General features: G+C 42.7%; 1 protein-coding gene across 4 annotated transcripts; it reads left to right on the top strand.

Annotated features, from left to right (window-relative positions):
- Positions 1 to 18,847: 18,847 nt before the first annotated feature.
- pitpnbl (phosphatidylinositol transfer protein, beta, like) lies at positions 18,848 to 58,922 on the top strand. Of its 4 annotated transcripts, XM_038980131.1 has the most exons (11): positions 18,859 to 18,906; positions 19,575 to 19,605; positions 22,323 to 22,468; positions 24,418 to 24,509; positions 29,631 to 29,638; positions 29,732 to 29,806; positions 30,085 to 30,168; positions 47,751 to 47,828; positions 48,006 to 48,113; positions 51,070 to 51,192; positions 58,135 to 58,922. In XM_038980131.1, exons 1-11 carry the CDS (start codon positions 18,887 to 18,889, stop codon positions 58,180 to 58,182), a joined length of 813 nt encoding a protein of 270 aa, XP_038836059.1. In that variant the 5' UTR covers positions 18,859 to 18,886; the 3' UTR covers positions 58,183 to 58,922. The 4 variants fall into 4 exon arrangements, with proteins under 4 accessions (XP_038836075.1, XP_038836059.1, XP_038836066.1 ...); XM_038980138.1 differs by lacking the exons at positions 18,859 to 18,906; positions 19,575 to 19,605 and adding an exon at positions 19,636 to 20,380; XM_038980147.1 differs by lacking the exons at positions 19,575 to 19,605; positions 24,418 to 24,509 and having other exon boundaries at positions 18,848 to 18,906.
- The last annotated feature ends 13,167 nt before the right edge of the window (positions 58,923 to 72,089 follow it).

The following is a 72,089-nucleotide window of genomic DNA, read 5'->3' on the forward strand; positions in this document are numbered from 1 at the left end:
ACCGGCCTCATCATGGATCTGGGCTACTATCATGGGTCTGGGCTACTATTCCCCCCCTTTGTGTCTCGGGACCCCCCCCACCAGCGGGTGGTGTTTGGTGTCCGAGGCGCAAGTGAAAAGATCGGACCCGATGTACGAGTTGTCAGCGGCCGCGTTGTTATGAGAATGGCTGTAACCTTTCAACCAAATCTCCTGGTGTTTGTGCTTCAAAACGCTCAGTGGCTGTCGAGGCATGTCAGTCACCACCGCGTCCGCGTGTGGAAACCTCTTCAGTACCTGCGAACTGAGACGAGGATATCGGTCTGTGATATCGCAAAGTGTTTCACCAGTGGGAATCATCAGGTCAGTTGCTGGACTGACGCCATTAGTGTCATTGTAAGGGTTGACAGTCCCCAACAAAGCGGAAGGTGTATCATCGGAAGCAGAGTATACTCTGCGCATCGATGTTTTTCTTGCTGAGACGGCCGCAGTGCTTGCGGAAATGTCTGAAGGGCAAGAGGAGTTCATCTCAACTACCGTATTGCACGACTGCACGGAGGAGGGAAGTTGCTTATTAACAGAGACAGCTGGCTCGAAATCATGAAAAGAATGGTCAATCAGGTTGGCTGATGGAATGTGTCGAGGTATCGTAATATCTCCTTGGATCGGATTCTGCCCCAAGAGGTTTTTAACTTCTTATGGCTGCAGCCCGACACCGGTACACTTATGACAACAGCCAGCTCAAAGTGCAGGGTGCGAAATTCAAAAGATATTTTTTTTAAAATATTTAACTTTCACACATTAACAAGTCCAATACAGCATATGAAAGGTACACATCTTGTGAATCCAGCCAACATGTCCGATTTTTAAAATGTTTTACAGGGAAGACACAATATGTAAATCTATTAGCTAACCACGTTAGCAAAAGACACCACTTTTTTTACTCCACCAGTTTTTTACTCCATCAGTAGCTATCACAAATTCGTCCAAATAAAGATATAAATAGCCACTAACCAAGAAACAACTTCATCAGATGACAGTCTGATAACATATTTATTGTATAGCATATGTTTTGTTAGAAAAATGTGCATATTTCAGGTATAAATCATAGTTTACATTGCAGCTACAATCAGAAATTGCACCGAAAGCAGACCAACGCCAAATAACTAAATACTCATCATAAAACATTTCTGAAAAATACATAGTGTACAGCAATTGAAAGACAGGCATCTTGTGATTCCAGACAATATTTCCGATTTATCAAGTGTTTTACAGTGAAAACACAATAGAGCGTTATATTAGCCTCTTGAGCCTATGGGGGGTGCTATTTCGATCTTGGAAAAATTGGTCTCCAAATTAAACTGCCTAGTACTCAATTCTTGCTCGTACAATATGCATATTATTATTATTATTGGATAGAAAACACTCTCTAGTTTCTAAAACCGTTGGAATTATGTCTCTGAGTGAAACAGAACTCATTCTACAGCACTTTTCCTGCCAGGGAGTGAGATTTCAGAAATCTTGGCCTCTGGTCCCAGGTCAGTTTATAAGTCCCTGTGAATGCTGTGGGGCTACAAACACTGCCTACGCCTTCCTCTAGATGTCAGTAAGTGGTGACAATTTGAATGGGGTCGATTGCGCAATCTGGGACTTTATAAAAGACCAAAATGCGGAAGTACCTTTCTTTTCTGCCCTGCGCTTGACGCACGATGGACGTCGGACTGGCCTCCTTCCAAGCTTTGGTTTAGCCAGTAATATATCTCCGGTCATGTTTTTACTCGTTATAGGTGTTAAAGACATCATAAGGTAGTTAATTTAAACCGACTTATAGCAGTTTATAGCAGTTTATTGCGATTTTCTGGCATTTCTATGTGACGCACTTTCAAGAGTTGGGCACTTTTCCGGTACATGCCGAACGTTAGTGGCCATTTCGACAGGACAAGAGGACATCTTTCGACCAAAAGACGATTAGACCGGAGAAAGGATACATTGCCCAAGATTCTGATGGAAGCTCAGCTAATAGTAAGAACTATTTATGATGATAAATCGTTGTTCTGTTGAAAAATGTTAAACGCATATGTCGCCATTTTTTTTGGGGTAGCTTCGCTTTGGCGCATCCTGTATTGCACAGTAAGGATAATTTTAAAAATGTAATTCAGCGATTGCATTAAGAACTAATTTGTCTTTCAATTGCTGTCCAACTTGTATTTTTTTAGTCAAGTTTATGAATAGTTTTCGATAAAAATAGGTGTCTTTCCAAGATGGCGCCGGGCAGATTGCTTGAGTAGTTGGACAGTATTTCCATTGTGTAAGCACGATTTGTGCCGCTAAATATGCACATTTTCGATCAAACTCTATATGGATTGTGTAATATGATGTTACAGGAGTGTCATCGGAAGAATTCTGAGAAGGTTAGTGAAAAAATTAATATATTTTGGTGATGATAACGCTATCGCTCTTTTTGCCTTGAATCAATGCTGGGGTAATGTTTGCACATGTGGTATGCTAATATAACGATTTATTGTGTTTTCGCTGTAAAACACTTAGAAAATCTGAAATATTGTCTGGATTCACAGGATCTGTGTCTTTCAATTACTGTACGCTGTGTATTTTTAAGAAATGTTTTATGATTAGTAATTAGGTAATACACGTTGCTCTCTGTATTTATTCTAGTCGAGTTGTGATGGTGGGTGCAATTGTAAACTATGATTTATACCTGAAATATGCACATTTTTCTAACAAAACCTATGCTATACAATAAATATGTTATCAGACTGTCATCTGATGAGGTTTTTTCTTGGTTAGTGGCTATCAATATCTTTATTTGGTCGAATTGGTGATAGCTACTGGTGGAGAGAAAAAATGGTGGACTAAGAAAAATGGTGTCTTTTGCTAACGTGGTTAGCTAATAGATTTACATATTGTGTCTTCCCTGTAAAACATTTTAAAAATCAGAAATGATTGCTGGATTCACAAGAAGTGTATCTTTCATCTGGTGTCTTGGACTTGTGATTTAATGATATTTAGATGCTAGTATTTACTTGTGACGCTATGCTAGGCTATGCTAGTCAGCTTTTTTACTGGTGGGGGGTGCTCCCGGATCCGGGTTTGGGAGGAACTAGAAGTTAACTTACCACAATAGCCAAAAACACAAGCAATTTCCCAGTAGCAAAAGTTAGCGATCGTAACAAACAAGCAAAAGATATATAATTTTTGACTAACCTTGATTTTCTTCATCAGATGACAGTCCTATAACATCAGGTTATACATACACTTATGTTTTGTTCGAAAATGTGCATATTTAGAGCTGAAATCAGTGGTTACACATTGTGCTAACTTAGCTACTATTTCCACAACGTCTAAACAGCAACGATATTTTTCTGACACGTTTTCTGACACACATATTCTGACCAAATAGCTATTCATAAACATAAGTAAAAAATACATGTTGTATAGGAAATGATAGATCCATTAGTTCTTAATGAAATCGCAGTGTTAGAATTCTAAAAAATAACTTCATTACGACATCCAGCTTCGGTATAGCTGAGTACCCCAAAGTTTGGCGCCCACGACTAATTCACATGCACGACAGATATATGAATTAGCATCATAAAATGTTTCTTACTTTTGGTGATCTTCCATCAGAATGTTGTAGAAGGTGTCCTTTGTCAAGAACAGTCGTTGTTTGGATTTAGAACCTTCATTTTCCCTCTCGATTTAGCACGCGCACTTGCCAAGTGGCACAAAGCTCTCCAAGTCAACAAACGGAAGAGAACGGAACACGGCAAAACTCCCGAAAAAATTTCAATAATCTGATTAAACTATATTGAAAAAACATACTTTACGATGATATGGTCACATGTATCAAATAAAATCATAGCCGGAGATATTAGTCGTCCATAACGACAGCTAAACAGAAGGCAAATCCATGTCCCCTTTCGCGCGCTCCAGAAAACAGAAAATGGACGGTCACGTCATACAAAGAGCTTTTATTCCACCTCAGACCAAGATAAACACGAAATTTCTTCTCTCACCGCCTCTTGACATCCAGGGGAAGGTGTATGAAGTGCACGTAGACTCTTACGTATCATGCCCATGTATAGGCAGGAAGTAGAACAGAGCATCGATTTCAGACTTTTCACTTCCTGGTCAGGAAGTTTGTGCCAAATGAGTTCTGTTTGACTCACAGATATAATTCAAACGGTTTTAGAAACTAGAGAGTGTTTTCTATCCAATAGTAATAATAATATGCATATTGTACGAGCAAGAATTGAGTACGAGGCCGTTTGAAATGGGCACCTTTTATCTGGCTACTCAATACTCCCCCTGCAGCCCAAACAGGTTAAACGTCTTTTTCCCAAGGGGTGCTTTTGACAGATATCCCTCGTGACTGACTGCGTTGCAGCTAGCGTTAGGGGAAGCCAGTGTGGTCAGTGGAGAAGGCAGGGTGGCCTGTGACCATACCTGGTTGGTTTTCCAATCCATCAATGGGAGTAACCGATCCATCAAGTCTGCTCCAAGTAGCAGGGGTACAGTTTCGAGGCTGGTAACGTACACAGGGTGAATGAGCGATACGTCCTTGAAGTGTAGTTTCAGCATGACTCTCAATGTGAGAGCCGAGGTAGTCTGAGTGACCCCTCGAAGTGTAGTGTCGCATCGTTCCACTTTTAACCAACGTTTAGTTGGCTTCAAAGCCCTTTTTAGATCATCAAACAATGTTTGAGAGATGAGTGATATTGTCGCACCCGAATCAATTAGGGCATGACAAGTTAAGCAGTCCTCCAGGACTGTTTCCAGGTACGGGCGTTTAGATTCGTGGTTAGTGGACATATTCCCCACAAAGTGGAGTGATTGTTCGCAACAACGTGAAGTGTCAATTCTGTTCAAGGTGGAAGCAGATCGACTTTTCAGATTTTGAGTGGGCTTGGCTTTAACGAAGCGTTTTACCTTTTTCTTCGCAACCTTTGTATCAGAGTCTATAGACAAAGCCCGGGGTCTAATTTCTTGATCAAGCGGGCCCTGGATAGGGTCTTGAATGAGAGCGGGAGAAATTTGAACTTTAACGTCCTTGCTAAGGGTGTTAATTTCTGCGGACCTGGTGTCCGGTAATTCCCCGTCTAGTCCTTGTGACTTATCTTTTACCCTTATCTCAAATTGTTCCGCTTTAGTTCTTCCCGTAGTGGAACTTCTGGGGAACATTGGTCTACGTTTTGATTGTCCTTCAACCCTTTGTTACCCTTGTGCTCTGACACTTTGTGTGGGTTGGGTGCAGGAACGTAGCGAACAGGTCGATTGTAGCGGTAGTCATGTTGATTGCGACGTACTTTACAGTTATTTCGACCGCGGAGGTTATTGGAATCATGGTTTCGTGGTAGAAACTGTTGTTGTGCGTCATCTCTCAACGCTCCAATACCTGATAATGCACCCTCTAGCTGGAGTGAGTGCTCCTGGTCAAACTTCAAAGGCTGAGGAATTTAAACAACACACAGAACGTGAAGAAAAAAAATCCCTCTATTTTAGCTTGCATCTCGTGGATTTCCCACCTCGTGCTAGCTTACATTGTTCAGAAATATCACGTTCTAAGCAAAAATAGGGTCCCTCTCGCCATGGAGAGGGTAGGTTTACTAGTGACGTCTCACCTTAAACCCTTCGGCCTATTTTGCTAGCGTTATGTTGACCGGAGCGACACGGTACATAAATATAGCTATGCCTGTAGTCAGTCCACACTGGTTTAGTGTGGTAGGCAGACAAATACTTCGGCTCGGTCACCGAACGAATATCTTCTAATTTCTAACCTTATTGGCTCTAGAAGTTAATATTGACCGACAGACATAGTACCGTTTGGCCTAACGGACTAAGTCTGGAATTTACCACTCACTGCTCTGACGCTAAAAGACCGCTACCGGAGGCGCAATGTAGCCTCTTCAAATAGGAATACACACACGCAACCAATTTTTATAGAAAGCAGTCTGTTTGTACAATTTCTGTTTGCACAATTGATATTTGGAATTACACAGCAGAGTCTAATTCTATCTTAGATTCCTCACACGGGGCACCATATATGTCGTGTCTTTGCTATCGTTAAATTGAAGACTTATAGTTTTTATCAAAGATTCCTGTAATTAGGGATTACGCCATCACTTGAGTAATAACGTAACTAATTAACTATGAATTCGAGGGCACCAGGGAAAGTTATTAGATTACAAAGTTATAATTTCCCAATATAACCTTTCAGATATTTTCATATCTGATCAATAGTCCTCTAATTAATGATTTATTTACTGTACCTCACGTTAGTCTCATTCCAAACGTCGTAAATTGTTGATTATCTGCACGAACCCAGTCTTCACTATGAGTCATCCATACATCAATTGTCTTAAATCATTTATTTATTACTAACTAATTAATTCACAGAAATACATAAACAAACAAACAAACTTAAAATAGTTACATGAAATGATGGGAGAAATATGCCCTAGTAGGCTGAACCGGCATTGCTTGTTAGACAAAGGGGAAATGGCGTTCGACTAAGAATTCACTACAGAGTCCATAATTATAACAATTGACATGCTAATCCTTACACATGAACGCTCACTCATTCGGGAACAATTGCAATCAATATATATATAGTTACGCTCGGTGTGTGTGTCGTCTTGATCGTTGGAGAGAAGTTCGTTTTGGTTGGAGTTCCTTCTGTCGTAGTTATTGTGGATTGTTCAGAGTCACATTCGTTATAGGATGGATGTTTCGGCGGTTGTCTTTCTTCGCGTTCAATGATACCGAATTCCTAGCTGCAGACTAGTAGTCAATATCAAAACTTGTTCTTATTAGTATAAGAGTTTTAACCACGTGGTATGGTTAAAGATTCAGCAATTATACTCAACCTCCGTTCTCCTCCTTGGAGGATAAACATGGTCTAAATGGTAATTTCTTAGAGTTGGCTTTTATTCAGATAGCAGAGAGGGGCTGTCCCATGGTCTCTGACCCATACTGGGCTCAGGGCGGTCCTTGGATTTAGTTCAAATCAAAAAGGTATTTGTATTTTTCTTAATTAAACAGTCCAAAATCATATTACACAATTATACAAACAGTATCATACTCACTCATTCATTTTATACAACAAACAGATGTAAACCTCATATCTGAGGTTATTATATAAACAGCGGTATGGTAATGTGGTCCCACAGTCTCACATGAGTTTCCCACGTGGTGACAAATGGACCGGTTCATAGCTGGACTCTCCACCGAGCTTTCATACTTTTGCAGGAATATGAAATATGTTCGTACCTCAAGTTCTGTGAGGTGGAAGAGAATTCCTTTGTCCTGAAAGTTTACCCTCTCTCTTAATACTGTTGGCCATGAGGAGATTCTCAGGAATTTACGACATCTCTCTGTGATCACCGCATGGGTTGTGGTAGGAAAGGGAGAGGCAGGGAGAGGGGGATGGGGTTTGCACTACCCAAGCAGGCGACGTCATGACACTGCTGAGGTCAGCGATCAATCTTCCTATGGGTGAGGGTTCACTAATTAGTGTGGGAATGGGGGCCACCCCCTCTGATAGCTTGCTCATTATTCTTATAAAATAAATTGGGGTTTTAAGATGTTGGAAGCTGCAACAACGATTATAATCTATTTATGACGCTTCCGTCAGGCTGACACGCTCTCCGACCTCATTCTGTCACGATCGTTATGATTGACGGACCAAGGCGCAGCGTGTGTTGGGTTCCACATATTTATTACCGTGGAACTTGAACAAAAACAATAAACATATAGAATATAGAACATATAGAACATATAGAATATATATATAGAAGAACAGCGCGCACATCAGCACTCAACAAAACAATATCCCACAAATCAGGTGGGAGAAAGGGCTTCCTAAATATGATCCCCAATTAGAGGCAATGATAACCAGCTGCCTCTAATTGGGAACCATACAAACCAGCAACATAGAAAATAAATGACTACAACCCCCCCCCCCCCCCCCCCCCCCCCCCCCCCCCCCTAGTCACGCTCTGACCTAAACACCATAGAGAACTGAGGGCTCTCTATGGTCAGGGCGTGACACATTCAGGGTTTGGCTCCTAAAATCACATTCATATCTTTAAAAAATATTTCATATACTACTGGAGACTTCGTACATGTAGTGTATATACTTTTCAAGTTACAGTATTTCCTTTAACACTTAATGACATCACAAAATAGAAACTTTTCTAAATCTCACCACTGACCATTGTTCCAGTATTCACTTTTGAATGTGTTAGAGTTTCGGCGGGAAAAGTCTGTTAACAAAGTACATTCCTTTGGTTAATACTGGAGGGGAAACCTTAGATCTCCTCTCCTTTAATTTTCAACAGGGTGTGAGCTGTCAACCAGGCATCAGCTCCCTCCTCCCCTCTTCCATGGGTTACTGTCATCCATTGCCAAGCTGATCTGACCCATTCGGATCCTCACAGGACAGTCATGACAGCTGATGACATCTCGTCATTATACAGTGTATTCTGAAAATATTCAGACCTGTTGACTTTGCACATTTTGTTACGTTACAGCTTTATTCTAAAGTTGATTAAAAACATAAATCACTCAATCTACACACAATACCCCAAAATGACAAAGCAAAAACAGGATTAGACACTTGCAAATGTATAAAAAACTGAAATATCACATTTACATAAGTGGGGCGAAGAATGGTAGGGTATGACACCCTTTCGGGGCTGTAATCGCTGCCAAAGGTGCTTCAACAAAGTACTGAGTAGTCTTCTCTGGTATGATGCGACAAGCTTGGCACACCTGTATTTGGGGAGTTTCTCCCATTCTTCTCTGCAGATCCTCTCAAGCTCTGTAGGTTGGATGGAGAGCGTCGCTGCCACAGCTATTTTCAAGTCTCTCCAGAGATGTTTGATCGGATTCAAGTCCGGGCTCTGGCTGGGCCACTCAAGGACATTCAGAGACTTGTCACGAAGCCACTCCTGCAATATTCAGTCTCATAGCAAAGAGTCTGAATACTTCTGTCATGGTACTTCAACTTGCTCACTTTCCACATCATTCATTACGAGATGTAGTTGAGGTTTAGAGTTTAGTGAATTATTTGTCCCAAATACAATGCTTTTAGTTTTGGAAATATTGAGGGCTAACTTATTCCTTAAATAACTGCAGCTCTTTGTTAAGTGTTGCAGTCATTTCAGTCACTGTAGTAGCTGATGTGTATAGTGTTGATTCATCCGTATACATAGACACACTGGCCTTACTCAAAGCCCGTGGCATGTCGTTAGTAAAGATTGAAAAAAGCAAGGGACCTAAACAGCTGCCCTGGGGAATTCCTGATTCTACCTGGATTATGTTGGAGAGGCTTCAATTAAAGAACACCCTCTGTGTTCTGTTTGACAAGTAACTCTTTATCCACATTATAGCAAGGGGTGTAAAGCATAACACAAAGTTTTTTCAGCAGCAGACTGATCGATAATGTCAAGAGCTGCACTGAAGTCTAACAAGACAGCCCCCACAATCATTTTATCACTTTCTTTCAGCCAATCATCAGTCATTTGTGTAAGTGCTGTGCTTGTTGAGTGTCCTTCCCTATATGTGTGCTGGAAGTCTTTTGTTTACTGTGAAATAGCATTGCATCTGATCAAACACATTTTTTTCCAGAAGTTTACTAAGGGTTGGTAACAGGCTGATTGGTTGGCTATTTGAGCCAGTGAGGGGGGCTTTACTATTCTTGGGTAGCGGAATGACTTTAGTTTCCCTCCATGCCTGAGGGCACACACTTTGTAGTAGGCTTAAATTGAAGATGTGGCAAATAGGAGTGGCAATATCGTCCGCTATTATCCTCAGTCATTTTCCATCCAGATTGTCAGACGCCGGTGGCTTGTCATTGTTGATAGACAACAATAATTTTTTCACCTCTTCCACACTGACTTTACGGAATTCAAAAGTACAATTCTTATCTTTGATAATTTGGTCCGATACACTTGGATGCGTAGTGTCAGCGTTTGTTGCTGGCATGTCATCCCTAAGTTTGCTTATCTTGCCAATGAAAAAGTCATTAAAGTAGTTGTGTCACGCCATGACCATAGAGAGCCCTTGGTTCTCTATGGTGTTGTAGGTCAGGGTGTGACTAGGGGGGTGTTCTAGTATGTCTATTTCTATGTTGGTGTTAATATGGTTCCCAATTAGAGGCAGCTGGTAATCGTTGCCTCTGATTGGGGATCATATTTAGGTATCCCTTTTCCCCACCTGTGTTTGTGGGATATTGTTTTGTGTTAGTGTTTTCTAGCACTACGTTACTTCACGGTCGTTGTTTGTTTATTGTTTTGTTTATTAGTTTCACTCAATAAAATATGTGGAACTCTAATCACGCTGCGCCTTGGTCTGTCCATTATAACAACCGTGACAAGTTGGCAATATCAGTGGCTTTTGTGATAAATGAGCCATCTGATTCAATGAACGATGGAGCAGAGTTGGCTTTTTTCCTCAATTTCATTTAAGGTGCTCCAAAGCGTTTTACTATCATTCTTTATATCATTTATCTTTGTTTCATAGTATTTTTTTTTTTTCTAGGTTAGTCACATGGTTTCTTTAATTTGCCATACCTTTTGCTTCATCCATCTCCATACAATTTTTCAATTCCTCATCAATCCAAGGGGATTTAACAGTTTTTACAGTCATTTTCTTAATGGTTGCGTGTTTATTAGTAATAAGCCATTTCATAAATGTGTCAAGTGCAGCGTCTGGTTGCTCCTCATTACACAACACAGACCAGAAAATAGCTGTGTCTTGTTAAAAGTTCATTTGTGGAATTTATTTTCTTCTTAATGCATTTGAGCAAATCAGTTGTGTTGTGACAAGGTAGCAGGTTATACTAAAGATAGCCCTATTTGGTAAAAGACCAAGTCCATATCATGGCTAGAACAGCTTCTTGGAACTATAGGGGGTGCTGTTCCGCATTAGCATATTTGGGTCTCCAAATTAAACTGCCTCGTGCTAAATTCTTGATCGTACAATATGCATATTATTGTTATTATTGGATAGAAAACACTTTATAGTTTCTATAGCCGTTGGAATTTTGTCTCTGAGTGGTACAGAACAATATCTACAGCACTTTTCATGACAGGGGTCAGATTTCAGAAATGTTTACCCCTGATCTGGAGTCTGTTTTTAAGGCGACAGTGAATGCTATGAAGAAACCGACACTGCCTACGTCTTCCTCTGGGTGTCTGTACGTCATCACGTTTTGAATGGAATCGATTGCACAATCCCAGCCCATATAAAACCACAAAACGTGGGAGTACACTCTCTTTTGTTCGCGCGTCACAAGCGGGATGGACATCGGACTTGCCTCATTCCAAATCGTTGTTTAACCAGTAATATTTCTCTGGTCATGTTTTTACTCGTTATAGTTGTTAAAAACATCATAATGTAGTTAATTTGAACCGTTTTATAGCAATTTATATCCGTTTAGTGCGATTCTGAGGAATTTCTTTGTCGTGCACTTTTTAGCTTTGGGAACGTTTCGGGGGTCTCGGTCGTTGGTAGTGGACATTTCGAAGGACAGAGGACATCTATCGACCAAAAGAAATTTATAACATAGAAAGGATACATTGCCCAAGAATCTGATGGAAGAACAGCTCAAAGTAAGCAATATTTAATATGATAAATCGTTGTTCTGTCGAAATATTTTAAACGCATATTTCGCCATTTTGTTTGGTATAGCTTCACTTGGCGAACCCTGTATTGAAAAGTAAGGATAATTTTAAAAATGTAAGTCAGCGGTTGCATTAAGAACTAATTTGTCTTTCGATTCCTGTCAACTCTGTATTTTTTAGTCAAGTATATGATTAGCTTTCGATTAAACTAGATCACTCTGAAAGCTGACGTCCCTCATTTTGATGCTTGAGTTGTGACTATTTCCATTGTATAACCACGGTTTTGTATGGCTAAATATGCACATTTTCGAACAAACTGTATATGTATGTTGTAAAATGATGTTACAGGAGTGTCATCGGAAGAATTCTGAGAAGGTTAGTGAAAAAATTAATATATTTTGGCGATGATAACGTTATAGCTCCCTTTGCCTTGAATTCATGCTCTACTAACGTTTGCACATGTGGTATGCTAACTTATCGATTTATTGTGTTTTCGCTGAAAAACGCTTAGAAAATCTGAAATATGGTCTGAAATCACAAGAACTGTGTCTTTCCATTGCTATGCTTTGTCTATTTTTATGAAATGTTTTATGATGAGTAAATTGGTCATACACGTTGCTCTATCTAGTAATTCTAGTCGATTTGTGATGGTCGGTGCAATTGTAAACTGTGATTTCTACCTGAAATATGCACTTTTTTCTAACAACACCTATCCTATACCATAAATATGTTATCAGACTGTCATCTGATGAGTTTTTTTCTTGGTTTGTGGCTATCAATATCTTAGTTTAGCCGAATTGGTGATAGCTACTGGTGGAGAGAGAAAATGGTGGACAAAGAAAGATGGTGTATTTTGCTAACGTGGTTAGCTAATAGATTTACATATTGTGTCTTCCCTGTAAAACATTTTAAAAAACAGAAATGATGGGTTTATTCACAAGATCTGTATCTTTCATCTGGTGTCTTGGACTTGTGATTTAATGATATTTAGATGCTACTATTTACTTGTGAAGCTATGCTAGCGATGCTAATCAGTGTGGGGGGGGTGGGGGGTGATCCCGGATACGGGGTTGAGAGGCGGTAAAAGTTAAATAAGCAAAGAGAAACGACAGTCCATCATTACTTTAAGACATGAAGGTCTGTGGCTTGGGATGAGTCAGACCGCTGAATGAAGGAAAAGCATCCAACAAGTGCTTATTATATGTGGGAACTCCTTCTAGACATGTTGAAAAAGCATTCCAGGTGAAGCTGGTTGAGAGAATGCCAAGAGTGTGCAAAGCTGTCATCAAGGCAAAGGGTGGCTATTTGAAGAATTTATTTGTTTAACACTTTTTGGTCACTACATGATTCCATGTGTATTATTTCATAGTTTTGATGTCTTCACTATTATTCTACAATGTAGAAAATAGTAAAAATAAAATAAAAACCCTTGAATGAGTAGATGTTCTAAAACTTTTGACCGGTAGTGTATGTACATGTGATATTAAAGTTTTTTATTTGTAAAAAATTTGCTAAAATGTATAAAAACCCGTTTTTGCTCTGTCATTAATTATGGGGTATTGTGTGTAGATTGATGAGGGGGAAAAACATATGTATTTTTTGTAATTATTCATTGAATATTCGAAACATACAATATACTTGCAGTGAGGCAGTCATCCACCAACAGATTCCTATTCAAAGTGACACACAAAAGCATCCAGGGTCAATGCCCTGCTCAAGGGCATGTTGACCGATCTACCACCAGGACAGTTCCCCAATAGCTGTCCCTCAACCATTCGAGACCCCTACCACAGCCCCCCCCCAGGAAGATTTTTAAAAATAAAAAATACAATTAATTCCATTCCCCACCCCCAAGAACCCCCCCAACGCACCAACAACCAAGAGAATGAACTAAAGAGAAAAAAGGAAGACAGAAGAAAACAGAAAATAACAATGCAAAAAAAAAATTTGATTTAAAACAAAGGACATCAAGGACAACTAAAATCATAACAGCAATGCCAACTGTATAAGTTTGTGTGCATGTCTGGCACTATTACATGTATGTGTGTGTTCTTGTATAGTTGAAGTCGGAAGTTTACATACACTTAGGTTGGAGTCATCAAAACTCGTTTTTCAACCACTCAACAAATTTCTTGTTAACAAACTATAGTTTTGGCAAGTCGTTTAGGACATCTACTTTGTGCATGACACAAGTCATTTTTCCAACAATTGTTTACAGACAGATTATTTCACTTATAATTCACTGTATCACAATTCCAGTGGGTCAGAAGTTTACATACACTAAGTTGACTGTGCCTTTAAACAGCTTGGAAAATTCCAGAAAACGATGTCATGGCTTTAGAAGCTTCTGATAGGCTAATTGGTATTTCAAGGCCTACCTTCAAACTCAATGCCTCTTTTCTTGACATCATGGGAAAATCAAAAGAAATCAGCCAAGACCTCAGAAAAAGAACTGTAGACCTCCGCAAGTCTGGTTCATCCTTGGGAACAATTTTCAAACGCCTGAAGGTACCATGTTCATCTGTACAAACAATAGTATGCAAGTACAAACACCATGGGACCACGCAGCTGTCATACTGCTCAGGAAGGAGATGCGTTCTGTTTCCTAGAGATGAATGTACTTTGGTGCGAAAAGTGCAAATCAATCCCAGAACAACAGCAAAGGACCTTGTGAAGATGCTGGAGGAAACAGGTACAAAATGATCTATATCTGTCACACCCTGGCCTTAGTTATCTTTGTTTTCATTATTTTAGTTAGGTCAGGGTGTGACATGGGGAATGTATGTGTTTTGGTTTGTCTAGGGGTTTGTACGTTTAATGGGTCAGTGTCTTGTCTAGGTGTTTGTATGTCTATGGCTGCCTAGATTGGTTCTCAATTAGAGGCAGCTGTGGTTTATTGTCTCTGATTGAGAGCCATATTTAAGGCAGCCATAGGCATTTGGGTTTTGTGGGTAATTGTCTATGTTGTACGTTTGTAGCTTGTGTGTGCACTTACGTTTATAGCTTCACGATCGTTTGTTGTTTTGTTTCGTTTTGTTATAGTGTTCGTTGTGTGTTTTTCCCTTCTCGAAATAAAAGAGAATGTATTTTGCACACGCTGCGCCTTGGTCCTCTCTCTCACCCATAGACGGTCGTGACAGAATTACCCACCAGAATCGGACCAAGCGGCGTGTAAAGCAGCAACAGGAGCAATACACCGAGGATTTATGGCAAAGGGAGCAGGATATGGGCTACACTACGTGGGAGGAGATCGACAGGTGGGCGATCGACCCAGGGCGAGTGCCGGAGCCCACCTGGGATTCTCTGGCGCAGTGCGAGGAGGGATACCGGCGAATGGAGGCAGCACGAAGACGCGGTAGGAAGCCTGTGAGTCAGCCCAAAACATTTCTTGGGGGGGGGGGGGCTAAAAGGGAGTGTGGCGAAGTCAGGTAGGAGACCTGCGCCTACTCCCTGTACTTACCGTGGAGAGCGAGAGTACGGGCAGACACCGTGCTACGCAGTAGAGCGCATGGTGTCTCCTGTACGTGTGCATAGCCCGGTGCGGTACATACCAGCTCCTCATATCGGCCGGGCTAGATTGAGTATTGAGCCAGGTGCCATGAAGCTCAACGCGTCTGGTCTCCAGTGCGTCTCCTCGGGCCGGCTTACATGGCACCAGCCTTACGCATGGTGTCCCCGGTTCGCCTACATAGCCCGGTGCGGGTTATTCCACCTCCCCGCACTGGTCGGGCTACGGGGAGCATACAACTAGGTAAGGTTGGACAGGCTCAGTGCTCAAGGGAGCCAGTACGCCTGCACGGTCCGGTATTTCCGGCGCCACCTCTCCGCCCCAGCCCAGTACCACCAGTGCCTACACCACGCACCAGGCTTCCTGTGCGTCTCCAGAGCCCTGTTCCTTCTCCACGCACTAGCCCTATGGTGCGTGTCTCCAGCCCATTACCACCAGTGCCTACACCACGCACTAAGCCTCCTGTGTGTCCCCAGAGTCCTGTGCGTCCTGTTGCTGCTCCCCGCACTAGCCCTGAGATGCGTGTCCCCAGCCCGGTACCACCAGTGCCGGCACCACGCACCAGGCCTACAGTGCGCCTCAGCCGGCCAGAGTCTGCCGTCTGCCCAGCGGCGCCTGAACTGCCCGTCTGCCCAGCCCCATCTGAGCCATCTGTCTGCCCAGCCCCATCTGAGCCATCCGTCTGCCCAGCGCCATCTGAGCCATCCGTCTGCCCAGCGCCATCTGAGCCATCCGTCTGCCCAGCGCCATCTGAGCCATCCGTCTGCCCAGCGCCATCTGAGCCATCCGTCTGCCCAGCGCCATCTGAGCCATCCGTCTGCCCAGCGCCATCTGAGCCATCCGTCTGCCCAGCGCCATCTGAGCCATCCGTCTGCCCAGCGCCATCTGAGCCATCCGTCTGCCCAGCGCCATTTGAGCCATCCGTCTGCCCAGCGCCATCTGAGCCATCCGTCTGTCCCGAGCCGTTAGAGCCGCCCGTCTGTCCCGAGCCGTCAGAGCCGTTCGTCAGTCAGGAGCCGCTAGAGCCGCCAGTCAGCCAGGATCCGCCAGAGCCGCCAACCAGCCAGGATCCGCCAGAGCCGCCAACCAGCCAGGATCCGCCAGAGCCGCCAACCAGCCAGGATCCGCCAGAGCCGCCAACCAGCCAGGATCTGCCAGAGCCGCCAGTCAGCCAGGATCTGCCAGAGCCGCCAGTCAGCCAGGATCTGCCAGAGCCGCCAGTCAGCCAGGATCTGCCAGAGCCGCCAGTCAGCCAGGATCTGCCAGAGCCGCCAGTCAGCCAGGATCTGCCAGAGCCGCCAGTCAGCCAGGATCTGCCAGAGACGCCAGCCAGCCATGAGCAGCCAGATCCGCCAGCCAGCCATGAGCAGCCAGATCCGTCAGCCAGCCATGAGCAGCCAGATCCGTCAGCCAGCCATGAGCAGCCAGATCCGTCAGCCAGCCATGAGCAGCCAGATCCGTCAGTCAGCCATGAGCTGCCAGATCCGTCAGCCAGCCATGAGCTGCAGTCCCTCAGTCCGGAGCTGCAGTCCCTCAGTCCGGAGCTGCAGTCCCTCAGTCCGGAGCTGCCGTCCCTCAGTCCGGAGCTGCCGTCCCTCAGTCCGGAGCTGCCGTCCCTCAGTCCGGAGCTGCCGTCCCTCAGTCCGGAGCTGCCGTCCCTCAGTCCGGAGCTACCCATCCGTCCGGTGGCGCCCTCTGGGATGGTCTTCAGTCCGGGACTTGCTACAAGGGTCGCCGCTCCAGAGGCGCCACCAAAGCGGGTATTGACAATGGTGGAGTGGGGGCCACGTCCCGCACCCGAGCCGCCGCCATATTAAGGCCCACCCCGGACCCTCCCCTTCAATGTCAGGTTGTGCGGTCAGAGTCCGCACCTTTGGGGGGGGGGGGGGGGGGGGGGGGGTACTGTCACACCCTGGCCTTAGTTATCTTTGTTTTCATTATTTTAGTTAAGTCAGGGTGTGACATGGGGAATGTATGTGTTTTGGTTTGTCTAGGGGTTTGTACGTTTAATGGGTCAGTGTCTTGTCTAGGTGTTTGTATGTCTATGGCTGCCTAGATTGGTTCTCAATTAGAGGCAGCTGTGGTTTATTGTCTCTGATTGAGAGCCATATTTAAGGCAGCCATAGGCATTTGGGTTTTGTGGGTAATTGTCTATGTTGTACGTTTGTAGCTTGTGTGTGCACTTACGTTTATAGCTTCACGATCGTTTGTTGTTTTGTTTCGTTTTGTTATAGTGTTCGTTGCGTGTTTTTCCCTTCTCGAAATAAAAGAGAATGTATTTTGCACACGCTGCGCCTTGGTCCTCTCTCTCACCCATAGACGATCTTGACAATATCCACAGTAAAACGAGTCCTATATCGACATAACCTGAAAGGCCGCTCAGCAAGGAAGAAGCCACTGCTCCAAAATCGCCATAAAAAAGCCAGACTACTGTTTGCAACTGCACATGGGGACAAAGATCGTACTTTTTGGAGAAATGTCCTTTGGTCTGATGAAACAAAAAGTAGAACTGTTTGGCCATAATGACCATCGTTATTTTTGGAGGAAAAAGGGGGAGGCTTGCAAGCCAAAGAACACCATCCCAACCGTGAAGCACGGGGGTGGCAGCATCATGTCGTGGTGGTGCTTTGCTGCAGTTCACAAAATAGATGGCATCATGAGGCAGGAAAATTATGTGGATGTATTGAAGCAACATCTCAAGACATCAGTCAGGAAGTTAAAGCTTGGTCGCAAATAGTTTCCAAATGGACAATGACCCCAAGCATACGTCCAAAGTTGTGGCAAAATGGCTTAAGGACAACAAAGTCAAGGTATTGGATTGGCCATCACAAAGCCCTGACCTCAATCTTATAGAAAATTTGTGGGCAGAACTGAAAAAGCGTGTGCGAGCAAGGAGGCCTACAAACCTGACACAGTTACACCAGCGCTGTCAGGAGGAATGGGCCAAAATTCACCCAACTTATTGTGGGAAGCTTGTGGAAGGCTACATGAAACATTTGACCCAAGTTAAACAATTTAAAGGCAATGCTACCAAATACTAATTGTGAGAGTATGTAAACTTCTGAAACACTGGGAATGTGATTAAAGAAATAAAAGCTGAAATAAATAATTCTTTACTATTATTCTGACATTTCACATTATTAAAATAAAGTGGTGATCCTAACTGACCTAAAACAGGGAATTTTTACTAGGATTAAATGTCAGGAATTGTGAGAAACTGAGTTTAAATGTATTTGGCTAAGGTGTATGTAAACTTCCGACATCAACTGTAGGTAGATTGTGATATTTCATTCACTTAGCTAGCTATCTATACAGTATGTGAAGTTGGCTAGATAGCTGAGTTAGCCTGCACTGTAGCTAGTTAGCTAATAATACATAATTTGTTTTAACATTTTTGAAAAGTATTTACTTACTTGACTGTGGACGATTGGAAACAGGGCAGCAAAGTGTGTTTGTCACCAGTGCGGTTTAGAGCATATTTATAATTTATCTGTGAATAAATTCATGACATGGAAAATGGATTACACTATTTACCCATTTAATAACCAGACCTTCATACAAACTTGCTCTGCTGAATTCTTTTTGCACAATCGAAAAGCTGCTATATGCTGCCAGCACGCCCACATGCGAGAGACACTGTGCGGCCCGCGGCGATGTACACAAGCCATCCAGTACAGTAGGGGGCGGTATATGCGCCTTAGTTGTGATCCTTCAATACAAATATAAAGAAGAAGCAGTTCAGTCCACGTTCGGGATGGTACTCATAAAGGAATAGTGAGTACATTATGCACGCGAATTCTATTTATATCATAGCGTCCATCATGACTCTTAATCGTTACCACAATATATACAAATGTGTTATTTAATGCATAACATAGCTAATGCAAGGAGGAATTTGAAGCTGTGATTTGGTTAGCGGCTGGCTAGCTACTACGGTAGCCACCCAGCTTCAGCTAGTTAACGTTAGTCAAGCTATGTCAATGTTTGTTAATACTGGCTGTCTATTAGACTAGCTAATGTAACTTGCAATTGTGGGACATGCATAGGTAGATATCACTACAATATGGCACTCCTTGAGCCGATGACAGGTTTTCAGAAATGTTGAATGGTCGGTGATAGCTAGCTAGCTGACGTTACTTAGTGTAGAAATATAGCTAACGTTAGCTAGCCATTGTCTCTAGATAGCGAACGCGATAGCGGCTCAACGGATAGCCAATTTCGAACCTGTCCTTGGTTGTTCGTAGCAAGCTAGCGACGATGCTAACGTGTGGAATGTAATCTACTATAGCACGAGCTGATGATACCATACTATGGTCCGGATAGCCGACTTTACTCAACATATCGTGGAGTTGAGTAAACTCTGTTAATGTTAACACAATAACTACTTAGCCAATTGTATTGACTTGTATGTCCCTTTTTCTTTATCCTCCATCTCTTGATAGCCAAGTGCTGTTGCCCTGTTCAGTTGAAGAGGTAAGAGCATGGATTCAATATTTCGTTTAGCCAAACACATACACTGAACAAAAATATAAACGTAAAATGTGACGTTGTGGGTCCATGTTTCATGAGCTGAAATAAGATCCCAAAATGTTTCCATAGGTACAAAAAGTTCTCGCAAATTTTGTGCACACATTTGTTTAGATCCCTGTTATAGTGAGCATTTCAATTTTGCCAAGATAATCCATCCACCTGACAGGTGTGGCATATCAAGAATCGTATTAAACAGCATGATAATTATACAGGTGCACCTTGTGCTGGGGACAATAAAAAGCCTCTAAAATATGCAGTTTTGTCATGCAACACAAGGCCACAGATGTTTTGAGGAAGCGAGCATTTGCCATGCTGACTGCACGAATGTCCAACAGAGCTGTTGCCAGAGAATTTAATGTTAATTTCTCTACCATAAGTCGCCTCCAATGTTTTAGAGAATTTGGCAGTACGTCCAACTGGCCTCAGAACTGCAGACCACGTGTAACCATGCCAGCCCAGGACCTCCACATCCATCTTCTTCACCTGTGTGGTCGTCTGATATCAGCAACATGGATGGCTGATGAAACTGGGTTTGCACAACCAAAGAATTTTATGCACAAACTGTCAGAAAACGTCTCGGAATCTCATCTGCATGCTCTTCATAATCGACTTCAGTGGGCAAATGCTCACTTTCGATGGCCACTGACATGCTGGAGAAGTGTGCTCTTCATGGATGAATCCCGGGTTTCAACTGTACTGGGCAGATGACATCGTGTGGGTGAGTGATTTACTAATGTCAACGTTGTGAACAGAGTGCCCCATGGTGGCGGTGGGGTTATGGTATGGACAGGCATAAGCTACGGACAATGAACACAATTGCATTTTATCGATGGCAATTTGAATGCACAGACACCGTGACGAGATCCTGAGGGCCATTGTCATGCTATTTATCCACCACAATCACCTAATGTTTCAACATGATAATACACAGCCCCATGTCTCAAGGAACTGTACACAATTCCTAGAAGCTTAAAATGTCACAGTTCTTCAATGGCCTGCATACTCACCAGACATGTCACCCTTTGAGCATGTTTGGGAAGCTCTGGATTGACGTGTACGACAGTGTTCCAGTTCCTGCCAATATCCAGCATCTTCGCGTAGCCATTGAAGAGTGGAAGAACATTCCACAGGCCACAAACAACAGCCTGATGAACTCTATGGCCTCTATTTTAACAAACCTAATGCAGTGGTAAATCTAAGCGGTAGCGCTGTAGGTTTGAGGGGGTCAAATAGTTTAGCTATTTTCACCACCACAGTTATTGGCGCAGTTGCTGGCAGTGGCGCGAATTACCAAGATGGCGCCGACAGAGGGTCACCTCGCTTCTAGTCCTTAGGAAACTATGCTTAGATTACTTATTAGATATTGCTGCACTGTCGGAACTAGAAGCACAAGCATTAAGCTACACTCACAATAACATCTGCTAATCATGTGTATGTGACCAATACAATTTGATTTGAAAGGGATGGGTTTTGATGAATAAACCAGTTTTGGGTGTGTCGAGGCTTGCCCCTCACTCGCCAATCAGAACGTGCTCCTTGGCTAAATATGTGACCCAATTCAGGAAACTAGGCATATGTCGCAAGTCACGACTTCACAGGAGAGCCATTTGAACGTAATAAAATGTGTTTTATCAAAATGTGTTTTTTGTTGTCAGAAATGCCTTCTCGAACATGTGAACTTTCACGTGTCTAAATAACAAACTTGCATGCAATCTGTAAATACGAATAAAATAGTTAAATTACGAGCCTTGTTGGTTAAGCCACAGAAAAAGATGGGAACCTTCCCACTAGTCTCTCCCCTCTCTGGAGGATCAAGTTTTGAAATCAGTGGAATTAGGAAGTTTGTTTGTTGGTTTGGCAATGCCACTGTCAGCCAGAGAAATATACTGAGAAGGATTATCACCACAGCAAGCAAGGTACTTGGAGTCAGACAGGCCTGGATGAGATCTTTAAGGTCAGGGCCCTCTGCAAGGCTCAAAATCATTTTAGACCCAAGCCACCCCCTGTACCCGGACTTTGAACTACTCCCCTCTGGGCGCAGGTATAGGGCACCCCTCAGCAGGAAAAACAGAACTAGACAATCAATTGTGCCAGGTGTGATATCCCTCCTAAATTGCTCGGACTAATGTTCCTATCGACTCAGTAAGGCCAGCAGGCTAGTCTTTTTTACGTATTTTTTTCGTGTTTTTTTGGTATGTAACTGTTAGGAATGTTGTATTGTCAGTTTTGTTTTGTATTTAAACGCCACTTTAAACGTGTACATGACACTGCAATAAAAAAATAGGGTAAGTAAGGAGATGTTGCGCTGCATGAAGCAAATGCTGGTCATACCAGATACTGACTCATTTTCTGATCCACACCCCTACCTTTTTGTTAAGGTATCTGTGACCAACTGATGCATATCTGTATTCCCAGTCATGTGAAATCCATAGATTAGGGCCTAATGAATGTATTTCAATTAACTGATCTCCTTATCTGAACTCTTAACTCAGTAAAATCTTTGAAATTGTTGCATTTTTGTTCAGTGTAATTCAGCATCTACCACATCGTATACCAACTTCCGTGTCTTATTTCTCATGCTGTGAACTGATTAAGCTGGTGGGAGGCTGGCTACATTAGCTACACATACATACTTATGTAACGTCTTCACTCATTTACAGTACCAGGTCGGCCAGCTGTTCTCTGTTGCTGAGGCTAGCAAGAATAACACTGGAGGAGGAGAGGGTATTGAAGTGCTTCGAAATGAACCATATGAAAAGGATGGAGAGAAAGGCCAATACACGCACAAGATCTACCACATACACAGGTGAGTACATCTGGAAAAATACATCTGGTGGATCTGGCCTACACATTTGCTCTCCTTTTTTTGTATTACATGCAATGAGCCTACTTCACTATTAGCCTACTTCAAAGTATAAAAAACGCTGCAAGATGCATTCTGCTAGGGATGTAAATACTTCTCAACAGGTAGGGATTTAATGTATTTCATTTTTTTGGAAGCGTAGCAATCTGTATTAACATTTTCCTATTAGGTGAGCAAGAAAACATTAGGCTAACCTATGCATTTTTACAATCAGAACAAGAAAAATGGAGTGAAACAGTTCAGTTTTGGCATTGTACAACGATCATTTTGGATAATCTAAGCTAGCAGCGTTATTTACAAAATACATTTGTTTCGAAGTAGTTGAAGTTATAGACTAGTGAAATAGGGTGTTGGAATTGAACATTTTAGAATTTTTAAGATGAATTAGGTTTCAATACGCTACATGTGAACGTTTTCTAATGAGTGGTTAAACGTGCCCACTCTATCTCTCTAGCCAACATTTCACAGATTGGAAGTGGAAAGTGTACATGATGAGAGTATGGTTAAGGGGATATATAATAAAGTGGTAACCACCATATCATGTTTCAAACAAACTCATAGACCGAGCCCCACCCATACTACTTATTGGAAATGACCGAGCTCTGTAATTTATTCAGCTTTTTTTCACTGGTAGGCCAACACAACAAAGCACCACATGACTCTAAATTTACTTAGCTAATTCCATTAAAATATATAGATCACAATTTCCACTGCATCATGCACATTATATACAGGTAACTGACAAAATAAAGGAAACGCCAACAAAAAGTGTCTTGAAGGGCATTTGGCCACCACGAGCCGCCAGAACAGCTTCATTGCCCCTTGGCATAGATTCTACAAGTGTCTGGAACTCTATAGGAGGGATGCAACACCATTATTCCTGGAGAAATTCCATCATTTGGTGTTTTGGTGGTGGTGGAAAACTCTTATCGGAGGCTAAAAGTTAAATTGGGTTAGGGTCTGGTGACTGAGACACACACACCCTTTAAACCCCCTATGCTCCTTTGAGACCCCTCTTTTAAAGTCACAGAGATCTACTCTTCTAGCCATGGTTGCCTAAACTAATGGGCAACTGGGCTTTTTAATACTTGACTCTAATCATAATGAGATGTTAATTGACTCAGGAACCACACCTGTGTTGAAGCACCTGCTTTCGTTATACTTTTGTATCCCTCATTTACTCAACTGCCAAAATAAAGGAAATACTTATCTGTATATCACTTGGCTTAACATCATCCATGTGATTATTAGGCCTACTCTAATTCTATCCAACCATGTCAAGTGCCGGGCATATTTTTTCTCATTTTATAAAAATAAATAAACGATCTCTACTAAGTGCCGGGTTAAAGTGTAATTACACATTCACACATTTTGCCTGTCTGTCAAAATGCATATCTGTAGCCAGAGAGAACTGATCACTTTCCCCCTTTTGTAACAGTTGCAGTGTATTGAACACAACCTATTATGAGTAGCTTTTTTTTGTCAACTTGTAGACCTAGAAAACCACATCATAAAAGTGTGAGCTGGGCTTTCCACACCTCAAACGGTGATAAACGCTGGTCCCCAATACATGCTTTGCAATTTAAGGAAGTTTTGGGGTACAAGATGACTTTGCATAAAAATGGTTTGATGGAAATCCCAATACAGAACAAACCAGTGTCACTGGAAAATGGCTTCAGTCAGAGGGTAGCTAGCTAGTTGAGTATGTAGAACTTTCAATTACTTTTACCATTAGTGACAATTTTTTACATTTTATTTACTGATTGTGTTGATTCCTTCCACCTGTGTTGAAAGTATAAGAACCCTACTTGGAGGACATTTTGTGTTAAAACAGTAACTCATAACTGTTTTTGTTGCATGAATGAATCCATTCTATCCTCTCACCCTTACAGCAAGGTACCCAGTTTCATCCAGATGTTTGCTCCAGAGGGAGCCCTTGTCTTCCACGAGAAAGCTTGGAATGCCTACCCCTATTGTCGCACCAGTGAGTGTTCAGGACTGTGTGTGTGTGTGAGGGGTTTGATTGAGTTTCCAGCTCAAGTTCTCTCGTGAATAATATTCATAGCATCTGGTTTTCTCTGATTCTGTGGTCACAATTTCTTCTCGAAAAAAGCAGTCATCTATAGGTTTGGGCAATGTCAACCTTTGTCCTATTGTGATTATGTACCCATAAAACATTGTGATATAGGATGGTATCGTAACCCCAAAAATGTGTGAAAAACAAACTGCATTAACAAAAGTTTTGCTATAGCTCAAAATCGAATGCACCAACTGGATGAATCATGACTAAGCATAATGTTTTTGAAAGCCTGGGCAGAGGCTAAGTGCAGGCAGGTATGTTCTAATATTCCTTATGGTGGAGCTTCAGCGTGGAACAGGTGTGTATGTTGGAGTCCTGCACTGGTCAGTGTTTTGGAGTTGCCCTGTTCCACGCCGGCCACATCAATTCCGAGCCCGATACCAGACATCGGGACAGATTTTTATTTGCAACCTGACACATATAATTATTCCCGAGAGCTGATCCGTTACCCGTCATATAACATCAATTTGTTTAATTGTTTATATGACTCCCAGAGTAGTAGGCTTTATTTTAATAATAATTATTACTACTATTCTTCTTTCTTGCTTGAGTAAACTTGTCTGCCTGTCTATTCAACATTTGCATAAAAGGAAACCATGCCATGAATTAAGAACGAAATCTTTTCATAATGTGATGCATCACTCAAATCACTTTGAGAAAAATAGCCTTCTAATTAGCCTTTACCTAATGAAAGCCTATAATCGACATAACAAAACAATAGGCCTACCCTTACATTCAATATTGTTTAGATAATCAAATAGTTTAGGCTTAATTCAAACTTGAATAAATTATTCCCTGAATCTAATATAGTCTGCAGATATAGGCAATATTTATTTAGTAGACTACTCAAACTTTTACCAGATGAACCGGTTTACACTATATGGTCTAATGAATGAAAGCCTGAATGAATGTAATAATTAACTTAATTATCAAAACAAATAGGCCTACCTGCTTGCACTTTGTGCAGGCTGTCTCCATCTACCACGTTGTTGTCCTTCCAAACTGGGGATTTCACTCGCAGCACCTGTTTCCACAATGATGTTGTAGCCTATATAACCTTTTTATTTCTCTGGTTTGGCCTATGTTAGCAATTTTCCTGTGAGCTAGGTTATTCAGGGAAAGTGAACTTGGCAATGTGTCATATTCTCACGTGGGGAGAGGGACAATAAGCTCTCTGCGTGGACAAAATGGAAAGTTTTAGCATCACATAAATAAGGGACAGTTCCCGCTCCACACAAACTCAATGCGTGTGTGGCTGATAGCCTTATGTCTGCCTTGCTGCTCACAGAAAGGAAGTACATCAAGCTCCTGGGTTTTTAAGGTTCATTATCTTGATTTAAAATATTTTCGGCCCGCAATGTAATTGTTCTGAATCGCGAACTGACCCACGGGTTGAGATAATGTTTTCATTCCACCAACCAGTGGATTCTTTTTTTTTTGCTGATCACCCGCGGGGAACCGATGCAGGACTAAAGTGTCTGTGTGGCACACACATGATGGAGCAGTGACAGTCTGATGGGGAACGGTCTGTAATGAGTTAGCTTATACAGTGCCTTCAGAAAGTGTTCACACACCGGGATTTTTTCCGCATTTTGTTGTTATAGCCTGTATTTAAAATTGATTGTCACTGGCCTACACACAATACCTCATAATGTATAAGTGTAATTTTTTTAAACAAATGTATTAAATGAAAAGCTGAAATGTCATGTGTCAATAAGTATCCACCACCTTTGTATCCACCACCTTTCCACCACCAATCCTAAATAAGTTCAGGAGTAAAAATGTGCTTAACAAGTCATATAATAAGTGGCATGGACTCACTCTGTGTGCAATAATAGTGTTTAACATGATTTTTGAATTACTACCTACATACTATTATCTAAACTCGAGAAACATCCTCTCACTGTCAACTGCGTTTATTTTCAGCAAACTTAACATGTGTAAATATTTGTATGAACATAACAAGATTCAACAACTGAGACATAAACTGAACAAGTTCCACAGACATGTGACTAACAGAAATGGAATAATATGTCCCTGAACATAGGGGGGAGGGGTCAAAATCAAAAGTACAGTCAGTATCTGGTGTGGCCACCAGCTGCATTAAGTACTGCAGTGCATCTCCTCATGGACTGCACCAGATTTGCCAGTTCTTGCTGTGAAATGTTACCTCACTCTTCCACCAAGGCACCTGCAAGTTCCCGGACATTTCTGGGGGGAATGGCCCTAGCCCTCACCCTCCAATCCAACAGGTCCCAGACGTGCTCAATGGGATTGAGATCCGGGCTCTTCGCTGGCCATGACAGAACACTGACATTCCTGTCTTGCAGGAAATCACGCACAGAACGAGCAGTATGGCTGGTGGCATTGTCATGCTGGAGGGTCATGTCAGGATGAGCCTGCAGGAAGGGTACCACATGAGGGAGGAGGATGTCTTCCCTGTAACGCACAGCGGTGAGATTGCTTGCAATGACAACAAGCGCAGTCCGATGATGCTGTGACACACTGCCCCAGACCATGACGGACCCTCCACCTCCAAATCGATCCCGCTCCAGAGTACAGGCCTTGGTGTAACGCTCATTCCTTCGGCGATAAACGCGACTCCGACCATCACCCCTGGTGAGACAAAACCGCGACTCGTCAGTGAAGAGCACTTTTTGCCAGTCCTGTCTGGTCCAGCGACGATGGGTTTGTGCCCATAGGCGACGTTGTTGCCGGTGATGTCTGGTGAGGACCTGCCTTACAACAGGCCTAAAAGCCCTCAGTCCAGCCTCTCTCAGCCTGTTGCGGAAAGTCTGAGCACTGATGGAGGGATTGTGCATTCCTGGTGTAACTCTGGCAGTTGTTGCCATCCTGTACCTGTCCCGCAGGTGTGATATTCGGATGTACTGATCCTGTGCAGGTGTTGTTACACATGGTCTGCCGCTGCGAGGACGATCAGCTGTCCGTCCTGTCTCCCTGTAGCGCTGTCTTAGGCGTCTCACAGTACGGACATTGCAATTTATTGCCCTCACCACATCTGCAGTCCTCATGCCTGTTTTCAGCATGCCTAAGACATGTTCACGCAGATGAGCAGGGACCCTGGGCATCTTTCTTTTGGTGTTTTTCAGAGTCAGTAGAAAGGCCTCTTGTGTCCTAAGTTTTCATAACTGTGATCTTAATTGCCTACTGTCTGTAAGCTGTTAGTGTCTTAACGACCGTTCGACAGGTGCATGTTCATTAATTGTTTATGGTTCATTGAACAAGCATGGGAAACAGTGTTTAAACCCTTTACAATGAAGATCTGTGAAGTTATTTGGATTTTTACGAATTCTTTGAAAGACAGGGTCCTAAAAATAGGATGTTTCTTTTTTGCTGAGTTTAGATTCCGCTATAAACCCCAATCCCAAATAAATGGGAGAGACCGGCACGATCCAATCTAACTTGATTTTTAGAAGCACAGCAATATACACTGCTCAAAAAAATAAAGGGAACACTTAAACAACACAATGTAACTCCAAGTCAATCACACTTCTGTGAAATCAAACTGTCCACTTAGGAAGCAACACTGATTGACAATAAATTTCACATGCTGTTGTGCAAATGGAATAGACAAAAGGTGGAAATTATAGGCAATTAGCAAGACACCCCCAAAAAAGGAGTGATTCTGCAGGTGGTGACCACAGACCACTTCTCAGTTCCTATGCTTCCTGGCTGATGTTTTGGTCACTTTTGAATGCTGGCGGTGCTCTCACTCTAGTGGTAGCATGAGACGGAGTCTACAACCCACACAAGTGGCTCAGGTAGTGCAGTTCATCCAGGATGGCACATCAATGCGAGCTGTGGCAAAAAGGTTTGCTGTGTCTGTCAGCGTAGTGTCCAGAGCATGGAGGCACTACCAGGAGACAGGCCAGTACATCAGGAGACGTGGAGGAGGCCGTAGGAGGGCAACAACCCAGCAGCAGGACCGCTACCTCCGCCTTTGTGCAAGGAGGTGCACTGCCAGCGCCCTGCAAAATGACCTCCAGCAGGTCACAAATGTGCATGTGTCAGCATATGGTCTCACAAGGGGTCTGAGGATCTCATCTCGGTACCTAATGGCAGTCAGGCTACCTCTGGCGAGCACATGGAGGGCTGTGCGGCCCCACAAAGAAATGCCACCCCACACCATGACTGACCCATCGCCAAACCGGTCATGCTGGAGGATGTTGCAGGCAGCAGAACGTTCTCCACAGCGTCTCCAGACTCTGTCACGTCTGTCACATGTGCTCATGTGCTCAGTGTGAACCTGCTTTCATCTGTGAAGAGCACAGGGCGCCAGTGGCGAATTTGCCAATCTTGGTGTTCTCTGGCAAATGCCAAACGTCCTGCACGGTGTTGGGCTGTAAGCACAACCCCCACCTGTGGACGTCGGGCCCTCATACCACCCTCATGGAGTCTGTTTCTGACCGTTTGAGCAGACACATGCACATTTGTGGCCTGCTGGAGGTCATTTTGCAGGGCGCTGGCAGTGCACCTGGCAGACTCCGTCTCATGCTACCACTAGAGTGAGAGCACCGCCAGCATTCAAAAGTGACCAAAACATCAGCCAGGAAGCATAGGAACTGAGAAGTGGTCTGTGGTCACCACCTGCAGAATCACTCCTTTTTTGGGGGTGTCTTGCTAATTGCCTATAATTTCCACCTTTTGTCTATTCCATTTGCACAACAGCATGTGAAATTTATTGTCAATCAGTGTTGCTTCCTAAGTGGACAGTTTGATTTCACAGAAGTGTGATTGACTTGGAGTTACATTGTGTTGTTTAAGTGTTCCCTTTATTTTTTTGAGCAGTGTAGTAAGAATATGTGCACCAACTTTGGTGTATCTAGCTCCAAAAATAACTTGTAATTGATTTATAGCTTGGATTTGTATGTGTGGCTAATTATACTGCTGTGGTAAAGTTTTAGTAGAAACATCCTTAATGTTCTTTTATCACGTATCTTCCTATTTCTTTTCTTTTTCCCCTATCTACCTTGTTCGTCTTGCTGTAAATCTGGGATCATGCAGTTGTTACCGTAAGTGTTTTTCATTTATAATACCTTTTTTTTTTGTTTACCGTATGTGTGTATACATTATGCAGACATTTTTACTAATTTTTCTTTTTGCAGAATGAATACATGAAGGATGACTTTTTCATTAAGATTGAGACCTGGCACAAACTAGACATGGGGACCACAGAAAATGTGAGAATTTCTCAATTTTCCCCCCAAGTAATTACACTAATGCGGACTTAACACAGTATTGGAATTGGGCAATAATAAAACTAAATATCATTCTGAAATTCAGAATCTTCTCGAATTGCAATGTCTTTACCAATATATTCTGCATGAATTTATGCCGAGATAATAAACTCTGTTGCATTTATCAAGATATATGTAATGTCACTTTTTTTTCCCTAATCTGTTATTACACCAGTGGAAACGTGTTAACAGTATCAGTCCTCCTCACTTTCTCTTTGAAGCCCCATGGTCTTTCCCCAGAGGAATGGGAGGAGGCTGAGGTTGTTCCAATTGACATCGCTGACCGATCACAAGTTGATGATGTGGTAAGTTCCTTTTAGAGACCCCCTCTAGAGGAAATGAATTATTTCTGTTAAATTGATTTTTAAAACCATAAAATGTCCTATTGCTGATTTGTAACTTCAAGAAATTAAATGCATTCCTTAATTGTTGAAAATTACATAATGAGGCTAGGACCAATGTCTTACCTCATCTTACCCCAAAAACGTCAAACCTCTTGTTCTGTTTGTTTTTGATGTCATTATTTTGTAAATGAATAATGTATAGCTGCAGGGATCTTCAACCTGGGAGCTGCTGTCAAATTTATAAAATATTTATATTTAATGTTGAACTTTTTTATGAAAACCTGACAACCCATCCACATTCAAAGCCCTTATTATACCTGTAAGTCAGTAAAGATGAGACAAATGTAAAAGTTTAAGTATCATTAAATGTGTAATTTCATTTAGGCTAAAGTGAGATGAAGATAATCACCCAACATTGAAGAGGTGGTTCCGAACTTAACAGTAAACAGTTGTTTTACATCCCTAGTTGATGGAAGTGGAAACTGAGTTTGGGCAGCACAATTAAACAGAAAAATGTCTCATTTGAACTCCAGCAGAGGTGCAAAATTCATGTGTCAGGGCCACTTTGTCTTACCATTCGAGTGCATAGTAGCAAACTTGGCTGTAACAGTTGCTTTTTTTCAGGGTTATCCTGACTAAACGGCCTTCTGCTCCTCTGAAATTCTTGTCCTGGAGCTTTGTTTCAGACCTTGCTGTTGAAAGTCAAGATAGTTACATCAGCTTCCCCCTCAACCATATACATTACTGGTCAAAAGTTTTATAACACCTACTCATTCAAGGGTTTTTCTTTATTTTTTATATTTTCTACATTGTAGAAAAGTAGTGAAGACATCAAAACTATGAAATAACACACATGGAATCATGTAGTAAGCAAAACGGTGTTAAACAAATCAATATATTTGAGATTCTTCAAATAGCCACCCTTTGCCTTAATGACAGCTTTGCACACTCTTGGCATTCTCTCAATCAGTTTCACCTGGAAAGCTTTTCCAGGAGTTCCCACATATGCTGAGCACTTGTTGGCTGCTTTTCCTTCACTCTGCGGTCCGACTAATCCCTTTGGTTGAGGTCGGGGATTGTGGAGACCAAGCCATCTGATGCAGCACTCGATCACTCTCCTTCTTGGTAAAATAGCCCTTACACAGCCTGGAGGTGTGTTGGGTCATTGTCCTGTTAAAAAACAAATGATAGTCCCACTAAGCGCAAGCCAGAGATGGGATGATGTATCCCTGCAGAATGCTTTGGTAGCCATGCTGGTTAAGTGTGCCTTGAATTCTAAATAAATCACAGACAGTGTCACCAGCAAAGCACCCCCACAGAATAACACCTCCATGCGTTACGGTGGGAAATACACATGCGGAGATCATCCGTTCACCCACACCGCATCTCACAAAGACACGGCGGGTGGAACCAAAAATATAAAATTTGGACTCCAGACCAAAGGGCAAATTTTCCGGCGGTCTAATGTCCATTTCTCGTGTTTCTTGGCCCAAGCAAGTTTCTTCTTAATGGTGTCCTTTTAGTAGTGGTTTCTTTGCAGCAATTCGACCATGAAGGCCTAGTTCACACAGTCTCCTCTGAACAGTTGATGTGTCTGTTACTTGAACTCTGTGAAGCATTTATTTGGGCTGCAATTTCTGAGGCTGGTAACTCTAATGAACGTATCCTCTGCAGCAGAGGTAACTCTGGGTCTTCCATTCTTGTGGCGGGCCTCATGAGAGCCAGTTTCATCATAGCGCTTGATGGTTTTTGCGACTGCACTTTGAGAAACTTTCAAAGTTCTTGAAATGTTCCGTATTGACTGACCTTAATGTCTTAAAGTAATGATGGGCTGTCATTTCTCTTTGCTTATTTGAGCTGATCTTGCAATAATATGGACTTGGTCTTTTACCAAATAGGGCTATCTTATGTATACCCCCTACCTTGTCACAACACAACTGATTGGCTCAAACGCATTAAGAAGGTAAGAGATTCCACAAATTAACAGGCACACCTGTTAATTGAAATGCATTCCAGGTGACTACCTCATGAAGCTGGTTTAGAGAGTGTGAAGTTGTCACCATGGCAAAGGTTGGCTACTTTGAAGAATTTCAAATATAAAGTATATCTTGATTTTTTTCAACACTTTTTGGTTACTATATGATTCCATGTGTGTTGTTTCATAGTTTTGATGTCTTCACTATTATTCTACAATGTAAAATAAACTTATTTTTTTTAATGAGTAGGTGTTCTAAAACTTTTGACAGGTGTACACTCAGGTATAAAATTATTTGCACCTTTGATAAAGATGTGCAAAAAAGACTATAACATAAATAATAATTATTTTGTACTTATACTGTTGCTCAGATAAAGAGATTTTGTTTAACAAGTAATATTTTTTTTCCCAAAAATAAGGGTTGAAATTATTGGCACCCCGGTTTTTAAATACCTTTCATTACTTAACCTTGCGAGGATAATGGCACTGATCCTTAAAAAAACAAATGAAATGTGAGTGATCTTAGAACATTCTTCCATACAATATCTTTCCGGATCCTTGATATACTTCGTCTGCGCTTATGGATTGTCCTCTTTAATTCAAACCACAAGTTTTCAATGGGGTTCAGGGCCAGCGCCATAATGAATCATTTGGATGGGCCTTTGATTTACATAGGGGGTACATTTTCTTCACTGGACCTAATTTAAAAAAAAATGTGTTTTATAGTAGATATGGAATTAAAAAATGTACTGTAAAAATGTACTACCTTTTTAATGTTGCATGAACTCAGCCAGTCATGATGTTTTCATCTGATTGTCAAACAAATCACTTAAAAAAGTAGGTTACATTTGTTTTTCTTTTTATTAGGGATTCCCGTTAGCTGCTGCAAAGGCAGCTACTCTTCCTGGGGTACAAACACATTAAGGCACTTACATTACACATTAAGCAAAAAATAAAACTGTACATCATATAGCATTATTACTCCACTACATATCTATAATACAAAATGTATAATACCACCATACAACAATATTACATTTTACGTGTGTTTGTGTAAAGTGCATGTGTGTGTGCCTCTTCACAGTCCCTGCTGTTCCATAAGATGTTTTTAAAAAATCAGATTCGACTGCTTGCATCAGTTTTCCTGATGTGGATTAGAGTTCCATGTAGTCATGGCTCTATGTAGTACTGTGCGCCTTCCATTGTCTGTTCTTGGATTGTGAAGAGACCTCTGGTGGGATGTCTTGTGGGGTATGCATGGGTGTCCGAGCTGTGCTAGTATTTTAAACAGACACCTCGGTGCATTCAGCTTGTCAACACTTCTTATAAAAACAAGTAGCGATGAAGTCAATCTCTCCTCCACTTTGAGCCCTAAGGCTGTAACTCAGTAAAATCCATAACACCGGCCCTGCCGTGGTCAAGTCCGTGGACTGTGAGACCATTTTTGTAGATTTTGATGTGTGCTGGGGGTTATTGTCTTGCTGGAAGATCCACATTTGTCTGAGTTTCAGCATCCTGGCAGAGCCAACCAGGTTTTTGGCTAAAATGTCCTGGTACTGGGTAAAGTTCATGATGGCATTGACCTTACCAAGTGGCCCAGGACCAGTGGAAGTAAAATAGCCTCATAACAACAAAGATCCACCACCATATTTTACAGTAGGTATGGGTTATTTTCTGCTTATGCATCCTTATTTTAACACCAAACCCACCACGGGTGTGCAGGTCCAAAGAGGTCTATTGTCATGTGATCTGACCATAGCACCGGTTCCAGTCCAAGTGCCAATGCTGTGAAGCAAACGCCAGGTTTTTTTCATTTGTTGGATGACATGAAAATAGAGCTCTTTAACCATGCACACCAGTGGTGGGTATGTCATCAAAATAAGGATTCACAAGCAGAAAATAACCCCATACCTACTGTAAAATATGGTGGTGGATCTTTGTTGTTTTGGAGCTATTTTGCTTCCACTGTTCCTGTGGGCCTTGTTTAAGGTCCCGCACAGTCATCCTTTTTCCCAAGTAAAAATAGTCTTTGAATGACCATAACGTAGTGTTAATAGTGTTAACTCAGAGCAGCGCTTTAATATGGACATACTTCTCTCCATCTTAGCTACTGTTGTATCAATATGTTTTGACCATGACAATTTACATTCCAGGGTTACTCCAAGCAATTTAGTCACCTCAACTTGCTCACTTTCCACATCATTCATTACGAGACATAGTTTAAGGTTTAGTGAAATATTTGTCCCAAATATAATGCTTTTAGTTTTGGAAATATTTAGGACTAGCTTATTCTTTGCTAACAAAGAGCTGTAGTTAGTTTCGGAATGGGTAAGTGTTGCAGTCATTTCAGTCGCTGTAATAGCTGACGTGTATAGTGTTGAGGCATCCGCATACATAGACACACTGGCGTTACTCAAAGCCAGTGGCATGTCGTTAGTAAAGATTGAAAAAAGCAAGTAGCCTAAACAGCTTCCCTGGGGAATTCCGCATTCTTCCTGGATTATGTTTGAGAGGCTTCCATTAAAGAACACCCTCTGTGTTCTGTTAGACAGGTAACTCTTTATTCACATTATAGCAAGGGGTGTAAAGCCATAACACACGTTTTTCCAGCAGCAGACTATGATCGATGATGTCAAAAGCTGCACTGAAGTGACATGGGGCCGTGCATTATCATGATGGAACATAAGGTGATGGAGGCGGATGAATGACATGACAATAGGTCTCAGGATCTCGTCACGGTATCTCTGTGCATTCAAATTGCGATCGATAAAATGCGATTGTGTTCGTTGTCCATAGCTTATGCCTGCCCATACCATAACCCCACCGCCACCATGGGGCACTCTGTCCACAACGTTTACATAAGCAAACCGCTCACACACACGGTCTGCGGTTGTGCGGCTGGTTGGACGTATTGCCAAATTCTCTAAAACGATGGAGGTGGCTTATGGTAGAGAAATTAACATTCAATTCTCTGGCAACAGCTGAGGTGGACATCCTGCAGTCAGCATTACAATGTGTGGTGTAACCAAAGTTTTAGAATGGCCTTTTATTTCCCGCAGCACAAGGTGCACCTGTGTAATGATCCTGCTGTTTAATCAGCTTCTTGATCTGCCACACCTGTCAAGTGGATGGATTTTTTTTAAAGGAGAAATGCTCACTAACAGGAATGTAAACAAATTTGTGCACCAAACAGCGGGGATTGTGATGAGCTAATGGGGATCCCTAATGAATCCAAATACAAAGTTCGGGGTAACTGTTACCACAAAAGTGGCTCACCTTTTAGCCAGGTACATTTCTATGGCAATGAATGCTTCAGAACTAACCTGCTCCGGGGCAGGCTAATTCCATTTATCCTGAATGAAGTGTCTGAGCTGCGACACTGATCAGAATCCCTCACTCTCGTAAACATTGTGTCATCATCCATTTAATTTGAGGAAGATGACAATTTATTTATTTTTTGTGTAAAAAAAAAAAGAAAGTTATTTAAAATATCAAATTGCATATTTAGTAATGACAGGATGCATTTGAAAGTTCACGCACAGTAAAACTTCTATGGCATTCCAAAAATATTTTATCTATAAGTGGGAGGAAAAAAGTGCCGTGTGCATTGATAAGCCAATAACGATACGTAATAAAAGAAAGATGGCACTTCTAATAGCCTTTTTCACATTATAGCCTGCTGAATTTGCTAGATACAATTTGTTTTTGCCGAAATCAATTGAAAGAAAAGTTGTCAATCGCTCAAACCTGGATTGATGTTTCAGCATTGTCTCAATTAAGTGTTTTTGACTAGCCACTTGCTAACTGCACGCGCAGTTACAAGCTGCAGGCGGACGTGCAATATCAAATGTTATTTGTCACATGCGCCGATAGAACAGGTGCAGGTAGACCTTACAGTGAAATGACTACTTACAAGCCCTTAACACTTATTTTTCTTAACTTCATTGTTGGTTAACTTTTCTTGGGTAGGGGGCAGCATTCGGAATTTTGGGTGAAAAGCATTCCCAAATTAAACTGCCAGCTACTCATCCCCAGAAGATAAGATATGCATATTATTAGTAGTGTTGGATAGAAAACACTCTGAAGTTTCTAAAACTGTTTGAATCATGTCTGGGAGTATAACAGAACTTATGTAGCAGGCGAAACCCCGAGGACAAACCATTCAGATTTTTTGTTTTGTGCGATCACTCTCTTTTCAATTGATTTTCATTGGGAAACCAGATTTCTAAGGGACCTTCTTGCAGTTCCTACCGCTTCCACTGGATATCAACAGTCTTTAGAAATTGGTTGAGGTTATTCCTTTGTGTAATGAAGAAGTACGGCCATCTTGGAGCGTCACTCGAAGTGTCCTGTTTGTTAGAAGCGCATGACCAGAAAGCTAGCTACAGTTGGTTTTAATCCTGTATTGAACACAGATCATCCCGTCTTCTATTTGACCGATTATTTACGTTAAAAAAATACCTAAAGTTGTATTACAAAAGTAGTTTGAAATTCTTGGGCAAAGTTTACAGGTAAACTTTGAGATATTTTGTAGTCACGTTTCACAATTTGGAACCGGTGTTTTTCTGGATCAAACGCGCCAAATAAATTCACATTTTGGATATATATCGACGGAATTAATCGAACAAAAGGACCATTTGTGATGTTTATGGGACATATTGGAGTGCCAACAACAGAAGCTCGTCATAGGTAAGGCATGAATTATATTTTTATTTCTGCGTTTTGTGTCGCGCCTGCAGGGTTGAAATATGCTTCTCTCTCTTTGTTTACAATGGTGCTATCCTCAGATAATAGCATTGTTTGCTTTCGCCGAAAAGCCTATTTGAATTCTGACATGTTGGCTGGAATCACAACCAGTGTAGCTTTAATTTGGTATCTTTCATGTATGATTTAATGAAAGTTAGATTTTTATAGTAATTTTTATAGTAATTAATTTGAATTTGGCGCTCTGAACTTTACCGAACAAAACATACATGTATTGTGTAACATGAAGTCCTATGAGTGTCATCTGAAGATCATCAAAGGTTAGTGATTTAATTTTATCTCTTTCTGCTTTTTGTTACTCCTCTCTTTGGCTGGAAAAATGGCTGTCTTTTTCAGTGACTTGGCTCAAACCTAACATAATCGTTTAGTGTGCTTTCGTCGTAAAACCTTTTTGAAATCGGACACTTTGGCTGGATTTACAACAAGTGTATCTTTAAAATGGTGTAAAATACTTGTATGTTTGAGGAATTTAAATGATGGGATTTCTGTTTTGAATTTGGCGCCCTGCAGTTTCACTGGCTGTTGACGAGGTGGGACGCTACCGTCCCACATACCCTAGTGAGGTTAAGTAAAAAAATAAATAATAATAAAAATAATTCAAGTGCAGCAGTAACATAACAATAGTGAGGCTATATACAGGGGTACTGGTACAATGTGCGGGGACTCCGGTTAGTCGAGATAATTGAGGCAATATGTACATGTTGGTAGAGTTAAAGTGACTGCATAGATGATAAACAGAGTAGCAACAGTGTAAAAGAGGGGGGGGCAATGCAAGTAGTCTGGGTAGCCATTTGATTAGCTGTTCAGGAGTCTTATGGCTTGGGGGTAGAAGCTGTTAACTTCTTATGGCTGCAGGGGCCGTATTGAGTAGCTTGGTGCACAGAGGTGCCCATAGTAAACTGCCTGCTCCTCAGTCCCGGTTGCTAATATATGCATATTGTTATTCATATTGGATAGAAAACACTCTGAAGTTTCTAAAACTGTTTGAATGATGTCTGTGAGTATAACAGAACTCATATGGCAGGCAAAAACCTGAGAAAAAAATCCAAACAGGAAGTGGGAATTCTGACGTTGGTAGATTTTCAACACAGCCCCTATTGAACAAACAGTGGGATATGGATGAGTTTGCAGTCTGTAGAACCTTGTCTGATGCCTCTACTGTGAAGTGGGGCCGAAGGAGACAGGAAATAGTCAGGTCTACCATGACCTGGCCATGCTCTGACCATGCATGTTCACATGAGAGGGAGCTCTGTTCCATCGCATATCTAAAGTCAATGTAATTCTCCGGTTGGAACGTTACTAAAGATTTATGTTAAAAACATGCTAAAGATTGATTCAATACATTGTTTGACATGTTTCCACTGACTGTTACGGAACTTTTTGACATTTTGCCAGCTTTTAGTGAACGCGCTTTCTGACTTTGGATTTGTTTACCAAACACGCTAAAAAAATAGCTATTTGGACATAAATGGACATTACCAAACAAAACAAACATTTCTTGTGGGAGTCCTAGGAGTGCATTCTGACGAAGATCAGCAAAGGTAAGTGAAGATTTATAATGCTTTTTATGAGTGTTGTTGACTGCACAATTTGGCGGGTAACTGTATGGCTTCCTTTTGTGGCTAAACGCTGTTCTCAGATGGTTGAATATTGTGCTTTTGCCGTAAAGCTTTTTGAAATCTGACACAGCGGTTGCATTAAGAACAAGTGTATCTTTAATTCTATGAATAACATGTATTTTTCATCAAAGTTTATGATGAGTATTTCTGTTATTTGATGTGGCTCTCTGCAATTTCTCCGGATATTTTGGAGGCATTTCTGAACATGGCGCCAATGTAAACTGAGGTTTTTAGATATAAATATGAGCTTTATCGAACAAAACATATATGTATTTTGTAACATGAAGTCCTATGAGTGTCATCTGATGAAGATCATCAAAGGTTAGTGATTCATTTTATCTCTATTTGTGCTTTTTGTGACTCTTTCACTGGCTGTTGTCATATCATCCCGTTAATGGGATTGCAGCCATAAGAAGTGTTTTAAGAAGCATTTTGGACCTAGACTTGGCGAGCGGTACCGCTTGGTAGCAGAGAGCACAGTCTATGACTAGGGTGACTGGAGTCTTTGACCATATTTAGGGCCTTCCTCTGACAGCGCCTGGTATAGAGGTCCTGGATGGCTGGAAGCTTGGCTCGAGTGATGCTCACCATGGTGCAGTTGTAGAACTTTTTGAGGATCTGAGGACCCATGTCAAATCTTTTCAGTCTCCTTAGGGGGAATAGTCTTTGTCGTGCCCTCTTCACGACTGTCTTGGTGTGCTTGGACCATGATAGTTTGTTGGTGATGTGGACACCAAGGAACTTGAAGCTCTCAACCTGCTCCACTACAGCCCTGTCAATGAGAATGGGGGCGTGTTCTTTCCTCCTTTTCCTGTAGTCCACAATCATCTACTTTGTCTTGATCACGTTGAGGGAGAGGTTGTTGTTCTGGCACCACACAGCCAGGCCTCTGACCTCCTCCCTATAGGCTGTTTCATTGTTGTCAGTGATCAGGCCTACTGCTGTTGTGTCATCGGCAAACTTAATGATGGTGTTGGAGTCGTGAGTTAACATGGAGTACAGGAGTGGACTGAGCATGCACCCCTCAGGGGCCACCGTGTAGCGCATTAGTGTAGCAGATGTGTTGTTGCCTACCCTTACCACCCATGCACGGGGGCCCCTCAGGGGTGCATGCTCAGTCACCTCCTATACTCCATGTTCAGTCAAGACATACCACGAGGTCTTTTCACAGTCCACAAGTCCAGAACCGACTATGGAAGGCACACAGTACTTAATAGAGCCATGACTACATGGAACTCTATTCCACATCAAGTAACTCATGCAAGCAGTAAAATTAGATTTAAAAAACAACTAATGGAACAGCGGGGACTGTGAAGCAATACAAACCTAGGTGCATACACACACACAATAGCATATACACATTTTTTGTACTGTATATACAGTTGAAGTCGGAAGTTTACATACACTTAGGTTGGAGTCATTTAAAACCAGTTTTTCAGCCACTCCACAAATTTCTTGTTAACAAACTATAGTATTGGCAAGTCGGTTAGGACATCTACTTTGTGCATGACACGTCATTTTTCCAACAATTGTTTACAGACAGATTATTTCACTTATAATTCACTGTATCACAATTCCAGTGGGTCAGAAGTTTACATACACTAAGTTGACTGTGCCTTTAAACAGCTTGGAAAATTCCAGAAAATGATGTCATGGCTTTAGAAGCTTCTGATAGGCTAATTGACATCATTTGAGTCAATTGGAGGTGTACCTGTGGATGTATTTCAAGGCCTACCTTCAAACTCAGTGCCTCTTTGCTTGACATCATGGGAAATCAAAAGAAATCAGCCAAGACCTCAGAAAAAATGTGTAGACCTCCACAAGTCTGGTTCATCCTTGGAAGCAATTTCCAAACGCCTGAAGTTACCACGTTCATCTGTACAAACAATAGTACGCAAGTATAAACACCATGGGACCACGCAGCCATCATACCGCTCAGGAAGGAGGTCTCTCTCCTAGAGAACGTATTTGCTGCAAAAAGTGCAAATCAATCCCAGAACAACAGCAAAGGACCTTGTGAAGACGCTGGAAGAAACGGGTACAAAAGTATCTATACCCACAGTAAAATGAGTCCTATATCGACATAACCTGAAAGGCCGCTCAGCAAGGAAGAAGCCACTGCTCCAAAACTGCCATAAAAAAGCCAGACTACGGTTTGCAACTGCACATGGGGACAAAGATCGTACTTTTTGGAGAAATGTCTTCTGGTCTGATGAAACAAAAATATAACTGTTTGGCCATAATGGCCATCGTTATGTTTGGAGGAAAAAGGTGGAGGCTTGCAAGCCGAATAACACCATCCCGACCGTGAAGCACGGGGCGGCAGCATCATGTTGTTGGTGTGCTTTGCTGCAGGAGGGACTGGTGCACTTCACAAAATAGATGGCATCATGAGGCAGGAATATTACGTGGATATATTGAAGCAACATCTCAAGACATCAGTCAGGAAGTTAAAGCTTGGTCGCAAATGGGTCTTCCAAATGGACAATGACCCCAAGCATACTTCCGAAGTTGTGTCAAAATGGCTTAAGGACAACAAAGTCCAAGGTATTGGAGTGGCCATCACAATGCCTTGACCTCAATCCTATAGAAAATGTGTAAGCAGAACTTAAAAAGCGTGTGAGCAAGGAGGCTCAGTTTCACCAGCTCTGTCAGGAAGAATGGGCCACAATTCACCCAACTTATTGTGGGAAGCTTGTGGAAGGCTACCTGAAACGTTTGACCCAAGTTAAACAATTTAAAGGCAATGCTACCAAATACTAATTGACTGCATGTAAACTTCTGACCTACTGAGAATGTGATTAAAGAAATAAAAGCTGAAATAAATCATTCTCTCTACTATTATTCTGAAATTTCACATTCTTTAACTTCTTGCCACTAGGGGGGTGCCATTTCGACATAGCACAAATTCGTTTCCAAATTAAACTGCCTCGTACTCAATTCTTGCTCGTACAATATGCATATTATTATTACTATTGGATAGAAAACACTCTCTAGTTTCTAAAACCGTTTGAATTATATCTGTGGGTGAAACAGAACTCGACTTAGAGCAATTTTCCTATGTGTATGTCAGTGCAGAATTTTGCTGGCTGTTCCCAGACCTGTGTATTAATTTGCCTGTCCTCTATTGGTTGAGATGCACTGCATACGCCTTCCCCTGGTTGTTAGCGAATAGGGAGACTTGAAATGGAGTTTCTACGTAGTTCCCAAAGTTTATAAATTGATTGGAATCGAGGTGTCCACCCTTTTGGATCTTCGCGCTGACGCAGAAAGGGTCTTGGCATGTCTTTTTAGAAGCTCTGGTTTTAGAAACTAGATATATCCGGCTCTGTTTTTATTCGATATAGGCTTTAAAGACATCATAATCTTGTTATTTTAAACCGATTTATATCAGTTTATGTCGATTTTCGGGCATTTCATTTTCTGACGTTGTATTGAGTTGGGTATCTCTCTCTCGAATGCCATTGTGTACTGCTAATTGCAACGTGGAAGGAAACATTCTCCAACCCAGCAACGATTCTTTTGGCCAACGGACACCTTTCCCAAGATTCTGATGGGAGTTCAGCTAATAGTAAGAACTATTTATGCTGATAATTCGTTGTTCTGTTGAAAAAGTAAAATGCATAAGACGCCATTATTTGCCGTGTAGCCTTGCGTTATCGCAGCCTGTATTGCACCCTGTATTGCGCAGTAAGGTTAGTTTTAAAAATGTAATTCAGCGATTGCATTAAGAACTAATTTGTCTTTCAATTGCTGTCCACCCTGTATTTTTTAGTTAAGTTTATGATTATTTATTGATTAGACTAGGTTACTCTCCAAGATGGTGCCCGAAATTTTCTGGGCAGCTTGGCAACTTTTCTCATTGTATAAGCACGATTTGTGCCGCTAAATATGCACATTTTCGAACAAACTCTATATGCATTGTGTAATATGATGTTACAGGACTGTCATCTGAAGAATTCTGAGAAGGTTAGTGAAAATTTATATATTTTGGTGGTGAATACGTTATCGCTATGTTTGGCTGGAATCAATGCTGTTTGGTTTGCTACTGTGCTAAGCTAATATAACGCTATATTGTGTTTTCGCTGTAAAACACTTAGAAAATCTGAAATATTGTCTGGATTCACAAGATCTGTGTCTTTCAATTGCTGTACGCTGTGTATTTTTAAGAAATGTTTTATGATGAGTAATTAGCTAATACACGTTGCTCTCTGTAGTTATTCTAGTCATTTTAGTGAGAGTTGTGATGGGGGCTGCAATGGTAAACTATGATTTATACCTGAAATATGCACATTTTTCTAACAAAACCTATGCTATACAATAAATATGTTATCAGACTCATCTGATGAGGTTGTTTCTTGGTTAGTGGCTATTTATATCTTTATTTGGTCGAATTTGTGATAGCTACTGATGCAGTAAGAAAATGGTGGAGTATGGAAGTGGTGTCTTTTGCTAACGTGGTTAGCTAATAGATTTACATATTTTGTCTTCCCTGTAAAACATTTTAAAAATCAGAAATGATGGCTTTATTCACAAGATGTGTATCTTTCATTTGGTGTCTTGGACTTGTGATTTCATGAACATTTTATTATATGATATCCCTGTGGCTTTAGGCTAGGCTATGCTAGTCAGCTTTTGTGATGGGGGGGATCCCGGATCCGGGTTTGGTAGGCGTTAGAGGTTAAGAAAGTTACAAATAAATGCGAAAAAACACCACAATAGCACAATTGGTTAGGGGATCGTAAAACAGCAGCCATCTCCTCCGGAGCCATTATTCTTATCCACTGTCGTAGTACGGATGAAGCCTGAGCTGGAATGTGAAGCTGACTGAAGCCAGCCTGGATACATCTAGCTACATACGTGGTATAGCCCTCTGGACATTTTAACCAAAAAACCTGGTTGCCTCTGCCAGGAGGCAAAATCTTGGCTGCAAGTGGATCTTCCAGCAAGACGATAACCCCAAGCACGCATCAAAATCCACAAATTATTTATTGACCACAAAATCAAAGTTTTGCAATGGCCATTGCAGTCTCCGGACTTGAACCCCATTGAAAACCTGTACCTTGAATTGAGGAGGGCAGTCCATAAGCACAGACAAAGGATATCAATTAACTGAAAAGATTATGTATTAATGAATGGTCTAAGATTCCTTCCAAAGTGTTCTCTAATCTCATAAAACATTTTAATAAAATGCTGTGCCATTGTCATCTGAGGGGTGGCCAGTCCTCTTCTGGCTGTGCTGGGTTGAGATTATAACAATACATGGCCAGGATGTTCAAACGTTCATAGATGACCAGCAGGTTATTATTATAATAATAATAGCAGTAAAAATAATAATCATCACAGTGGTTGTAGAGGGTGTAGCAGGTCAGCACCGCAGGAACAAATGTCAGTTGGCTTTTCATAGCCGAGCTTTCCGATTTCCGACAGCAGGTGCGGTAGAGAGAGAGTCGAAAACAGCAGGTCCGGACAAGGTTGCACGTCCGGTGAACAGATCAGGGTAGTCACAGGCAGAACAGTTGAAACTGGAGCAGCAGCACTACCAGGTGGGCTGGGGACAGCAAGGGGTCATCAGGCCAGGTAGTCCTGAGGCATGGTCCCAGGGCTCAGCTCCTCCGGGAGGAGAGGGAGGGGGAGAGAGAATATATTAGAGGGAGCATACTTAAATTCACACAACACCGGATAAGACAGGAGAAATACTCCAGACATAAGACTGACCCTAGCCCACTGACACAAGCTATTGCAGCATACATACTGGAGGCTGAGACAGGAGGGGTCAGGAGACACTGTGGCCCCATCTGACGATACACCCGGACAGGGCCAACCAGGCAGGATATAACCCCACCCACTCTGCCAATGCACGGCCCTCACACCAATACAGGGATATCTTCAACCACCAACTTACTAGCCTGAGACGAGGCTGAGTGTAGGCCACGAAGATCTCCCCCGCGGCACAAACCCGAGGGGGGAGCCAAACCCGGACAGGAAGATCATGTCAGTGACTCAACCCACTCAAGTGACACACCTTCCTAGGGACAGGATGGAAGAGCACCTATAAGCTTGTGACTCAGCCCCTGTAATAGGGTTAGAGGCAGAGAATCCCGGTGGAGACAGGGGAACCGGCCAGGCTGAGACGGCAAGGGCAGTCTTGAGTCGTTGCTCCAGTGCCTTTCCGTTCACCTTCACACCCCTGGGCCAGACTACACTCAATCATAGGACCTACTGAAGAGATGAGTCTTCAATATAGACTTAAAGGTTGAGACTGAGTCTGCGTCTCTCACATGGATAGGCAGACCATTCCATAGAAATTGAGATCTATAGGAGAAAGCCCTGCCTCCAGCTGTTTGCTTAGAAATTCTAGGGACAATAAGGAGGCCTTCGTTTCGTGTTCGTAGCCTACGTGTAGGTATGTACGGCAGGACCAAATCGGAGAGATAGGTAGGAGCAAGTCCATGTAATGCTTTGTAGGTTAGCAGTAAAATCTTAATCAGCCCTAGCCTTTACAGGAAGCCAGTATTGAGAGGCTAGCACTGGAGTAATATGATACATTATTTTGGTTCTAGTCAAGATTCTAGCAGTCGTGTTTATCACTAAATGAAGTTTATTTAGTGCTTTATCCGGGTAGCTGGAAAGTAGATCATTACAGTAGTCTAATCTAGAAGTGGCAAAAGCATGGATTGACTTTTCTGCATCATTTTTGGACAAAGTTTCCGATTTTTTGCAATGTTACGAAGATGGAAAAAAGCTGTCCTTGAAATAGTCTTGATATGTTCATCAAAGAGAGATCAGGGTCCAGAGTAACGCCAAGGTCCTTCATGCTTTTATTTGAGACAGTACAACCATCAAGATTGTCAGATCCAACAGAAGATCTCTTTGTTTCTTAGTACCTAGAACTAGCATCTCTGTTTTGTCCGAATTTAAAAGTAAAACGTTTGCCGCCATCCACTTCCTTATGTCTGAAACACAGGCTTCCAGGGAGGGCAATTTTGGTACTTCACCATGTTTCATCGAAATGTACAGCTGTGTATCGTCCGCATAGCAGTGAAAGTTAACATTGTTACCAGTTGACATCACCAAGAGGTAAAATGTATAGTGAAACAATAGTAGTCCTAAAACGGAACCTTAAGGAACACCGAAACTTACAGTTGATTTGTCAGAGGACAAACCATCCACAGAGACAAACTGATATCTTTCCGACAGTTAAGATCTAAACTAGGCCAGAACTTGTCCATGTAGACCAATTTGTGTTTCCAATTTCTCAAAAGAATGTTGTTATCGATGGTGTCAAAAGCAGCACTAAGGTCTAGGAGCGCAAGGACAGATGCAGAGCCTTGGTTTGACGCCATTAAAATGTCATTTGCCACCTTCACGAGTGCAGTCTCAGTGCTATGATGGGGTCTAAAACCAGACAAGCATTTCGTATATTGTTTGTCTTCGGGGAGGCACTGAGTTGCTGCGCAACAGCTTTTTCAAAAAATGTTGAGGTGTGGGAGATTTGAGAGAGGCCGAATAGTTTTTTTTAAATTACATTTTTATTTAACTTGATCACTTGCTAGCTAATTTGTCCTATTAGCTAGCTTGCTGTTGCTAGCTAATTTGTTCTGGGATATAAACATTGAGGTGTTATTTTACCTGAAATGCACAAGGTCCTCTCCTCCGACAATTAATCGACACATAAAACAGTCAACAGAATCGATTCTCGTCATCTCTCAACCTTCAAGGCCTTTTCATCTTTGAACTTATATGATGATGGGCTTCTACACTTTCATAGTATTACCACGACAACCGGCAATGAGGAGATGGGAGAGGCAGGACTTGCAGCGCGATCTGCGTCAGAAATAGGAATGACTTCTATTTTAGCCCTTGGCAACGCAGACGCTCGTTGGCGTGCACAATATTTGAATAACATATATTCCTAAATTTATTTTGCAACGCGAGCGGTGTAGTCAGGGTATTAGCCAGCACCATCTTCAGATTAGCCTTTACGTCGGTAGCCCTGCCCCCTGGTAAACAGTGTACGATCACTGGATGATTCTCTTTAAGTCTGATACTGCGGGTAATGGAGTCGCTAAGGACTAGGGTTTTCAATTTGTCAGAGCTAATGGTGGGAGGCTTTGGCGGCTCAGACCCCGTAACTTGTGGAGGAGAGACCAGAGAAGGCTCGGCCTCTGACTCCGACTCATTGCTTAATGGGGAGAACCGGTTGACAGTTTGTCGGCTGAATGAGTGACACCTGTTGAGCATTCCGAAAGCATTTCCTTCCAGAAGCCATGAGAAAATTGTCATGTGGAATTTGACTGCGGTCATGACTCGTAACAGCCCTATTCATACCATGGATCATTTAGCTATTTGGATCTAGACTTTTAGGACCCTTTTAGGTATAACAAAAATTATGAATTTGGCCTTTACTACTATAGTCCATAGAAACGCATTGAATAACACGTTCATAAATGGCAAGAAGACAGTCAAAAAATAAATCATATGGTTTTAAAGTGTCTGTCCTATATCTAGGAGATGTAATATTTCCTGAGCTTTCTTATATCTTTTTTGCACTCATTTAACCCCATTTCATTTTGTTCGCACTTAAACTACCTCCATACTTCCATTTATTTGTATTTCAGACGAGTTCTTTGGGGCTTGAAGGGGTCTCATCTTTCCGTAGAGTGGACGTAGTTTACTGTGTAGACCGTTTGGACGCTACAGATGTTTTTTTCAGAAGACCCATGGTCTGACAAACACCGCTATAGCTCGGCCATCTTCCACCGCAGATGCAGAAGGCCCGACACAGGCTGATGCGGTGGATTGAGGCGTAGCGCATGCGAAAAACAAATATCTCCTAGCATAAACTGAAGGATTTTGATGGGACTTTACATTTTTTTTAAACTTAGATTGACACATGGGTGTGTCAATAGACTCTTAAGGATTAATAGGAATGGAATCATTCTTCTAAAACTGTCTGGCTAGCTAATAAACATACGGTGCAGATAAATACTTCAAATTAATTGTTTTACAACACATTTCTTATCACAGCACTGGCAAACCATAGTTGATTAACTCCCTGACCAAATGTTTGACTTTCTATACCATTTAAGAAGGTTCATGTCTAATTCCTTATTCTATGCATACTGTAGTCTATATGTAAAATGTATACATATTAAATACTTTTACTCTGTTTTCATATGTAGGACTATAAGCCAGAGGAAGACCCAGCCATCTTCCATTCGGAGAAAACTGGAAGAGGACCGCTGGGACCAGGATGGAAGGCATGTCTGAAATTACACTTGTTCTGTTTTAATTTACCATATTTGACCATAGATTTTCAAAGTACAAGAAGCATATTTGTTTTCCAAATCTAGCTTTGAATATAAGTGATTTACATGTTAAATCTGGGTATCCTTTGCCTCGCTCATTCCTCCCCTTCACTCTCTTTTACTGTGTAGAAGGAGCTCCACAACAGTAACTGTCCCTATATGACTGCCTATAAGCTTGTAACGGTGCATTTCCGCTGGTGGGGGCTGCAGGGACGAGTGGAGAACTTTATTCACAAGGTAAGAGCTTAGAAGAGCTAAGAGCATCATTATATTCACTAGACTTTTTGCTGCACCGTCTTCTTCGCAGATCCCCAGATTTTAAACTTTTCTATTGAAATTACAACCTTTTCTTACCTTTGGATGTGGCTTGGCAACGCAAGATTCTTGCTGCGCAGCTCAAATTTACAGTGAACATCACAGAAGCCAGTAAGCATGCATTGCAACTATTGCAATGCATGCAACTATTGAACTTTGCCAACAACTTGTTTTGTTTTTATTTTGTCTTTTTTTTTTTACATTAATTTTTTTGCCCCTTTTTCTCCACAATTGGTCTTGTCCCATCTCTGCAACTCCCGTACGGACTCGGGAGAAGCCGATGCCGAGACCCCTGCGTCCTCTGAAACACAACCCAGCCAAGCTGCGCTGCTTCTTGACACAATGCCCGCTTAACCCGGAAGCCAGCCGCACTAATGTGTTGGAGGAAACACCGTACACCTGGCGACTGTGTCAGCGTGCATTGAGCCTGGCCCGCTACAGGAGTCTCTAGTGCGCGATAGGACAAGAACATCCCTGCCGGCCAAACCCTCCCTTAACCTGGACGACACTGGGCCAATTGTGCACTGCCCCATGGGTATCCCGTTCGCGGCCGGCTGTGACAGAGCCTGAACTCAAACCAGGATCTCTAGTGGCACAGCTACGCAGTGCCTTAGACCACTGCGCCATCTTTGCCAACAACTTTTAACGTTAAACATTTTACACTGTTGAATAATGCAACTAAACCATATTTCACTTGTCAATAATGCAACAATTCACAAGCAAATCAAATGTTATTTGTCACATGCACCGAATACAACAGGTATAACCTTACCCTGAAATGCTTACTTACAAGCCCTTAACCAACAATGCAGTTCAAGAAATAAAGTTAAATAAACTAAAGTTAAAAAAAATCAAATCAATCAAAAAGTCACACAATACATTTGCATAACAATAACGAGGCTATATACATGGGGGCACTGGTACCGAGTCAATCAAATTGTATTTGTCACATGCGCCGAATACAACAGTGAAATGCTTACTTACAAGCCCTTAACCAGTTTTAAGAAAAATACCACAAAAAATAATTAAAGAGCAGCAGTAAAATAACAATACGTTAGCAGCAACATTGTGTACAAAATAAGTTACAATGTGAAATAGCACGGTTGGTTAAGAGCCCATCCCTTCCGGCACCATATAATGTGCTGGGTTAGTCGAGGTAATTTGTAAAGTGACTATGCATAGATAATAAACAGCGAGTAGCAGCAGTGTAAAAACAAAGGGCGGGGTGTCAATGTAAATAGTCCGGGTGGGCCTTACTCTGACACTGCCGAGTATATAGGTCCTGGATGTCAGGAAGCTTGGCCCCATTGATGTACTGGGCCGTACACAGTACCCTCTGTAGCGCCTTACGGTCATTTGCCGAGCAGTTCCGAAGCTAAACAAAATCATTTCTGCATTCTCCTAACATCATAGGTTATTAACTACTAGTTAGTAGCTAACATTAGCATTCAGCTATCTGAACCTTAGTTTTTACATTGCAACTTTTGCGTATTAAAGTTAGCTTAGAATGATCAATATCATGAAAATCATTACATGAGATGAAAGCAAATTGCGACCTGAAAATGTTGGTCACTGGTAGTATATATTTAACCTTTATTTAGCCAGGGAGTCATGCTGGGACCACGGTCTCTTTTGCAGATGAGCCCTGCAAGAACACATCAATAAACAACAATTACACTATTGTTAGGTTCTTTATTTTTCAGAGTAAATAACTCATGGACACTAGACAAGCTTTAACCAAGTTTAATTATCCCCAAAGGTTCTGTACAGCTGTATTCAGACAGCAAAACATTTCTCACCATCACAGTTATATACCTCCACTTAAAACACTCCTCCTTCTCTCCAATCCTTACATTTTATGGTTCTACAGGAAGAGAATAAACAGGATACCAAACCTTTATTACTCCCTTAAGAGAATCTGTCCTCCCCTCTCTGACCTCAATCCCTCCTTCATCTAATTCACAGATGTCCATCTGTCTCCCCTGTTTCACACATTGTTCTCCTCTCGTCCACCCAACACATTCCGAAGCCATCTGTCTTTCTTCAGAGAACCATTAACTTCTGACATAAAGCCAAGTCTTTTTCATTTCCTATCATTCATTTAATATCTCAATGTTCAAAGTTTTGCCGATTCCAACACTATACACGTAAAATTACACAATACATGAAACGCAAACATGAAAAGTAAAACACAATCATATGAAACAAATGCATTCTTCAGTAAACAGGTCCTGTAACATCTGCCTGAATTGAGAGGCACCAACTTTAGGGAGTTTTGGAGATCATTCCACATGAGGCACAAAAAAATGAAAAGCAGATTTACCTTACTCAATGGAGATTGAAAAGATTTCCAGGGTTATATAGATTGGAAATTTGTTTTAAGAACCGTTTCACTTGAACTGGTTCTGATTTACTGTAAAATGCATATCCCTACCAGAGAGAGAGCCCTCAAAGATCCCAACAAAAAATCAATTGTCCTGCATGATCTCTTTGTGGTAGTACATTCCAATTATCTTTTTTTTAAATATATGTAAAGCAGATTGACATGCCCTACTAGATTTAGGATGGATCAATAAGAAAATTCTAATGTGGGGCCTTGCTTGTGTAAGAAAGGTTGAGGACCCCTGCTCTAAGCTCTCTCGATTCCTTAAAAACACATCCTCTCATTGTCTCCTCCCTTTCATTTGCACTGATTGGAAAAGAACTTGACAGGTGAAGACAATAGGGTAAAGGTCGTCATTAGGCAGGTTTGTACCTAGTCACTTTAAGATCAGTGCAATGACAATTAGAAAAAGAGTTCCATAAGAATATATCCCTCTCTCTCACCACACTCTCATATCCCCTCTTCTGCCCTCCATCCCTCCCCCTCCTGGAGCAGCAAGAGAAGCGCCTCTTCACTAATTTCCATCGGCAGCTCTTCTGCTGGCTAGACCGTTGGGTGAACCTAACCATGGATGACATCCGCCGGATGGAGGAGGAGACACAGAGAGAGCTGGACCAGGTATGCATTCATAAACCCTGATATTGAATGAATATTGGGCACCATTTTCTGCCTGCTAAACAGTCCTTACTATTACCTGTACAGTCTCCAATGGTGTTCAATTTGGTGTTAATGCACTTGTGAAAAAGGAGCGGTACTATTTACTTTAGAGGAGTTCTACTCATTGATACCTTTACTCTTGTAAATGGCACATATAAAACCATATAGAGACAAAGTGCATTGGAAATCTCACTTTAAAAATAGTTAGAATGTGTGACAAAATACATACAGTGCATTCGGAAAGTATTCAGACCCCTTGACTTTTTCCACATTTTGTTATGTAACAGCCTTATTCTAAAATGTATTAAATGGTATCTCTGGTATCTCCAGAGTTGTTCGATCAGGTTGAAGTCCGGGCTCTGGCTGGGCCACTCAAGGACATTCAGAGACTTGTCCTGAAGCCTCTCCTGCGTTGTCCTGTTGGAAGGAGAACCTTCGCCCCAGTCTGAGGTCCTGAGCGCTCTGGAGCAGGTTTTCATCAAGGATCTCTGTACTTTGCTCTGTTCATCTTTGCCTCAATCCTGCCTAGTGTCCCAGTCCCTGCCACTGAAAAGCATCCCCACAGCATGACACTGCCACCGCCATGCTTCACCATAGGGATGGTGCCAGGTTTCCTCCAGACGTGACACATGGTGTTCAGGCCAAAAAGTTAAATCTTGAATTCATCAGACCAGAGAATCTTGTTTCTCATGGTCTGGCAGATAGCCTAGTGGTTAGAGCATTGAGCCAGTAAACGGATGGTTGCTAGATCGAATCCCCGAGCTGACAAGGTAAAAATCTGTCGTTCTGCCCCTGAGCAAGGCAGTTAACCCACTGTTCCCCTGGCGCTGAAGACGTGGATGTCGATTAAGGCAGCCCCCCCGCACCTCTGATTCAGAGGGGTTGGGTTAAATGCGATAGACACATTTCAGTTCGACAACTGACTAGGTATCCCCCGTTCCTTTTGGCAAACTCCAAGTGGGCTGTCATGTGCCTTTTACTGAGGAGTGGCTTCCCTGTGGCCACTTTACCATAAAGGGCTGCAGAGATTGGTTGTCTTTCTGGAAGGTTCTCATCTCCACAGAGGAACTCTGGAGCTCTGTCAGAGTGACTATCAGGTTCTTGGTCACCACCCTGACCAAAGCCCTTCTCCCCCGATTGCTTAGTTTGGCTGGGCGGCCAGCTCTAGGAAGAGTCTTGGTGATTCCAAACTTCTTCCTTTTAAGAATGATTGAGGCCACTGTTCATGGGGACCTTCAATGCTGCAGACATTTTTTGGTACCCTTCCCCAGATCTGTGCCTCGAGACAATTGTCTTGGAGCTCTACGGAGAATTCCTTCGACCACAAGGCTTGGTTTTTGCTCTGACATGCACAGTCAACTGTGGGACCTTTATATAGACAGGTGTGCCTTTCCAAATCATGTCCAATCATTTGAATTTACCACAGGTGGACTACATTCAAGTTGTAGAATCATCTCAAGGATGATCAATGGAAACAGGATGCACCTGAGCTCAATCTCAAGTCTCATAGCAAAGGGTCTGAATACTTGTGTACGGCACACCTTTTATTTTTAATACATTTGCCAAAATAAAATAAAAACAGTGTTCGCTTTGTCATTATGGGGTATTATGTGTAGATTGAGGATAAAAACATATATTTAATTAATTTTAGAATAAGGCAGTAACGTAACAAAATGTGGAGAAAGTCAAGGTGCCTGAATACTTTCCAAATGCACTGTATATATCCAAAGAGATGTCAAAAGAAAACAGCTAAAATAAACAAATGCAGATAGTTTGCTGTCATTTCAGCTGGAGAGTTTTACATCTTTGTTTGCTGTCGACAGCTTGTTAGCTAGCAAGTGACAAGAATGTTAGCCAGCCTTCATTGCAACCATTCTTTGATTGCTTAGCAACGAAAAAGCATTTAGCAACCAGGTTTTTGTCCAGACTATTTCTTCGAGGCAAAGATGAACAGAGCAAAGTACAGAGAGATCCTTGATGAAAACCTGCTCTAGAGCGCTTAGGACCTCAGACTCGGGGCGAAGGTTCACCTTCCAACAGGACAACAAACCTAAGCATACAGCCAAGACAACGCAGGGGTGTCTTTGTGACAAGTCTCTGAATGTCCTTGAGTGGCCCAGCCAGAACCTGGACTTGAACCTGATCGACCATCTTTGGAGAGACCTGAAAATAGCATTGCAGCGACTCTCCCCATCCAACATGACAGAGCTTGAGAGGATCTGCAGAGGACAATGGGAGAAACTCCCCATATACAGGTGTGCCAAGCTTGTAGCGTCATACCCAAGAATGCTGTAATTGCTTTAGCTGTAATTGCTGCTAAAGGTGCTTCAACAAAGTGCTGAGTAAAGGGTCTGAATACTTATGTAAATGTATGTAATGTATATTTCAGGATTTTTATACATTTGCAACAATGTCTAAACAAGTTTTTCCTTTGTCATTATGGGGTATTGTGTGTAGATTGAGAAAAACAACAACAATTTAATACATTTTAGAATAAGGCTGTAACGTAACAAAATGTAGAAAAAGTAAAGGGGTCTGAATACTTTATGAATGCACTTTACATATCAATGATGCTCATGCATGATTTTTCCTTGCTCAGAGAAGTTGTTGTCTTGTCAGGACACTGTTCACTCTGGTACAAGGATAATAGCAGTTGTAAATTGCAACATTGAGGTCAGAGGCAGTCCGCACGGTTTATACAAACCAGTCATTGGATTTTTCTGTTGCTTTAACCATTTTAGAGAGGGAAGCTCTTTCTGGCAAATGTCAAACATCAGGGTTTGATACTGCGACCAAACAGTCACATTTGCAGCTGTTTGACTTGGCAGTGCGACACACATGTTTTATTGGTCTCAAGGGTGCCAGTGATTGATAGATTTTTTTATTTATCCATTTAAAAAATGTTTTGACCTAATCACGTTAGTTTTTGGTTCACAATTTGCTATTTTTAATGATTTATTGAAACTAATTTGCAATTGACCAAAAATAAACCATATTTCCAGAGGCAACAACGCCACTGGATTGCCTGTCTCTGTGCACGTAGGGCCTATATGTCTACCACAGTGGCGGACAGTGCCGTTTAAGATGAGGGAGGATGATTTTATTTTCATAACCATGGCCTTATTCCTATTACAGCATATTGGATGACTCATTCATATTCCATTCACCCAGTTCAATGTAACAGCGATAGGTTTAGGCTACTACATGATACTTAAATTTCCCCTATACCCTTTATGAGGTTGCTACAACCTAGCCTATGAATGAAAGTTTAAAACGTAGGTGCACAGTTCGAGAGACAAATTTGAGGTGACCAACCGTGACATTCAATACCGCCTTGCACACATTTGCCTACATCTAGCTGATATGGGGTGTAATCATTAGTCCAACAGTTGCAAACGAGTTTCTATTGGACAAATTCAGGTATGTTTATCCCCGTTTTGTTCCGTTTACTTTCTTTTGAAGAAATGTTTTTCAACAGAATCGGCAGAATGAGTACACCCCTGATCACGCATAAACAGAGTTCACTCATAACAGCCACGTTATATTCCTTCGCTTCGCTTGTGGACTTCAATGCACAACACATCAGCTGTATGTAACTAGGGCTGTTGCGGTGACCGTATTACTGCAACACCAGCGGTCACTGGTCATGAAGGCTGTCAAATTCCACATGACCGTTTAGTCACAGTTATTAGGCTTCTCCAAGGTCTGATGCTGCTGCTTATCATTAGTAACCTGCCAAACTTGCTAACTGCCTGGTACTCAGCACTCTGTTGTCCCTCAAATCACTCTGACATCAATGAAATGCAATTGAAAATCTAATCACTTCATGAGAGGGGTGAAGAGGCAGTGGCTCAGGTGGTTGATGTCCTTGATGATCTTTTTGGCCTTCCAAAAACATCGGGTGCTGTAGGTGTCTTGGAGGGCAGGTAGTTTGCCCCCGTTAATGCATTAGGCAGACCACACCACCCTCTGGAGAGCGTTGCGGTCGGTGCAGTTGCCGTACCAGGCGGTGATACAGCCCGACAGGATGCTTTCAATTGTGCAGCTGTTAAAGTTTGTGCACGCTCTGCTGTTTCCTGAAGTCCACAATCATCTCCTTTTGTTGACATTGAGTGGGAGGTTGTTTTCCAGGCACCACACTCCCAGAGCCCTCACCTCCTCCTTGTAGGCTGTCTCATCATAGTTGGTAATCAAGCCTACCACTGTAGTGTCGTCTGCAAACTTGATGATGGAGTTGGAGGCGTGCTTGGCCACACAGTCATGGGTGAACAGGGAGTACAGGTGAAAGTGAAAGTTAAACACCGGAAGTGCTACCTTGTCCCAGACCTGCTGTTTTGGACTCTCTCTACCGCACCTGCTGTCTCTTACTCTGGATGATTGGCTATGAAAAGCCAACTGCTGGTATTCTATGAATGTTTGAACATCTTGGCCATGTACTATTATAATCTCCACCCGGCACAGCCTGAAGAGGACTGGCCACCCCTCAGTCTGGTTCCTCTCTAGGTTTCTTTGTAGGTTCCGGCCTTTCTAGGGAGTTTTCGTGCTTCTACATCTGCATTGCTTGCTGTTTGGGGTTTTAGGCTGGGTTTCTGTACAGCACTTTGTGACATCGGCTGATGTAAAAAGGGCTTTATAAATACATTTAATTGAGGAAAAAGACACTCTTTCTTCTCCTTGATTTTGGAAGAAATTAATTTCTTCAGAACTGTTAAACTATTTTATTTTTTCTCTGAGTCATCTACTCACCAAATGTTATACACTGCAGTGCTAGCTAGCTGTAGCTTATGCATTCAGTACTAGATTCATTCTCTGATCCTTTGATTGGGTGGACAACATTTCAGTTCATGCTGTAAGAGCTCTGATAGGCTGGAGGACGTCCTCCGGAAGTTGTCATAATTACTGTGTAAGTCTATGGAAGGGGATGAGAACCATGAGCCTCCTAGGTTTTGTATTGAAGTCAATGTACCCAGAGGAGGACGGAAGCTAGCTGTCCTCCGGCTACACCATGGTACTACCCTACAGAGTGCTGTTGAGGCTACTGTGGACCTTCTTTGCAAAATAGTGTGTTTTAATCAGTTAAAATCAGGGGAAATTAATTAATTAAACTATAAATATCAGCTACTAGAGCGACTGAAATGACTGCAACACTTAACAAAGAGCTGCAGTTAGTTTCAGAATGGGTGGCAAGGAAGAAGTTAGTCCTAAAATATTTCTAAAACTAAAAGCATTGTATTTGTGACAAATAATTCACTAAATCTAGTAATAAATAATGGTGAAATTGAGCAAGTTGAGGTGACAACTGCTTGGAGTAACCCTGGATTGTAAATTGTCATGGTCAAATCATATTGACACAACAGTAGCTAAGATGGGGAGAAGTCTGTCCATAATAAAGCGCTGCTCTACCACCTTAACAGCACTATCAACAAGGCAGGTCCTACAGGCTCTAGTTTTGTCGCACCTGGGCTACTGTTGAGTTGTGTGGGCAGGTGCCACACAACTCAATTGGCTCAGAACAGGGTAGCACGGCTGGCCCTTGGATTCACACAGAGCGCAAACATTAATAATATGCATGTCAATCTCTCCTGGCTCAAAGTGGAGGAGAGATTGACTTCATCGCTACTTGTATTTGTGAGAGGTATTGACTACTGGCACACAGCTCAGACACCCGTGCATACCCCACAAGACATGCTATCAGAGGTCTCTTCACAGTCCACAAGTCCAGAACAGACTATGGGAGGCGCACAGTACTACATGGAGCCATGACTACATGGAACTCTATTCCACATCAGGTAGACTACATGGAATAGAGTTCCATGTAGTCATGGCTCCATGTAGTACTGTGCGCCTCCCATAGTAGAAGCAGATAAAATACACCTTTGGAACAGTGGGGACTGTGAAACACACGATGACATACACACGTACACATGGATTTTGTGTTGTAGATGTGGAGTAGTGGCCTTAGGGCACACACTTAGTGTGTTATAAAATTTTACATTCATAACAGATTTCACAACTGCTTTAATTTTGTCAGACCCCAGGAAGAGTAGCTGCCTTGGCAGCAGCTAATGGGGTTCCAGAATAAATACAAAGGGCTCTATTCAATCTGTAAAGCTGAAGCGTTACAGATTCCGCAATATAATTTTAAAAGGGAATTTCCGATTGAGCCGACATATGCAGCATTTACCATGAATGCAGTCTCCTCTAAAGCAGGAATATTGAAATGTAAAGGCAATCACACTGTAAAAATAAACTTCTGTGATGTGGATTGAATAGAGTCCTAAGTGTCTTGCTCAAGGGCACAGCGACACGTGATATAATCTAGGATTTGATACCTACAACCCCCTGGTGAACAGCTCACTTCCTGACCGATTTTTCCCATCGGACCTGGGATTAGAACTGGCAACCCTCCTGTTGCTGGCTTGCATCTCTGACCACTATGCTACTGTGCTTGCCACCTCGCAAGGCTACCTTACGAGCATGTCCAGTGTAGTCAGGCCAGGCAGTCCACAGCTGCTGTCAGATCAGCAGCACAGGATCGGCAGCACGACCAGGTGGACTGGGGACAGGCACAGCCAGCAATCATCGGGCCAAGGTGTCCTCAGCTGCCGTCCTACGGTCTCAGGCCCTCCGGAAGGGGAGAGAAAGAGGGGAGTTACTGGGAGAATGCTTACGATCACACGGCCCACCGGATATGACAAGTTGACCCTAGCCCCTCTCAACATACTGTATAAGCTATTGCAGTAGTTGTCATAAGACTGTACACTAAATGTGTTTTGCTATGGCTTAAAATCATATTTTAACAAATGTATGTTGCTTTCGTGGAATGTCTGGAAAATGTGTGATTGGATGCATTTTTACATGTTGCTGGTATATAATGTATGGTTTTTCCTCTGCTTTTTTCAGATGCGGAATGAGGGATCTGTCAGAGGAATGAAAGCAGGAGAAGACTAGACAGAGGGAGGGAGAAAGAGATTGGATGGAAGAGAGGGATATGGGGCTATGTTCAATCAACCATTATTCGACCTTCAGTCCCCCCATGGCCATTCACAGCGTGCCACATCACCGAGTCCTTCCACACATGAAACTGTCATCCCTCATCCAGGAAGTGTCTGTGTGTGTGAGAGTGTATGGTTTCTATGAGAGAATGTGTATGAGTGTGTATCTTTGTCATAGTTTTTGTCCTTGCTTTTCCGTTGGCTCTTAACCTCATTATTTGCTGGCAAATTCATTGTTTTTTACCAAAAAATATTACACGATATCAACCTTTTTATATTAAGTATTATTACCCTCACTGTTTTTTTTATTCATTTTGACCCATTAGCTCGTGACTATGCCAGTGAATCCCATAAATCACCCCCACTATTAAGTCTGTGGTGCATTTCTCCTATTTACACATGTATCTAAATTATGATGATAACCAATCACTTATTTTAATTCAAATGTATGCTACTTCAAGTCTCAGTGGTAGCTTCAGATTGAAGAGAACCTGTGAGATGGTCACCATTTTATTGCAGACCTATGAAAGTTTTGAGATGATTGAGTGGATGACATGTCTTTTAAACTTGAGTGTAACCAGTGGAACCCCTCCCGCCTCTGCCCAGACCACGCTTCCAAAGAGTTGGGTTGGCCAGGTAACTTTTGGAGAGTTGAGTCTGATTTACAATAATAATAAAGACTAATATTGACTATCATGAAGCACGCGGTACTGTAGATATGTTGGTAATCCCATCTTTTTCAGTCTGTGTTTCACCGTACTTGGGTGTCAGCTTGACATTTTGAATTTCACTTCTGGTCTGCTTGTTTTTCTTGCCAAAATATTCCCAGGGTCCTGGGATTAAGCAATTTATGCTTTGCAGCTAATGCCTTCTATTTCATCGATTGGATATAGCAAACTTATATTCAGTAGTACTGATGTATTGCTATTGTAGAATGTGATACCACTGTATTTGTGTAGAACTGATAGCTAAGAAAAAAGTTTCAGAGGAATTAATACAGTATGTCAGGTGTCAACATAGGTCAAATGGGACAATGTTAATGTTTTACAGACACTGCTCGCTTTACTTCTGTAGAGTAACCGATGTGAAATGGCTAGCTAGTTGGTGGTGCGCGCTAGCAGCCTTTCAGTCGGTGATGTCACTTGCTCTGAGACCTTGAAGTAGTGGTTCCCCTTGCTCTGCAAGGGCCGTGGCTTTTGTGGAGCGATGGGTAACGATGCTTCGTGGGTGACTGTTGTTGATGTGTGCAGAGGGTCCCTGGTTCGAGCCCGGGTATGGGCGAGGGGACGGACGTAAAGTTAAACTGTTACAAGAGCATGACACTGATATCTAATCAGAGCCAAGTAAGCTGCATTAACTTGAACAAAGCGCTGTGTGTTAAATGACAATTGTTTCCATTAATACCTTTTAATGCATTTAAATGCCAAGCATGCCCCAGCAGTCTGGAAAACTTTACTGGGTTGGCACTTTCATAGGGACAAGAGGGGCATTGCTAGATTCAATCCGGACAGCAGAAGAGCCACATTATAGTGCGATAATTATGATTTCCGATTGAGCCGATGTATGCAACATTTGCCTTGAATGCAGTCTCTGCAAATGTGGCCTTTAAATTTCGCCGTCTGAATTGATACTAGGCCTTGATTAATCTACTAAATGGACTGACAAATATAAAGCCTTTAATAATGGATCTCGGCTGGATTTAACACAGTATTGTAACTACATTGTGAAAAGGTAGGTCATCTCTTGGTACAGTTTTCCCTACCAGACTTTGGGGATCTTCATTTTGATAAGAGAAAAAAAGTATACACTGGATAACGGGGGGCTGCATCAACATTTTAAACATTGTTCAGGTTGGAACACAGCTGAAGTGGTCTAACCCAGCCCAAACTCGGTCCTTCCCCCCCGGGTGCACGTTTTGTTTTTTTCCCCACCACTAACTACAATGCTGATTCAAATCACTCATAAAGCTTTGATTATTTGAATCAACTGTGTAGTACTAGGACCAAAACGTGCACAGGGGGGTTTGGGAAACCCTGGTTTAAGGGACCAGTCAAAATTTACAGAGATTGTTACCTGGAGGGAAATGGGGCAGGGTCATGCTTTTTCAATTTCATTCAGGGTCGAGGGTTTAGTATTTGTTTTTGTCTAGAGGATGGCCATGCAATTTGTAATGGATTAAATATCAGTATTTGTCAGCATTTTGAATTTTACTTATTGAATTGGGCAGTGTAACTTTGGTGTACAACCTTGCTCTCTTTCTCCTTGCTGCCTGGCTGGGTGGGTATTTCACTTTTACTTTTTCATTGGCTGTTCGATCAGTCACTCTGATTTGCCAGATACTCTACACGCCAAGCACAATTAGTGATGATCTAGGGAGCTAGCGCGCAACAAGAACAGTGGTAGAAATGCAGCAATTCAAAACAACTGGGAACTTGGAAATCTCCGATGTATGTGCATTCAAAACAACTGGGAATTCGGGTAAAAAATGTGCGCAACTGCGAAAATCATTTTGAATGGTCATCCAACTTGGAATTCAAAGTTTGAAACTCAGGCATCTTTCTCGAGCTCCGACTTTCTGACCTGAATTTTACTGACATGATTCCGACCTGAAGTATATAATTTTTTTGTAATCGTTTTGTCTTAAAATCACCAAAAAATGGTTTATCACAACAAGCATGGCGTTAAATAATTACGCAAGGACCACAGATCGGGAAAAAACTTCAATGAAATGGTGGGGAAAAGGTGAATGTATTAAATCAGGTGTTGGAGGAGTTGCTCCGAATGACAGCAGTCCATGTGGATGGCTGGACTATGTGTAGACTATGCCTACGAGTTGTTCTCCGTTTTCGAGCGATATGTTTATCCTAGGCTGCATGTAATTTCATATCAATCAGATTAAAATATATATATATTTCACTGTGTAAATTAATTGGGTAGGCCTATAAGCCATTTACCGCAGTATTATTTCTAATAATTCCTCTTTAGCTCTTGTAGATAGAATAGGCCTACAATAGCTTGTACACTTTTCAAGCATTGTATTTACTACTAGAGCCTGCTCTTGTGTGCTGAATGTAAAATACAGAAACCAAAATAACTGGCGTAGCCTATACACTACGCCGATTCTGTTGCAGAACGTTTCTTAAACGGGAGCAAACAAAACTGGAAGGGACCTAACTGAATTTGTCTTTTTTTCGATGAGGATTATTGGCGGTTGGCATCCAAAAATGTTGCATTACCGCCACCAACTAGACTGGAGTACAATTTATCAAGGTCATCAAACACTCAATCCACGGCCTATTCCCCCGCTATCAAATCTAACTTTATTTGCCACATGCGCCGAATACAACAAGTGTAGACTTTACCGTGAAATGCTTACTTACAAGCCCTTAACCAACAGTGCAGTTCAAGAAGAAGAAAATATTTACCAAGTAGGCTAAAATATAAAGTAATAATAAAAAGTAACACAATGAGAATAACAATAACGAGGCTATATACAGGGGGCACCGGTACCGAGTCAGTGTGCAGGGGTACAGGCTAGTTGAGGTAATCTGTACAAGTAGGTGGGGGGTGAAGTGACTATGCATAGGTAACAAACAAACAGCGAGTAGCAGCAGTGTACTAAAGGGAGGGGGGGGGGTCAATGTAAATTGTCTGCTGGCGATTTTTTTATGAATTGTTCAGCAGTCTAATGGCTTGGGGGTAGAAGCTGTTGAGGAGCCTTTTCGTCCTAGATTTGGCGCTCCGGTAACGCTTGCTGTGCGGTAGCAGAGAAAACAGTCTATAACTGAGAAAACAGTCTATAACTTGGGTGACTGGAGTCTCTGACAAATGTATTTGCTTTCCAGTGATGTACTGGCCCATTCGCACTACCCTCTGTAGCGCCTCTGTAGTCAGATGCCATACCAGGAGGTGATGCAACCGGAGTGTGCTTATTACAGACCTCAAATGTAAGAATTCTTCAGGGGATTGTGTTACGGCTCTTGTTTGTGGAATGACCGGACCAAGGTGCGTAGGCGTACATCGTTCTTTTTATTGATGACACCAAAAGCAAAATAACAACGACGAAATCGCACAGTTCTGTAAGGCAAATAAACTATACAGAAAACAAGATCCCACAAAACCCAAAAGGAAAATGACAACTTATATATGATCCCCAATCAGAGACAACGATAGACAGCTGCCTCTGATTGGGAACCATACTCAGCCAAAAACACAAAGAAATAGAAAACAGATTTTCCCACCCGAGTCACACCCTGACCTAACCAAACAGAGAATAATAAGGATCTAAGGTCAGGGCGTGACAGATTGACAATTCCATAATCTTGTAATGAACAAATGACACACCGTGGCCTGCCCTGTCCATTCCAAGTCGTTATGTTGGTTATTTCAGAACTACACTGAACAAAACATGTAAAATGTTGTCCCATGTTTGATGAGCTGAAATAAAAGAACCCAGAAACGTTTCATACGCACAACATGCTTATTTCTCTCAAATTTTGTGCACAATTTTTTGTACATCCCTGTTAGTAAGCATTTCCCCTTTGCCAAGATAATCCATCCACATGACATGTGTGGCATATCAAGAAACGGATGAGTTAAACAGTGATCATTACACAGGTGCACCTTGTGCTGGGGATAATAAAAGGCCACTCTAAAATGTGCAGTTTTGTAACACAATACAATGCTACAGATGTCTCAAGTTTTGAGGGAACATACAATTGGCATGCCGACTGCAGGGATGTCCACCAGAACTGTTGCCAGAGAAGTGAATGTAATTTTAGAGAATTTGGCAGTACGTCCAACCGGCCTCAGAACCTCAGACCACGTGTCTGTCGTTGTGTGGGCGAGTGGTTTGCTGACATCAACAGAGTGCCCCATGGTGGCATGGGGTTAACTCCTTGAAGCTAACCTCACCAGGCTTCTTCGGCGCTACCAAGTCTTTCAGCAGTGTAAAAGTCTTTGAACCCACGACCGATAGAAACAGCTCTTCTTCTGTTGTCCTATATCTCATTGGCATCCAAAAACTGTAAAAAATGTCCCTCATACAGTATGTGCTGAAACTATCGATTAGCTTCACCGTAGCACCAAGCGGTCTCATTAATGAACAACGCCATGGCTCTCGTTAGTCCGTGCGCAATGATGCAGATTCCAACTAGCCGCGCAGCTAGCTTGCTCAATTGGTCGTCAGCAAATGTAGTATTTTACCTCAGAATTCATCTCATCGCCATCGCCAGTTGTTGCGTCTTAGATTGTTAGATGCTGGGTTCTTTACTGACGACTTCGGCAATTTGTAAACAAAGGAATATGTTTATTTCACATTCACACAGGTTACACAGATAGACATGACTATTCGCTGCCTCAGCCCTACTGGCCTCTCATTAGCCAATCACACTCTTTGGAGGGCAGTAACACAATTACTATTTGTTCATTCAAACCATAACCCTCTTTGGAATAAATATGATTGGTTATTCTGAATAATAACGTTTCCAATACACCACAATGACAATTTGATTGCACAGAGATACCGCGATGAGATCCCGAGGCCCATTGTCGTGCCATTCATCCGCAGCCATCACCTCATGTTTCAGCATGATAATGCATGGCCCCATGTCACAAGGATCTGTACACAATTCCTGGAAGCTGAAAACATCCCAGTTCGTCCAAGGACTGCATACTCACCAGACATGTCACCCATTGAACATGTTTGGGATGCTCTGGATCGTTGTGTACGACAGCTAGTTCCAGGTCCCGCAAATATCCAGCAACTTCGCACAGTCATTGAAGAGTAGTGGGACAACATACCATAGGCCACAATCAAGTCTGATCAACTCTATGCGAAGGAGATGTGCATGAGGCAAATGGTGGTCATACCAGATACTGACTGGTTTCCTGATCCATGACCCTACCTTTTTTTAACAGATGCGTGTCTGTATTCTTAGTCTTGTGAAATCCATAGATTAGGGCCTAATTTATCTATTTCAATTGACTGATTTCCTTACATAAACTGTAACTCAGTAAAATCTTTGAAATTGTTTCTTGTTGCGTTTATATGTTTGTTCAGTATAAGCGACAAGAAATACAAATCTTTCTGAACTGGAGTAAAGTGGATAAAAATGTCACAGACTGACTCAAGCATACCATTGAATGTAATAGTTTGTTGGAGCAAGTCAGCAGTGTACTTTCTTAACAGAAGGGGGCAGTCTTGCAACGGCTTTGTTTTCTCCGCTAACAGGTCCATGGCTCGGTCCCAATCAGTCCTGTCCCTGCCTCCTCTCCTTCAACATTCCGATGTGAAAGAACTGACCAGGTGAAAGAGCTTCAACTATATTGTTTTTATCTGTCAAGTATTTTCCAGTCAGGGTAGATGAGGCGAGGAGAGGATGGACTTTAGAGCAGCTGAAACATAACTTGGGCTTTTTTAAATTCATGCATTTACACAGGCAGCCCCATTCTGATTTGACCAATCAGATCAGCAATTTTGCCAATAATTGGGCAAAAGATCAGAATTAGGCTACCTGTGTAAACACAGCCTATGAGTCCCATAGGCAAGACCGCCTACCCTGTCCCCCTCTGTTTATTCCCTTTTTTGTAATAAGATAAATGTTAACTAAGGTTTTGCCTTTGAATAAGAGAGCATGGAAATTAGATTGTTGCCTGGGTATCTGAGCAAACAGCAGTAGCCTAAAACGGGATCTGTTTTGCTAAAGCGCTTAATGACTAATATTAATGGCTGATTGTCTAAGGTCCACTGATTGCCTGTTCTGTGTGTTTTGATTGCTAATTTCACCCTGCATGTGTTCTAACAAAAGTTCACACCACCGGAATGTACCTTGGCTGCGGATCACAATCGGAAATAGGAGTCACAACTGAAAACACATGCAGGTATTTCTAATTGAGTTTTGCCTTTTCATATTGACTAAATATCAATATGAAATCAAATATGAATCAAAAAGCATTTGTAAACTACACCAATCTGGAAAACGAAGAAACAATCTGATCGGGATACAACACAATCAAATACAATCGGAAATGGTTGCATTTGAGGACTGGAAAGATATTGGATTTTCACTATCATCTTTAACATTACGCTTACTAAGTAATAGACTAGTGTTCTGTCCAGAGGGTGAACTTGTACATCAAGCTGCCTCACGCTACAGAAACAGGAGCTCCTATGAGCTGTTCCGGATCACACACGCCAAGGATCTTGCAAGGCTACTTACTTACTTACTTTTTAGTAAGTAATGAGTTGATATCAAGGCAGTTGCTTTCACTGTTTTGTACAATGTAATTCTGGCTCTAGTTAGGTAGAGCACACACATCTGTTTAGCTAAACCTGGTTGTCTCTTTACATTTCAGACAGATGCTGGCTTTGGCTTGCATCTGGAACCAAACATGTGGAAATACTCTGCAGTGATTGGTGTCTGTCTCAGAATGTAGAAGAGGGTGAGAGACAGATGGAGAATGTCAATTGCATATTCCTCGCATCCTTCTCAAAACCCATTGGATGAGAAAGCCAGAGGTCCCTCCCCTCTGACCTTTTCCAATGAGTTTTGAGGTGGTGAGGTGAGAGCCAACACGTTAACCCCCAGCCCATATCTTTGCACATCCAGAGTCTTCCTCCTGGGCAACTATGCCTCCTTCAGTCGGTATAGCTCCCCCAATTAACAATACTGACCGAGAGAAGACATCCAGGGGATTAGAAGTGGATGCGAACTGACATCCCCGTAGACTCACCGGACCACCCTGTTGCATTCAGAAAGTCTCATTTCGGGTCAAGACGTGGAAACCGAAACAAAGGCTGTTTCTCAATTAATATTTCCTCGATACCTTGCATTTTCTCTCCTTACCTCCTTCTCAAAAACTCATAGGACAAGAAGGTCCAAGGGGAGGGACCTGGGACCTTCTCCTTCAATACATGAGGCGAGGAGATATCTGGGATCAACACTACTTGAATTTGGCTGGAACACACCAGTACTGAGTACCAGAACCTCACATTTTCTACTGCTTGAGGTCCAGCACCTCTTATAGAATGTTGGCATAAAAATTGCTAAAATATACATAACTAGTCAAAAGTTTGAACACATACTCATTCAAGGGGTTTTCTTTATTTTACTATTTTCTACATTGTAGGATAATAGTGAAGACATCAAAACTAAGAAATATGGAATCATGTAGTAACCAAAAAAGTGTTAAATCAAAATAGATTTGAGATTCTTCCACCCTTTGCCTTGATGACAGCTTTGCACACTCTTGGCATTCTCTCAACCAGCTTCATGAGGAATGCTTTTCCAACAGTCTTGAAGTAGTTTCCACATATGCTGAGCACTTGTTGGCTGCTTTTCTTTCACTCTGCGGTCCAACTCATCCCAAACCATCTCAATTGGGTTGAAGTCGGGTGATTGTGGATGCCAGGTCATCTGATGCAGCACCATCACTCTTCTTGGTCAAATAGCCCTTACACAGCCTGGAGGTGTGTTGGGTCATTGTCCTGTTGAAAAACAAATGATAGTCCCACTAAGCGCAAAACAGATAACCAGCATGGCTACCGATACGCCATTCTGAGTGTGCCTTGAATTCTAAATAAATCACAGACAGTGTCACCAGCAACGCACTCCCACACCATCACACCGCCTCCTCCATGCGTCACGGTGGGAACCACACATGCGGAAATCATCCGTTCACCTACTCTGCGTCTCACAAAGACACAGCGATTGGAACCAAAAATCTCAGATTTGGACTCAGACAAAAGGAGACATTTCCACCAGTCTAATGTCCATTGCTCGTATTTCTTGGTACGAGCAAGTTTCTTCTTCGTATTGCTGTCCTTTACTAGTGTTTTTTTGCAGCAATTCACCCATGAAGGCCTGATTCACGCAGTCTCCTCTGAACAGTTGATGTTGAGATGTGTTACTTGAACTCTGTGAAGCATCTATTTGGGCTGCAATTTCAGAGGCTGGTAACTTTAATGAACTTGTCCTCTGCAGCAGAGGTAAGTGTGGGTCTTCCTTTCCTGCGGCAGTCCTCATGAGAGCCAGTTTCATCATAGCGCTTGATGGTTTTTGCGACTGCACTTGAAGAATCATTCAAAGTTCTTGAAATGTTCAGGACTGTCTGACCTTTGCTCCTTTGAGCTATTCTTGCCATAATATGGACTTGGTCTTTTACCAAATAAGGCTATATTCTGTATACCACCCCTACCTTGTCTCAACACAACGGATTGGCTCAAACGCATTAAGAAGGAAAGAATTTCCACAAATTAACTTTTAACAAGGCACACCTGTTAGTTGAAATGCATTCCAGGTGACTACCTTATGAAGCAGGTTGAGAGAATGCCAAGAGTGTGCAAAGCTGTCATCAAGGTAAAGGTTGGCTACTTTGAAGAATCTCAAATATAAAATATATTTGGATGTCTTTAACACTTTTTTTGGTTACTACATGATTCCATATGTGTTATTTCATAATGTTGATGTCTTCACTATTATTCTACAATGTAGAAAATAGTAAAAATAAAGAAAAATCCTTGTAGGTGTGTCCAAACTTTTGACTGGTTCTGTATATCGTTCCCGCACCTTAATACAGAATAAACACAGCAAGCACTGGCGATGGACGAATCATTGAAAGATTAATGGAGTTTGAGACACTTTTTTATTTTCAAGCAGGAATAGCTCAAAGTAATGTAGATTAAGCAATTCATTGAGAAACTTCAGACAAAGTAATTTCTCAGTTAAGTATTCTAATGGCGGCTGGAAATCTCGACTTCCCACCCGAGAGTAATGTGAAGTCATAGGGTTTCTCAGCTACATCAGCCAATTAATGGGAGTCTAGGGCTGTTTTATCTGTCAAGCACGCTATTGACATTCTGTGGCTGTATTCTTATGCGCAATTTGATGATGCCGTGGTGCTTTCCAATTAATGTGGAAAAAATTATGGAAGAGTGCGTATTATCTGGAACAGAGCTCTTCAACACCCATCAAGGGTGCATTGACCCCTACTTTCATCTTCTGTGAGATGAGAATTCCTGCGACATCTCTATTTAGTCTGTTTATTGATTCGTTCGCTTTCTTGCTGGTGATTACTGTGCGAGCATATGTTACCTTGGACCGGCTTAATTTGATTGCACCTTTTCAGTGACACAGATTTGACTCATTGCTATATGCCTGTAAGCAACCCTTTGGAGTCGGAGCCATAGTGGAGATCTCATACTGTAGATGTACAGTACCAGAATTCAGATAAGTCACCGGCTACAGAAAAGACACCAACGCCCAGGTAAGTCCATTCAAAGCTACATGGCTAATCTAAAGGATTAGGCGAGCTCTTGTAACTACAAGACACTTCAGGACGAGATCATCAGGGATCCACTGATAGAGGGGACGTTATGTGAAAAGACAAGGGAGAAACTACTTTTGGAAACTAAATAATTTACAACTTGATGGAGTTATTAAAATAGCACTCCAGGTTGAAGCGGCTTTGGAATGCTCTATGCTAACATACAACTCTGCAGCATACACTCGGCCCCTAGCTATTCTCACACAGCAGCTTCAGCTTGAGCAGGCGCACTACAACGATCACATGTTGCGCACGCCCTGACCGCACAATTTCATGGCTTCACGGTCTTCACGAAGCTCGACCTGCATCAGGGTCATCTTCAGGTGCCCCTCCACCCAGCCAGCAGAGACCTCACAGCCTTTTTCACACATGCTGGTGTGTTCAGATACACAAGCATGCCTTTTGGACTTAGCTCCGCCCCAGCTGCTTCCAGAAGGTGATGAGCACCATCCTCGCTGGAATCCCTGGGGTGGCAGTCTATCTGGACGACATCATGGTCCACGGCCCTGACCTCCACATCCATGACCATTGACTCCACCGAGTATTCAGTGCTCTACTGCTCAACCTGACCCTGAATGGTGGAAAGTGCAGCTTTGCAGCTCCAGCCGTCGAGTTTGTGGGGTTCCACCTGTCGGCCGAAGGCATTGCCCCGCTCTTGTCGAACATTGAAGCCGTCCTCCGCATCCCGGAACCGACCTCAGCCTCTCAGGTGGCTTCATTCTTGGGCATGACAGCCTACTACCTCCGGTTTCTGCCCCACTACTCTCAGACCACAGCGCCCCTTCGCCAGCTCCTCAAGATGGACGATCCATGGGCTTGAACAGCAGCCTGCTCAGACGCAGTCCTCTCACTGTAGAGCCAGCTTACCACAGCCCCAGTCTTGGCTCACTTTGACCCCGTCTGCCCCACCATTGTCACCTGTGACACCTCAGCTGGAGCATTAGGAGCTGTCCTCTCACAGCTGCAGAATGGCATTGAAAGGCCCGTCGCCTTCGCTTCAAGGGCCCTGAGCCACACTGAACAACGATACTCTGTGGGCGAACGAGAAGCACTGGCCTGTGTCTGGGCGTGCGAAAGGTGGCACCTCTACCTATACGGCCGGCTGTTCACGCTCCGAACCGACCACCAGTCCCTCACAACGCTACTCTCGGCATCAGGAAATGGTCACAAGCCACTTCGGCTGCACAGATGGGCTGACCGCCTCAGACAGTATGACTGTCAGCTGAAGTTCACTCCGGAGGGGGATAACGTGGTGGGAGACCTCCTCTGATTCTCCTTTGATGCTCCTACTCTGACCGTCTTGTCAGACGACAACAAAACAGAGCTCGGACAAATGCTCTAGGTTCCCCTTCAATGCTCTAGGTTCCCCTCCATCTCACTGGATGAGCTGAAGCAAGCATCGGAACAGGATCCCACACTGTCTACCCTGCGCACCTACATACGCACTGGATTGCCAGCACGTGTGTCAGAAGAGCTGACGACTTTCGCCAGGGTGAAGCACGAACTTTCTTGCTGGGAAGAAGTCTGTGTCTCTTGAGGGTTTTGCACTGTGGTCCCGAGTGGCCTGCATGCGCGTGTTCTATCAATGCCGCACAAGGGTCACTTGTGCATAGTGAAGGTCAAGCAGCGATGTCGAGACCTTGTGTGGTGGCCAGGCATCGTCCACGACATTGAAGCCCTGGTCAGGGATTGTGTGCATGCCTCCTCAGTGGGAAAACAGGAAGGTCCGCCCCGCCCCCCTTGCAGCCTCTCGTGTGGCCATCCCGCCCCTGGGAGCACATCCAGCTGGACATCTGTGGCGAGATCCATGGGCACACAGTCCCTCACCATCAGAGCTTCTTGGTGGTGGCATATGACCTCCACTCTAAGTGGCCAGAAGTGGTTCCTGTCAGAACTGTCACAGCACAGGCCAGCGTGGACATCCTAGACAGCCTGTTCACAAGGTGGGGCCTACCCCTCACCATGGACAATGGGCCCCAGCTAACCTCTGTCGAGTTCTCCTCCTATCTCAGCAACAAGGGAATCAACCCACAAGCTAACGGAGGGGTGGACCACTTCAACCAAATGCTGAGGAACGGCATCAGAGCGTACCTGGTCCAGGGGTGCACGTTCCAAACTGCTTTGAACCAACAACACAGGTCTCCCCGGCATCTCTCATGCTAGGTCGTGAGATGGAACTGCCACTGGACAGAATCAGAACACAAAGAGTAGCAGAACCGGCGACTAGGCACACCCAAGAAAAGCAGGCAGTGACCAGGCACCAAAGAGCAATGAAACAGCGTTTGGACAAGGCACACGGGGAAGATGCCGATCCGAGTGTCAGACTGGGTCCAAGCCCGATGGCCTCAGTGGCGCAACAAAATGGCCTCATTCTGGTCAGACCCGTTGCAAGTCAGTCAACAACTGGGGCCCGCCACCTTCATGCTGAGCAATGGATCACACTGGCACGCCAGCCGCCTCAGAAAAGTCTCTGCCCCTCGGGGAATACAAATGCCCACAAAACTGACATACAGGCCAGAGACGCCACCTGATGGACCTCTGTGGGCTCCCCAAGGGCCAGAGCCACAAGCAGCGGCGGCTGAAGAATGGCCTATGAGGGCACGAACTCGCCCTGCTCATCTGGGGGACTACTTAACCTCCTTTCATTCTTAGGCTCCGTTAGGTGTCTTAGTCAACCTCCAGGTTAATGGACTGAACTGGCTAGTTTGGAGAGTCATTATTTATCTCTTCCGTTTAAGGGTTAATGTTTCTTTCTTACAGGTATCACTCTAGCTTCTTGCCCTATTGACATTTTTAGGTATGGTAGCAGTCCCTGGTTTTGGAAAGGGGGGGGGGGGGGGGGGGGGTGTTATGTATGGTACAACGTGCTGTTGTACTGTACGTTATGGTTTACAACAGTATGCTGCTTTACGGATGAATGGGTTGTCAGAATGAGTGGCACATGTCATTAAATGACAGAGTGATGTACAATGTGAAACTGTGCCAATGTGCATTCTTTGACAGCTAAGCTAGATATAGCAAACGTGTCATGATTAAACAGTGTACTGTAACCCGAAGGAGCGACAGTTGCCGGCTAAATGGGCCCTCGCAGGCAGCTTCATGTCAGGGGCAAGCCTGGTTGGCCCCCAGGGAGTCTGGGCTCTCAAATGCAGGGCTCGGGGGTAGCATGAGTGTGGCCCAACATGGACCCATGGGCTAGCATAGAGAGTGGGAGAGGGAGTGGGCAGCTAATCCAGTGCAGCTGACCCCCCCATGACTCCCCCTCTGTTCAGGGACATAAGTGCCTCAGCCACGCTGCAGCTGCTGGCCGCTGTGATAAGAGCACCACACAGACACGCACACACACAGACATGGATGTAGTTCACACACATATTAGGCACACACATATGCAGCACACTTGCGCGCACACATGCACATACAACAGAGAGGGGAGAGAACTTGATAAACACAAGGTGCGCATGCACACTCACTGCTGGACGTACACACACAAACAAGCATGTGCTCACCCTGACCCATTTGCTGAACCCCCACTGAGAA

Source organism: Salvelinus namaycush, chromosome 3 (assembly GCF_016432855.1).
Source record: "Salvelinus namaycush isolate Seneca chromosome 3, SaNama_1.0, whole genome shotgun sequence".
NCBI lineage: Eukaryota > Metazoa > Chordata > Actinopteri > Salmoniformes > Salmonidae > Salvelinus > Salvelinus namaycush.

Bases quoted from the DNA above. Each gene is read 5' to 3' on its own strand.
- pitpnbl (XM_038980131.1), top strand. From the start codon at position 18,887: ATGGTACTCATAAAGGAATA. The intron at 22,469-24,417 runs GTGAGTACATCT...TCACCCTTACAG, and splicing joins AAGATCTACCACATACACAG to CAAGGTACCCAGTTTCATCC. The intron at 29,807-30,084 runs GTGAGAATTTCT...TTCTCTTTGAAG, and splicing joins ACATGGGGACCACAGAAAAT to CCCCATGGTCTTTCCCCAGA.